At 46.1% G+C, this 72,089-nt stretch overlaps 1 protein-coding gene across 4 annotated transcripts; it reads right to left on the bottom strand.

The window, feature by feature from the left end:
- Window positions 1-720: 720 nt before the first annotated feature.
- LOC116945992 (sal-like protein 1) lies at window positions 721-32,034 on the bottom strand. 4 transcript variants are annotated; one of them, XM_076069610.1, is made up of 5 exons: window positions 30,082-32,034; window positions 27,724-29,559; window positions 26,410-26,513; window positions 5,789-9,351; window positions 721-4,324 (listed from the first exon to the last, which is right to left on the bottom strand). In XM_076069610.1, the coding sequence occupies exons 2-5, from the start codon at window positions 27,726-27,728 to the stop codon at window positions 3,863-3,865; spliced, it is 4,134 nt and encodes a 1,377-aa protein (XP_075925725.1). In that variant the 5' UTR covers window positions 27,729-29,559; window positions 30,082-32,034; the 3' UTR covers window positions 721-3,862. The 4 variants fall into 4 exon arrangements, with proteins under 4 accessions (XP_075925725.1, XP_032816634.1, XP_032816636.1 ...); XM_032960743.2 differs by lacking the exons at window positions 26,410-26,513; window positions 27,724-29,559 and having other exon boundaries at window positions 30,082-32,033; XM_032960745.2 differs by lacking the exons at window positions 27,724-29,559; window positions 30,082-32,034 and having other exon boundaries at window positions 26,437-27,700.
- Between the last annotated feature and the right edge of the window lie 40,055 nt (window positions 32,035-72,089).

Genomic DNA, 72,089 nt, shown 5'->3' on the forward strand with positions numbered 1-72,089 from the left:
GCCGCGTCCTCCTCGACGTCACAACGCTGAGGAGAGAACGTCTCTCGATGTGTCACGATGTCACTGCAGCGATGTGTCACGATGTCACTGCAGCGATGTGTCACGATGTCACTGCAGCGATGTGTCACGATGTCACTGCAGCGATGTGTCACGAAGCGGCCGAGGGTTCCTTTCAAGTTTGCGTTACCTTATCAAGGAAGTCTTGAGACTGGTGTGTCGATCAGCCTCCACCATGCGGCCCTACCATGTGTAGTTACACGATTAAGAGCGGTTTTGTCTTGGGAGTTGGGTCTCCCTCGAAGCAACAAACACACGTGGACATTGCGGCCTTTGCATAATTTGATTGAATTAGTTCAGGGATATTGTGCGTCTATGTGTGTATATGTGGCTTGATTGCAGACAATTCGACCTGAGCATTTGCATATGCTTCATTAACCGAGGTGCACGCGATGTGCATTCCAAGTTAACGTAACGCATGACACAGGGAGTTGTCGGGTCGGTATGCTGGTTAAAAAATAAAATAACATTGCACATCCCATGAAAGTTACGAATACTGGACTGTAACCGTCAGTCAAGGCAACATTTTAAAAAATCCGTAATTATTAATATTGTTAAATAAACGCACCATACCATTGGTACAGTACAATATTATTGGCGAGTATCATTTCAACAATAATAACGAAACCCGCATCTATCTTTACAAAATCACATGCACACAGATTACTAAAAGATGCAAATATTTATTTTACATTAAAAACAGAAGCATCTACACTAAACCATCGCTTGCATCTATAACCATACATGTCGAATGCGCACTTATTTTTTACAAACATTGACATGGGTTTATGGGGGGGGGGGGGGACAGGAAGAACACGACACAAAACACAAAGATCAGCAAAAAAAACTTGTCCATGGTCTAATGCCCCACACACATCGTCGACCAATGAGTAAATACAAAAATAATATGCATTGTATTCCGATGGAGAAACAAAAACAAAAAGCTCAACTAAGTCCAGACAACAGAACGATGTTGGTTGTTAGTGTGTGACATCTGTGTTTTTTTTTGTTTTGCCGAGATATTTACAAGCGCCACGTGGGGTCAAACGCACACAACTTTAGCAGGGCGGCCCCAAACGGGGACTCGCGCGACAAGTGGAGGCCCTGACCTGCGCGCCAAGAATTTGAACTACGGATTAAAAAAAAAAGCGGTCGCAACAATAACCAGACCTCGCTGGAACATTGACGGCCTAAACACTCAACAGGAAGACATGCCATGCCAGCAGCGGAATAGTATTAAGGAAGAATGCGAATTGTAATTACAACCAAAGTTATAAAAAAAACACGACACGGCAGCACATGTGAAAGAAAAAATAACTTGATCAACAATTTACCTTTTTTTTGCTTTATCTACAGGGAGCCACCGGCCAGTCATGGGGGGGGGGGGGGGTTAGGGGGCTACACCACGGAAGGGGTTCGTGTGTGTGTAAGGTGGGGGGCAGGGTGAAGCCTTTATTATTACTCGTTGGTCAGCACCGGCCGTAATGGCCCAAAAAAGTGACAGGTCAATTTACTTGTCTTCATGTAAGCTATGGTCAATACGTAATGAGCAAAGAGGCAGCTTTCCCACTTGCATCATCACTGGAATGTCCCCCCCAAACCCCCAAGCCTACCACCCCCACCCCGACAATCCAGGATTTGACATTGATGGCAGTCCAGCTTGGGACTCTCCCACCATGGGCATCATCACAAAATGAGGTAGAGTGACATCTCCATCGATACGCTACGAGAGGGGCCTGGCACATCCCAAAAACGAGACCCCCCCCCCCTTCCTAACCCTTCCCACCCACGCCCGCCCTTCGCCCACCCCCATCCCAACCGCTTTCATTTACATCTCGGACGGGGTAATGGAAAAAAAAGTGCCAAGCTGTACGATCAGAAATGTGTTTAATAATGTAGAACTGCAAAGGGCAATGGATGCAAGGGGGAAGGGGAGTTTCACGCATTACTCTTTCAATAATAAATTACATTTGTGCGGCATTCTAGAGCGGTAATTTAATACACAATTACACCTCCAAAACATTCACACACAAAGCTCTTAAGCCTCCTCCTGCTGCTGCTGCAAGCTTGCAAGGATATAAAAAGCAAAGGGAATTGAATGGCCTTGTTTGGCGTAAGTTTATGTGGAGAAGACAAATCAATCGCCCAGAAAGCACTGTCAATATGGTTAAAAATTGAGGTAATTTATATCCGTTTATGACTCTCTCTCCCTAAGCCCAATCTATAACCAGCAATAGAATTTCTCAGATGAGTTTACCTATTTAAAAAACGCATACAATTTTTCATTTGCTGGAAGGAAGCGCACACACATTTTAAGACACGCATCGTATTGGGCAATTTGCATGATCTGAAACCCTCATTACGATTCTGTCATCACTCTCTTTGCTAATTATCGACAAGAAGACGCCTCATGTCTGCTAAAGCATTCGATATTCCAAAATTTACATCAAGCATTTTGACTGCCCGCTTTTTTCGGTGTCATCTAAAGTGTTCCAAGGACATTTTTATGTACCTCATATTTTAAATTAATGTATTGAAACTAATAACCTTGTATTGATGTCCACCGATTGCTGGGTCAGATAAATTAAGCTTGGTTCATCAGTTTTACATTTGTGCTGTTCTTTGCAATATCCTGCATCATTTGTTCAACGAGGAGTACGAGTTTCGTGTACTCGAGGGAGAACTTTTATTTCGCTAAAACAATAAACGCCTTGGGAGTTAATGTTTTTCACCGTAGAATGAAACAAAATTAAATATACTAACGTGACTTGTCCAAACGCTCACACGTGTATATGAAGGTTTGAATCTCTTCTTTAATTTGATTTTTTTTTACTGGATCACATAAAAAAAATCACCAAAAGAGAGCAACACTTAAAAACATTCACTAGGAGTCAGATATACCGCCTGTGTAAAATGGGACCCACAAAACAGCTCTTTGTGTAAGAACCGCAACGTTATCAAACAAGTTCATTTTTTTTCAGTTTTTTCTTCATATTTTTTGATAAACAACAGACAAGTACGTGGTATGCTTGTTCCAATGACCAAGCATGCAATGGTACCGTATTAGGCATAAGACAGGTGTAGAAATAAATGTAATGCAGCTAAGTTACGCTAAATGTTAGGAAATTACAAAATAAGCCACAAATCCAGTTTTTTACGCAGCAATTTTAAGCCTACAGTTGTGGTCTAAACTGCAGTTTTCGTCAGCACCGTGGTGCCAAGTCTTCGGGTTACATCAAGTTCTGACTTTTACAGTGACACACACCATAATTGAATGGGCATGCTGTTCAGCGTAGACTGATTACCTAAAAACACTATCAAATTTGATGCATATTATACCTTTTACAAAAACTCCTTCAGTAAAGCAGGCATAAAACTAACAAATAACGTACTACATATATTAAGACAAATATTTTTAATTAATAAATTACCACCATGTTATATATGTTGGTACTGTTAATTTGTCTGGATAAGGGGGGACGGGCACAGGGGAAGAGAGGTGGGGGGGAGGGTCAAGGGTCAAAGGGCAAGGGTGGGTCGAATGTGCCGAGGCCGAAAATAATCAGAATTCACACACATTCACAAAGGGAGTATAAGAAGTAACCTTCTTAAATATTTACAGTAATTCAAGCCTGAATTTCACAATAGGACTGCTGCCACTTCTGCAGAGACTCGTCGATGAATGTTGCTAATGCCATTCTGAGGAACCAGTTCATGAGCAAGTTACTGGAGTTTCCATTTTTTTGTTTAATATACTTTAAAAAAATCTTATTTTCATTTCTTTAATCATGACGAGATCTTCTTCTCAGTTGACTCCAAGCTCTTTATTGTCCTCCATAAAGCGGGCAAAGTGATGGTTTTGTTCGTTCTCTACTACGTTGGCCATCTTCTCGGACGCTGGAAGAACGGGACTTTCAGGTGGACAAGCCTTCTCCATGACGCCAATGACGCCCGCCACCTGGGGGCTTCGGGGGCTCCGACCGCCCCCCACGCCCCCTCCTCCGAGGCTCACGGGGATGGGCGGTATGCCGCCGTTCTGAATGACGGAGATCTCATTGGTCTTCATCGAGAGGCTATTAGTGAAAGCCACGGCATAGCGGTTCCAGAAGGCCGGATCGGAGTTCATGACACGGGCCGCTAGGTCCTTCTGAAAGACCTCTGAGAACTTGAGGGGGTCACCGCCCAAAAGGGCCATGGGGTTTTCCACAGAGAGGCGACGTCCCCGCCTAGCGGGTGCATTGTTCCACATGTGAGTGCCCATGTGCACCTGCAACGTGCAATAGACAAGAATAAACAGCAACAGCTCAGTACCCGCATGCAGTTGACTCGTGACTATTCTCTAAAAATATAAATATTTTATAATACGATGAACTGTGCTTAATATCACAACGGTGTGCTATCGCTGCCAGTCATTTTTTTTCATTAAGAGATAATAAAAATGGGAGAAAAGAAGCCTCGCTGTTGGGTTAAACTGTGGGGGAGGGGGGGGGGGGTTTGCGCTGGGGGTTTTTTTTGCGGCGGTTGTGCTGAACACAGCGCTCTCCGATGTGTTTTCAAGTCACCACCGCTTGTTGTCTCGGCACGATGTCCGACGTTTCACTCCATGCGCCCGGGAGCTTCTTCAGGATCTCATATTCTTGTTATGTTACCCGTATTGAATATTCAGTTGCATTCGTCAATTCCACCAGAAGCTCCCAGAGCGTGCAGCAAAGCGGCAGACATTGTGGCGATCACCACGCGGTAGAACCCAATCGCAAATCTTTGTGATGTTTATTATCTATACCACGCGCTGGCCGCTCATTTAACACAGCTCTGTTATGTCCCACGCGCCAATTATTGTCACAGAACAGTGAAATATTGGTATGTAGCAATGTTGGTCTTATATCACGAAAGACAAACAGTGCAAGTTAAGTTATGAAACTGTGACGCATCATCCACGTGCAATATTAAGCAAGTTCAACTTCGTTGTGTTTTACCAAGAATGAAAAATCACAGCAATCAAAAAACACACCTGCTAACCTAGTTAATAAAAATGAACTTGTTTGACTTTTTTTTCTTTCACAAAGGTACAATAACCCGGCAGGCACAAACATATGCTCAAGTTGCCACACGATAATTGTTTTCAGGGGAATTGTTTAAATTTATGCTGTTTGAACACAAGTAGCCTCTTATCCAAACACCATCAAACCAAAACATGTTTTGGGCTGAATCTACACTTAAGGTTTATATCCGGTGGGATCAAACAATAACTGTTTGCGTCAAGAGAGTCAACAGTACCAAAAGCTGTAGGATATTTAATTGTTTTTGCTGGGTATTTGACAGAATAAGCAGAGCACAGTCATTAAAGTAAATTGTACTATTGATAGAGCGCTATTCATGCAAACGTGTTCTGTACACATCGGACGCTACGGCGCTTAAAACAAATTCACAATTTACAGCAACGTGGGAAAGCCTTCAGCAACACTTCTACGTATCTTTAACACACTTAAACACATTACATGTAAGAACATCCTAAGCGTAATACCACTTACGTTTGAATGGAATAATTAAATGCACTAATAATACAAAATCCGAATACATATATATTTCTTTTGTGGTTATAAATATTTGCATTTTACGGTAACTTAGTGGCTTTTATTTTTCGCTCTGAATGCCAGCAAATCACATTCTTCCCTTACATCCAGTAGCCTGGCCATTTGTTATAGCAGTGCTTACACTTTAGGACGCTCACCTTCAGGTTTCCTTTAGTGGTGAAGGCGCGGCCACAGATGTTGCAAGCAAAGGGTTTCTCTCCCGTGTGGGTCCTCTCGTGGATCTGCAGCGCGCTCGCCGACGAGAACGTCTTCCCACACGTGTGGCAAATGTGCTGCTTGGGCGTGCGCCGCGGTGGCGGCGGGGGTGGCTGCTGGCTCAGGATCGACGGAAGAACGGGCATGGTGCTGAGCGAGGAGCCCACCGGCAAGCTGGCTCGCATCTCCGGGCGGTCGTTGGAGGAAATAAACTTGTTCCCGTCGAGCTCCGGCTTAATAAGGGGCATCACCGTGCCGGGCACCAAGCCGGGCATGTTGGGGTTCGGTCCCACGGCCGGGCCGCTCTCGAACATCTGATTGGGAAAGTCTATCTTGTGGGTCATCATGTGCTGCTTCAGATTGCCCCTGGTCGTGCACCTCCGGTTGCAGACGGAGCAGCTGTAAGGACGTTCTTTGGTGTGGCTACGATAATGAATCTCCAAGGCACTCTGGCACGCAAACATCTTGCCGCAGATATCACAAGTGGTCGTCTTCATCCGTTCACGCTCCCTGCTGGCAAAGAGCAGACTCATTTCTTCCAGTCTCAAGCCCACGGGACCATTATAAGGAGACGTCAGATCAAGCGCACCTCTGTTTTCTGGGTTCATAAACCTGTGATCTATGGGTTCAGTTTTAAAGTGTCCACCGTGCAACTCGTCGTAAGCAGCCTGCTCCGGGGACTTCGATTTGAGCTTATCGGAGTTCATGTTGTTGGGAGAAGGAATCTGCTGCATAGAGGAAGTTGACTCGGACATGGCAGGGCTTCCAACGCTCTGATTTTCCAAGTCGCCCGCAGACATGGAGTCATTTGTCATCTGGTCGGTTTCGCTCGAGCCGTGCTCACTGGACTTCAAGCTGGCCTGCAGCTGCTGACTCAAGCCAGAGTCGATCATTTTCATCTGGTTCTCTAGGGCTGCCAAGCTGGACATAGCCGACGGTGGGGGGGACATCTGCTGCTTGTCCTGATCGAGGATATGGTCTGCCTGTGGCATTACAGAGTCAGTGCTTTCATGTTCCGGAGTTTCATTGTCGTCGATTTCATCGTCCATTTGGTCGTCCATCAGCTCATTCGTCATCGACTCCATGCTGTTCTCATCGAACATGCTTCCGTCCGAATCCATGGCTTCGGCGTCGGGCAGCGGAGCATTGGGGATCTGACCTCCCATGTGCATGCGGATGTGCTGCTGCAGCACGATCGCGTTCGTGAACTTCTTCTGGCAAATGGGGCACGAGTGCTGCACCCTGAGTGGCTGCATGGCGCGGTGGACCCCGAAATGGGTCTTCAGGTTCCCCTTAGTGGTGAAGGCGCGGCCGCACACCTTGCACTTGAACGGGCGCTCCCCCGTGTGGATGCGGTAGTGCATCTTGAGCGCGCTGTGACAGCTCAGGATGCGGTGGCAGATACCGCACTCGTTGGGGTCCGTCGGCTTCTTGTCGATGCTCTCCACAAGCTGCTGCAGCTTGGACGTCTCGGACGTTTGCACGTTGTCGGGCAGGCCGCCGAACGGGAACTTGGCCTTCATCGACTCGCTCATCAGCGGGTGCAGCGGGCTCACGTCCGGCAAGTTTTCGAAGTGCAGCAAGTTGGGCGGCGCGCTGTTGGCCGAGCTCTCCGCCGTAGCCGGACCCTCCCGCTCGTCCCGCTGGGCATCCGGCTGGATTTCTTCCGGCTTGGGGTCCGGTTCCGGAGGCCCACAGTCATCGTCCTGCTTCTCTGGTGGCGGCGGCGGCGGCAGCGACGGCGGCGGCGGGCTGCCCGCTTGGTTTATGGGCGGGTTGCCGGTCGGGGTTGAGCTGCTCTTGGTGGAGCTTGGCGAGAGGGTGGGGCACTCGCTCATGGGGGCGGACAGGGGCTGTGGGGAGCTGTCGTAGAAAGACAGGCTGGAGACGGTCGGAGGGAGCTGGAATCCCGAGGACGACGTCAAAGTCGGGAGAACGGGTTTGCTGTCGAGCCAGGATGTCGCGGGCTTCTCCAGAGGGAGGGACATCCCATATGGAATTCCGGAGCTCGTGGGAACTCGGTCCAGGTGTTCTGGCACCGGGTAGGGATTCATTTGAATGTGGGGGTACTTATCCTTGTGGCGCTGGAAGTGGACCTTGAGGTTGCCCTTGGTGGAGAAGCGATTGCCGCAGATGTTGCACTTGAACGGCCGCTCGCCCGTGTGGGATCGCAGGTGGATCTGAAGGGCGCTGTCGCTGCCAAACACCTTGGCACAAAACCTGCACTTGTGCTTGAAGAATGTTTCTTCGGAGTTGCTTCTGCCGTCGGTCGAGGAGACGTTGGGAGGCTTGCCCTTCTTCTGCTTGGAAAGCGCAGAGAAAGGATCGACGGCTTCCGTGGTGGCGGCGATGCTCGCGAGCGGGTTTGGGAAGATAACGCTGCTGGAAGTGGATGATTGAGGTAAGAGTGGACTGTTCATGTTCGATCCACAGCTGAGCAGGCTGCTGACACTTGTGATGTTGGACGAAATAGGAAGTGGGAGGCTGACAGGTTCGGAGGCCTTTGTGTTGGTGTTAGATGATGAGCTTTCAGGAGCCTGAAGAGTAACTGGAGTAGAGTTAACAGGTGGTGGTTCACTGTTAACAGATGGGATTGGAGTGCTTTGGCTGATTTGAGGTAGTTTCTCTTGTTTCAAGCTGTTCAAACTGTTGTGCTGGCCCAGCACCGGAGCCGAGAGCCTTGGCACCGAGCAAACGGCCGTGATGGGAGGGAGCTGCGCGGGGCAAATTGGGTTGGGCAGCAAGCCGATGCCACGCGGATTAGCCGGGGAGTGGAATGTCGGAAAGAGAGACGAGTGCGGCGCTATCAGCAGAAGCTGACCCCGGATCTGCTCGATGAGCTGAAGCTGGTGGAGCTGCTGCTGCTGCAGCGCTGCGAGCTGCTCCATGATCATGGGCAGCGAGCTGGGGCCCAGCGTCATGTTGCTGCCAAATCCGGGGATGCCAAAGTTGCAGCCGCCAATGCCGCCGATGCCGCCGCCGTGGCTGGTGGGTAGCTGCGAGAACTGAGCAACGGCCACCGTGGTGCTCTGCAGCGTCTCCAGCGTGACGTTGGTGTTTGGCATGCTGGTGCCAATGGTGGAAGCGACGGACTTCAAGTGAGGAGGTAGGCTTTTTGCGGTCGTCTCGCTGTTGTTCGAGGTACCTAGATCACTGCAGGATTCTTTTTCTGGAAGCTCTTCATCCATCTCGGGTTCCCCTCCTGGTTCTTCATCGAGCCTCCTCACCTTCGGAGAGGTGGGGCGATCGGTGTCTTCCGGAGTGCCCGAGTTCTCCTCTCGAACGTCTGGTTCCTCCGTGCCCTCGCCGGGCGAGGCTGCGCTCGGGTAATTCTCCGGAGGGCTTGCCTCTTCGTCCTTGACGATCAAGACGACTCTCTTCTCCAGGCAGCACTTTTTGTGCTGGAGAAAGTCGCAGAGATCGAAGAATTCAGCACAGCAATGGTCACAAACGAGCCCTCCTCCATTCTGTCCACCTCCTTTATCCTGGTCTTGTTCCGGAGAGCCTGAGACGGAAGAGAGCGCAGGACAACAACAAAATAACTCGTCAGCTCCGAAAAGGCGCACAGAACAGACCCATTACAAAGAGATGCACCTCTAATCAGCTACCACTTTCACTTACCAAGCTTGTTTGTGTCAAAAGATCAATTATTTCACAGTGGTCAAATTGCTCCAGTTAAGGCTCTCTCATGTCCCGTGCATGACTCCCTGTCGTTTTCTCTCCCAGAGCTAATCATTCCCTTTGCACTTTTCATCGAATTATGAGCCCACATCAACTGCAGATGTCACAGGCTAATGAAATTCTGCAGACACCATTGATTTCCAATATTTTCATACCGCTCACCGTAGCCTGGCCTGAAAGACACAAATCAAGGCTCCAAGTCATTAAGCGCCACATTTTACCAGCGGCTCTCTTCATTTCCTGATAAATTACGGTTGTCTCAGCAAGTTTACCTGGCAGCCCCAAAGTGACAGCCTTTCAGGGCCTAATCAGCAGTTGATGGTTTTAACGCAGAGTGCCTTCCCCATCCCTGCAGCTTACAAACAAACTGCATTTGTGACCTCTACCCCCGGATCTGCCACTTCCAATTGTACGGAAGCCCGAATTCACACTTTTGTTGAAACACGTGTTTACTCTGTAACCGTTCCGAACGATGTTAATTGTGCGCCGAGTCAATGACGAAGCTCGCTCAGAAAGTGGGGGAATCAACGTACGACGATGATATCAAAATGATCCCTCGATGGAGGCGTGGGCCGTCGTGTTATGTTGTGGGTTGCAGTGTCTTTAAGTTATTGTGAAAATACCGAACGGCCCGACAGTTTCGACACGCGAGCGCCACGGAATGTAAATCTCGACTACAAAAAAGCATATACTGGAGAAGCGTAAAAAGAGCACGCGTGTGCGCTTGCCAAGGCTGTTGTATTAAGGATAGTCACCTGTTATTGAAGGCTCATGCTATTTTTGCGTTTGTTCTTGCTTTCTCATCACGTAAAAAAGCTACTCTCATGAGTGTAGTTGTAGAAATATATAATTTTTACAATAATTAATGCTCTTATATATTTTATATATATTTGAATGTGTGCCTCATGCACGCCACAAACACATGTACTATTAAAAAACTAAGAATCACTTAACAATTATTTCTCGTCACTGATATAACTGCAATCGTGATTTGTTGCACAGTTCTCGAGTAAATGGAATTCATGGAGATAAATCCGCGCGAGAGATGTAACAACGGCGCCGATTTGTACGCCATAAAAATGCACACAGTCTCACAAAAAGACATCTTAATTTTCACATTTTTTGGGCAATGTGGAGATGGGGGGTGGGAGCATGGTGTGGGGGTGGGGTGAGGCATGGGGGTTGGAAAACAGAATCAAATCTGCACCTGCTCAAACAAACGACAAGGTCCGGATGAATAAATCAATACAGCCTGTCATTCATCTCCCGAGGCATGCACATCCTCTCCCGTCGTCCAGGGGTACACTGGCCACAGATGTCACAATCCCATGTGTACGGCGGATAGATTTAGCGGCCTGCATTTCCAATCACATATACAACGGAGCTTCGCCTTTCATTCTTCATTAGCTTCCCATCTCCACGCCGATTCCGACCGAATGTGTGAACGAGGGCCAATCTAAACTCTGCCCACCCCTAAACAGATGACGGAGCCTTGTGCTTGATATCAGTGGCGCGCCTGGAAAGCAAGAAAAAAATAAAAATTGGGAAGATTCGCTTCGACCAATTAAAAAAAAAAGTCGCTCGCAGAAGGGCGGGCAAACTGAATTGCATGTAAATGACGGTTTATTTTTGTTATTGTAATCATATATTTGTAATTTTACGTTCATGAAAAACTAAGGTACATCAATGGTATTTGACACAGCAGAAATTCACAATAGGGGGCAGTTGCCGCTACCCCCCCCCCCCTCTTTGGTTGCGCCTCTGCCCAATATGCCCAGAAACATCTCAACAAATACCCTTGGCACTCATTCGTTTTCAAGATTTGTTAATGTGGTTCTGCCAAAACGATAAATACAAATGATCCCTCTACACATTGCTTCAAGGGTAACCTTTATCTGTTGCAACATGCACTGCGTGTGCACATCAGCTCTTGGTTGATCACCGCCACAATTTTCCTACTGTGGGCTTCCAACAACATGCCCGAATATATCTGATGAAACCATGTGTGTGTGTGCGCACTGTCGCTGTTGCTCACAAAATACACCACACGTCTCTCTGGTGGTACAAGGCCAATTGCAAAATAACTATGAGAGGACGGTGTAATGGAAGGGCGCCGGTCAAGCATACACAATTTTTTTTTTTACTTTTATCAATCGAGGATTATCGCCTATTCAGTGTGTTAGTCGGTCATGGAAGGTTGTGGTGGCCATACTTCACCGCGCTGGTTGATGTGGGTTCGTGGAGAAGGATTTCCAAAACCGCCACCAATGCTAGCTGTGATCTGGAATCAAACTGAGGTCACTGGATTCATAGCGCAGTTTGTTAACCATAGTTTGCTAACCACTGCGCCATCAACGCCCTCTAGCCCCACTCCCTCCAACAGCCCACAGTTAATTGTTTACATTTTGCCAAATTCTGCAATGTGGATCCCAGTCATATCTCACGATAACTGAATTTACAAACAACGCAATCGCAGCTCTCCCGGGGGGCATGGACTGCAACGCATTTAAATATTAAAGTGGCAGATAAAAGCAACGCTAACAATGTCCCATACAAATCCTGGTTTTGTTCCTAAACCTGCAGCTATAATTTTTTTTCCTGGAACAAATTATTGTATCAGATGGTACATCATTACTCGCCCAGAGCCATTCAGCTGTGTCAAAAAAAAAAAATTGAAAACCCCGGATCTCTGATGATTCCAGGCTGTTTGGTACGATGGAGAAGTGGGGGTGGATGGGTGGGGTGGGGGGGGGCACGGGGAGGGGCACCATCCCATGGTGGGCAATGCTTCTGACTCCTGATGTAGTGTTGTGTGCTTATGCTGCCCAGAGGGTGAAAGCCGGGCGAGTGTCCGTGCGGTCCAGCTGGCCAGCTTAATCCCCACATTCCCAAGTGCTTGACTCATACCCTTACAAGCCGCCACCCGTGTACATACATTCCTTTAAAATTAAACATCTTTCTATTGGTTAACAATGCAACAAGAATTATTATTATTATAGTAGGTATTATAATTTATCGTATAGGTATTATTTGGTGACGATTATAGCAATTGTCAAGAAGCTGGGGTAGAGTGGTGTCGGAGTGGTCAGGCGCGTCACTAACATCAGTGCCGAGTGACATCCACAAACCGGTCGCGGCTCCCTGCGCCACTTCATCGCCAATCCGCAAACTGACCAGCGTGGTGAAGTACGGTCAAGCAACCGCCGCCGCACAGCTGACACACGGCGTTGGGGAGGCAGTCGTCTGGGAGTGGAGCGTATTATAATTATCATTACGTTTGACTGTAAAGACCACTTGCCTGTCTCGCAGGGAGAAACGGAAAATGTGGCTTAGTCTTCGGCACAATGAAGAACCGAGTGAATTCCTAATAGAGGCGGCAGAGACTGTAATAAGTAACTACTCTGCAAAACTCTTCTTTCAAAGGCGCATCAACCATACATACATCCAGCTCGGAAGATCGAGGGGTCATCGCATTAACTGTGCATTCTACCATGACGACTTCGCAACACTGTCTGCGCGCTTCTAACCGCGATGCCAAATTAATTCACCGACAGTGGTAAAGTGTTCACAAGAGATATTACAATGGGCAACATACTCTCCAGTGGCATAGAACACGGGAGCTTCGTGGGAGTGCTTTGCATTCGGTTTGCGGCTGTCGCGTAACTGTTGAGTGTGCAGGAGGTGCAACTGCACCCGAGCCCACGTGTCGGAGGCGTGGGGATGAAAGGTGGACAGGGGGCCCCCCTCCCATTTCATTCATTGCATCAGGGCCCATGCCAACCGCGCTACGCCACTGGCCTGCGGTGACTGAAATTAACCCTAAAACGTGCAACACACAGCAGACTCTGTGGTAGGTAATGGGTTAAACAACGAAATTGATCAATTAGATACGACTTTTCGGACCGCGCTGCCAATCACCGGGAGTAGCTGCGTGACTGCAAAAATGACTCTGAAATCTGTAGTACCTGCAATTATGTTAAGACTGTAAAATTAAAACAGGTGTTTGCAGCGGACCGGCGTACTGCCTTGAGTGGTGGCAGAAAGGGAATTCTTGCGGGTACTCCGCGATGCCTTCACAGCCTTCTGCTCGCTGCCCCTACTGTGCCTCTCTCTCTCCTCTCGACACCCCCTGGGCCCCCACTCCACACAATCCACCAGCACTCCGCCCCTTCCCCAACCATCCATCCTCCAACTGCTCATTCATGCAAAAATAAGCTCCCCAAGGGGATATGGCAGCCTGACTGGGCCTCATTTGTTAAGCCAGGAGCTCTCCTCCCCCTAACCACTAGGCTTGATCTCACGTGGCACTTTTGCCAACAGCTCAGATCTGGGTCCACGCGGCTTCTGTATATACTTACTTCCTGACCTCCCACACGCGCACAAACACACGCACACATGTGCGTCCGAGCGAGAGCACGTCAGTGAATGTATATAATGATATTAATTATTGTGATTATACAGTAGTAACAACAATGCCTTTTTTTTTGTTTATCCAGAACAGCCTCACCGAGTGCCAAGAATCTGTTTTTCAGGAGGGCTTCAGCTACATCCGGACGTTTGACCAATTCCATATTCATGAGTGTTTGGCTTCATATGGGAGGGAAACGGAGTGTGCGGAGAAAGCCGGCAAAGCATGCGATGAGGGGGGTTAACAATTAAACTCCGAAAAGATAGATTTGAGAAAATATTTTCGTACCTTCATCTATTGGTCACCTTGCAGGCCAAGCTTATAATAGCATATGTTATTCCCAGGTGGTCTCTCATGCAAGTAACTAAGCAGAAACAACCCTGATTTGCCTCCGAGAGCCAATGGGATGGCGAGCATCTGGGGTGATTTGGTCATCGGATGCATCCACACACACACACACGCGCAAACTACCGAACTCGGACAATCAGCAGCCACGGCTCCTTCATCCCACTGCGCAAAGTGTGTCCAGCTCAATTCTCAAAGCCAACCACGGAAAATACATTCCCTTTTTTTTAACAGATAACAAACATTACAAGCGGCATAATAATCAATTATATAAAGAGGGCCGTTACATTTCATTTTTATGACAATAAAATTACACATTTTTAATTACAGTAATAAAGACACAGCTGCCTGTCTTTTTAGAAACAGTTGTATTTATTTGCGATTTCCTGTCCCCCCCCCACTCGCCCCCCCCCCCCACCAAGCCGCCTCCCCCCTCCCTCCGCAGCGCTGCGCCACTTTAAGTCGGTAGCCATGCAATTCTGCATGTTTACAGAACCAGAATCTGCTAAGTGGACGTCTGAGACTTGGGGACGCCTTCGAGTTTTTTTTGTTGCTAATGTTTGTTCAAGTAGCGGGCGGCCTTAAGCCGGACTCCTGTAGCCGCTCACGACGGAGCGTCGAGGACGACCACGGGAGCTCTCGAGTGGCGCTTCTCGGACGCTCGTGTCGAAGTCGGTCGGGCTGTCGTTAGCCTCAGGGGAAAACAAATGTGAAAGTCTACAAAATGACGAATTACAAACAGACAAACGCACCGCAAGAGATTGCTGCCATGGGCATTCACTGTTGACCAATTAGCAGCCGACTTTTTTTGGCGAATTATTTGGGGTGTTTGCTCAAAAAAGACAAATATTTGCCGCTTGTGAAATAAATCTGGTGCCTTCCGCAAACGAGACTACAAAATTTTGTTACGTGGACATATCTACACGTTTGATTGTGGGCTATTGTTATTACTCCAAAATCACCGATGTATTTATACCAACAACTGGTAGATTGCTTTGCCCATTATCTTCCAGGTATCCTCTGTGTCACACCAACGTAGGCAGATTACTTAGTTCGCTGATGATGAGGACAGTATATCTTTAAGTGTATAGCATGTGACTTCAGGAAATATTCGAACTGAAGGGCTGACCCTGCCCTACGAATAAAAAAAAATCAAGCTCTGGGCCGTAATTGGTGGAGCCAAAAGTTGGCCATGCTTTTTGTCTTTCAGACGCATCTAATTATAAGCACACTCTCAACAAAATTTGAGTCACATTTTCAGCTTAATATCACTTCTGGAACATCGTTTCAGAATTTACGTCCGCCACTCACAACCGCCTCTTGGACGCGGTAACTAAGCGAGTTTCATTCAAGTCCTCGTGTGCGCTCACAAAGTCCCTCTCCACATCCACCCCCACAACACTCGTCCAAGTCTTCCTCTCCCAAGGCAACCTGCAATTTATTTTAAGCAGATAAAACGTAATCCTGCAGGAAAGGAATACATCAAAGGCCACTTCGCTTCAACGATTTGAGCTTTTACGAGGAGCCCGCCTTTTTAATAAAGGACAATCTTTGGTATAATGCAGGGGATATCGACCCTCCCTCCATGACAACGGCGCGAGGTCGGAACGGCAAATTCGCGTAATTCCACATCCAATAAAACTTTGCGGGATTAACGGACCGCGCTTCCACGGCTCACCTAAATATACGGGGGCCAACTGCATAAAGTCCCCCCCCCCCACCAACCCTGCCGCCCCTTCCACAATCGCGTGCGTGGGAATATTTATACTTTAACATTGATATGCTGGCAGGTGGCCGGGCTGCGAGATGGTCGCGCGCTAGACACCTGCTCAGGTGAGACGTCTCGCCAAAGGGGCATCACGCATCCAAGTTCCTTTCACCACGCGGTTCACATGCCGTTTTGCAAGTTTTGTATGACGAGCAAATTTTGAAGCTACAGTGAGGGAAAAAAAGTGTTTGATCCCCTGCTGATTTTGTACGTTTGCCCACTGACAAAGAAATTATCAGTCTATAATTTTTTTATGGTAGGTTTATTTGAACAGTGAGAGACAGAATAACAACAACAAAATCCAGAAAAACGCATGTCAAAAATGTTATAAATTGATTTGCATTTTAATGAGGGAAATAAGTATGTGACCCCCTCTCAATCAGAAAGATTTCTGGCTCCCAGGTGTCTTTTATACAGGTAACGAGCTGAGATTAGGAGCACACTTAAAGGGAGTGCTCCTAATCTCAGCTTGTTACCTGTATAAAAGACACCTGTCCACAGAAGCAATCAATCAGATTCCAAACTCTCCACCATGGCCAAGACCAAAGAGCTCTCCAAGGATGTCAGGAACAAGATTGTAGACCTACACAAGGCTGTAATGGGCTACAAGACCATTGCCAAGCAGCTTGGTGAGAAGGTGACAACAGTTGGTGCGATTATTCGCAAATGGAAGAAACACAAAAGAACTGTCAATCTCCCTCGGCCTGGGGCTCCATGCAAGATCTCACCTCGTGGAGTTGCAATGATCATGAGAACGGTGAGGAATCAGCCCAGAACTACACGGGAGGATCTTGTCAATGATCTCAAGGCAGCTGGGACCATAGTCACCAAGAAAACAATTGGTAACACACTACGCCGTGAAGGACTGAAATCCTGCAGCGCCTGCAAGGTCCCCCTGCTCAAGAAAGCACATATACATGCCCGTCTGAAGTTTGCCAATGAACATCTGAACGATTCAGAGGACAACTGGGTGAAAGTGTGTGGTCAGATGATACCAAAATGGAGCTCTTTCGCATCAACTCAACTCGCTGTGTTTGGAGGAGGAATGCTGCCTATGACCCCAAGAACACCATCCCCACCGTCAAACATGGAGGTGGAAACATTATGCTTTGGGGGTGTTTTTTTCTGCTACGGGGACAGGACAACTTCAGCGCATCAAAGGGACGATGGACGGGGCCATGTACCGTCAACTCTTGGGTGAGAACCTCCTTCCCTCAGCCAGGGCATTGAAAATGGGTCGTGGATGGGTATTCCAGCATGACAATGACCAAAAACACACGGCCAAGGCAACAAAGGAGTGGCTCAGGAAGAAGCACATTAAGGTCCTGGAGTGGCCTAGCCAGTCTCCAGACCTTAATCCCATAGAAAATCTGTGGAGGGAGCTGAAGGTTCGAGTTGCCAAACGTCAGCCTCGAAACCTTAATGACTTGGAGAAGATCTGCAATGAGGAGTGGGACAAAATCACTCCTGAGATGTGTGCAAACCTGGTGGCCAACTACAAGAAACGTCTGACCTCTGTGATTGCCAAAAAGGGTTTTGCCACCAAGTACTAAGTCATGTCTGCAGAGGGGTCAAATACTTATGTCCCTCATTGAAATGCAAATCAATTATAACATTTTTGACATGCGTTTTTCTGGATTTTGTTGTTGTTATTCTGTCTCTCACTGTTCAAATAAACCTACCACTAAAATTATAGACTGATCATTTCTTTGTCAGTGGGCAAACGTACAAATTCAGCAGGGGATCAAATACTTTTTTCCCTCACTGTATAGTCGCGATGGTTTTTTTGTTGTTTTTATCCTCACGATACTCAACTTCACATTCTTCTGCTGTTCGACTCAATGCGCTATCCCACGCAAGCTCGCAAACCCCCCCCCCCCCCTGAAAGAATGCATCCGCGCATAAATATTTTTTATCAAAAGGCACCGGCTGCGAGATGGAAACTTCGCCATTTAATAACGCCTCATGGCGATGGGGCATAAGAGAGGAAGAACATCGTGCAGCTGTATTATCCTACAAAGGGGCCACGAGGATATTGAAAGTTTTGCTTTAAAGAAGGCGCAAATGTAAATGCGACCACACGCCAGGAGCCACTTCCTCCCGCCCAGCCGCTCGCGGCCCGCGAGACGACACACGCAGGGCACGGCACGCAGGGCACGGCACGCAGGGCGAGCACCTTGCTGCCGCTCGCCACCTTGCTGCCGCTCGCCACCTGCCGTGCCACCGCTGCCACCACCGCGCACCGCGATGTCATTGCCTGACGCGCCGCTCCAACTCCCCCCCACCCCCCCCCAAAGCCTCGAGCTAGGGGATGTAGCCTCTCCCACTTCCTACTCCCATTACTCAGCCGCACCTCCTGCAAAAGATTAGCCCCTAAACGCACTTCTCCAGTTACGCTGTGCAGTGAGCACACCTCGGCGCAAAACGAGCGCGGCGCGCACACACACACGTGCACACACACGTGCACACACACGCGTGCACGCACACGCAATGCGGGCGCGGAGTCTCACCTGCGCACGTGCGCAGACACTCACCGGCTTTCGCCAAATGCCAGCGACGGGCCGAAGCCGGGCGATGTTAATAATTCAGCTCGCCCCCCCAAAAACTCACTTAATTGCGCGAGCGGTGGGAGCGCACGAATTGTGAGCCGCTTTATTAACGACGAGCCTGCGACAGCATCTGCTGGCGATTTAGGGCAACAAAGCGAGGCGTGTCAACATAGCCATGCACCGCCGTCCTTAACAACGGTTTTTGATTACCCCAAGGTGCATTACGGCGTGCGTGCATTATGAGAAATGAGAACGCGCGACGCGGGCTATCAATTCGAGTTCGATGGCGCGCGGCGCGTGTGCGGTGGGGGGGGGTGGACACATTTGGCCGGCCGCTTTCGCAAAAAAACAAAGCCTCCCCCGTTTTAAAAATAACATTGAACATACTTGAACGTACAGTAACAACAGTGACGAGATAAAACAAAGCAAGCGGTGGGTGGGCGGGGGGGTAGGGCCCATTAATCACGGTCCGCGCCAGCGCTCATCGTCACCGCGCTCATATCACGTCCATCCATCCCGCGCGTCGTTGCGCGGTGCTGAACAACGTTTGACCCCCCGAGCTCTCGCGCTAACTACCTCACCCCCGCCTCCTACCCCCCCGCCCACACGCACACAGATACGCACACACACAGAGACATCCCCGAGTGGGAACTGACAAGCGATGACAAGGAGGGGAAGGAGCTCCCGAGTCACTCTGTACACCGATAGCCGAGACTGTCATACAACCCCTATTATAAACGCGCGCTCGGCTCCCACTTTCAAACAGCCCCATGACATAATCACACCGGTTGCTGAGTTGACAGCTGAAATTTATCTCCCCTAAGCCCCCCCCTCTCTCTCACCACCAACCCCCCCCCATTTGTTTCCATTCTTCTCCATCTCTTGCCTCGTGTGTGTGCCAAGCGGAGAATGGGGCTGACACGCGGGCACGCACCCCTGAAATCACCGCCGCGCAACAAGGGCTATTTAACGAATCCCGCACCCCAGTAAGCTCCTCCTACAGCTAGATAAGCAATCGCAGGTTAGGGGGCACACACACCCCGAGTGGACGTTTGCAGGCCCCTCATGTTTGGTGGGTGGTCATCCTGTCAGTTTTAGAGTGTCCTGTAAAACATTCCGCCCAATCCCTGCCCCTTTTCCGATTGCCAAAACATTCACTTGTCACTTGCACAAATGTCACGGAATGGGGGGGGGGTGCATGCGGTGGGGCGCAGTGGGTAGCAACAATGCTTTATGAAACCTGGTGACCCGAGTTTGGTCCCTAGCCACGGCTAACATCAGTGGGCAAATGATAACTCAAACGGTCCTGTGATTTCGTCTCCCCCCCCCCCCCCACACCTTCCGTTCCTACCAAACCCGCACTGACCGACGTGACGAAATGTCCAAACAACACTCCTCCCCCCTCTCCCCCACCCCCACCACCACATGGCTGACACATCATGGGGAAGACCTCCATCCAGCAGTGAATAGACAACGGGCTGTAAAATATATTATTTCACACATCGCAGACAGACCGTCAGTGGCACGTGTATTCTCGGAGCTTTGCGACTCGTTTGAGGTCCTGGGGCTTGGTGTGTTGTGGAAGCTTTCATGGGACAGCTCGGACCGTGGAGGTGTTCAGCACTGGGACGTTTGCTCAGCGCACTGATGATTACAACGCCGACAGCAAGGCACCCACATGACGGACCCTCAAAACGCCGACCAGCAGCTTTTGTGTTGAGCAGAAAATAGCGACTGCTGCATAATTGGGGCAGATAAGACCAGCCCTTGCTCAATACACACTGTTCCTTGCGCATAAACTTTACACGGAAATGCAAGTATATTTAGTACCGTTCAAGCAATCAAATAAAGAAAATGCAATTGCCATTGCTTTATCGTATTGAATCGGTAACCACTTTTAAATGTGGTTGTTGAGATTCTAGGTGTACAAAAGTTAACCCGAGGCACGTTACGTCCGTTATCTTTTGAACAGGCGCTGACCGCAATTGTGCAATGCACAGATAAATAGCGTGCTCGGGAAGGCAAAAATAAACATAGTTGGGATTTCATAATAAAAGCCACTTTTCGCTTCAAAAGTATTTTGCTATGCTCTGTGCACTTGGGCGCCCTTGGAAGTAAACATACACTCACTGCTCAAGTGCATTTCTTCTCTAGTTACCATCATTTTTTTTTGTTGCTTTCAGAAAGAGGGGGGAAAACCGCTGGAGATAACTATCCGTCGTCGCAAACGAGAAAGTGGGGGGGGGGGGGGGGGGGGGGCTGACCCCCTTCGCTTGTGGCCCCGATTAGCCCCGGCGCACCGCGAAGCTGGCGGCGGGGTAGTCAAGGCGCACGCCCCGCGCCCGGGCCGAGTGACAGACGCGTGAGAGTGCAACGGGCAAAACAATCGACAGCCCAGGTCAATGGCGAGGAGGGCTAAAGCCCCCGCCAAACATCGGCAATGTTAAAACCCCAACACCGGCCGATAAGGAGGTGGAGAGGCAGCCAAAGGTTAAAACAGCAGGTCTTTTCCTAATGTAACTTCTCACCACCCAGCGTCTATCCCAGCCCACCCCGGGGGAGGGGGGGGGGCAGTGGGGGGGGGGTGACAGGCAGATTTGAGACCAACTCCCACCACCTCCACCCCCTACCACCACTTTCCCCTCCTCACATGCGGAGTACAAACACACACGCGCGCGCACACTCGCACGTGGTCGTGCGAGTGAGCGCTCCGACACACGCAGACGACGCACGCGAGCAGACACAGATGCACAGACGCGCGCACACACACATGCGGTCGTCTCTCTCTCTCTCTCTCTGTGTTCGCCCTCACATACACAAACAAACGCAAACACAAATACACCACGAACACGTGTGTGCTGCCCCACACTCGCACCGTTGCTCTGGGCCGATTTGACACTCGCATGCACAAATACAACCACACGCGAATGCGCGCGTGCACGCACGCGCACGCAGTCACTCGTGCGCACACTCAGACGTGCACACGAGCGCACACAACCTCTAAAGATAACGAAGTAGAATTGTTGGGGTTGTTTTTAGTGAGGGAGTGGTGGTGTAGTGGCATACGAGTATGGGTAACCCAAGTTCTAATTCCATCCATGGCTAACAATCATGGGCAAGTGCTGTCTGAACAAGCCCTAGGCATCCCCCCTTTGACCAAGTAACACTGACCAGTGTGGCGAAGTATGGTCAAACAGCTCTCCTCATCATGACCGACACCACTTGGGGAAGGTTTCCATACAGCAGTGGACTGACAAAGGGCTGTACGTTTAATTATTTGTCATGTAAACACCGTTATAAATTGATATCTATGGGACATTTGTTTTTTGCCGGTATCAAAATTATGAACAAATAATAGGCCTTTAATCTTTCCGGCTATAATAATATCAATATATCAATAATATTAATACGATTGCCGGAAAGTGCAAAAGCCGATTTTCATCGTTATCAATTTAGTTGATGGGACACATAGGGTCACTTGTATTCGTCAACAACCGAGTCTCTTCCCACTCCCCGAGTCTCTTCCCACTCCCCGAGTCTCGACAGTGACGACGTTTCCCGGCGTGCATCCCACGGCGGCACCCCGGCACGCTCAGCGGAAGCGCGAGTCTCGTAGAACCGTGGGGGAACGCCTAGAACCAAGACAATGAATCAAGATGACAAAACAACCTCCCCCCCCCCCCCCCCCCGGCATACGGGTTTATGTAAAGACTAAAATAATGTCAATTAATTTTTGTTTTTGCACAAAAGTTTTTAATCATAATTAAACGAGTGTAAACAACCTGTGTCTCCAAAAGTAAACATTTTAGCTTTGTTTGCAGACCGCTTGATGAGGTTATTCCAGATATAGCACGCATGTTGATATAAATAACACCGTGGAATGTGTTGGTTTTTTAATTATTATTGTTAAATAATGAAATATAAAAAACGGGAGTGGTGGAGATGGCTGACACATTTGGCTTCTGCTGCAGGGCCATGGCAGCATGTTTTAATTGACGAAGACCACGAAGTAATGCGAACGACGACTGTCTACAAATTGTATTCCGTCGCACCTTAAAGGTGGCAATTGCCCACTAACCTCACAGCGCCACACAACGAGGCTGGTGTCGTCAGAACCCCTTTGCGCTTCCACATCACGGGCAGGGCAGAAACTTATCACAAAATGTTCAGTGGGGGCAATGATCCTCTACTCGTAAAATTTACTACTCCAAAGCACTTTGGCAGACAACTTCTGCCAGCCACAGGCTTCTTCACATGCCAAGTGCACAGACTGGTGGAGGCTTTGATTCAGGCCTTCATTAAAAAGGTGAACTGCCAACTATTTTTACGGCCCCAATTTTACGCGCCAAAATGTTTGCGTTATTATTGTTATGATTACGAGGAGGGCACAGTGACGGCCAGTTTTCTCATTCTTTAATGTTTTTCTTTTAACTACCCGTCGGACGCAAGTTAATGCGTCGGTTTAAAATTACTCAGTGAGGCTTCGTTTTTTTTACCCTTTACGTAACAGCGGTGAGACTATAGCGTACCATCGCGTCCCTGTAATGTTCGCAAGTGCAGCTTAACGTTGGGTATGCAGCCGACGATTGGTTTTACTTATTTGAGCTCTAACAAACGATCACGACTGGCAGCAGTTTTCCAAAACATTTTTTTTTCCTGCGAAAGATAAAAAAAATTGGAAAACATCTCCCCCATAATCAACAACCCGCTCAACATGTCCGCACTTGAACTGTAATTGAGCAATTTAATCAGAAAACTCTGGACGGACGCTTCAAGGAACATCGTGACGATGATGCCACGATGCCGAAGCAATCAGCAAAATGTGCACCCGAGAGAGATACCGATCGATAAATGTGCAATTACTGATTGACGAAAACAACTGTTTTCTCAGTAAATATAATATTGCCTTGGATTAATTGAGGTTTAATTTCTTTATTGCTACGCTTAAAAAAATATACACCCACATATGTAGTGTTTTTAATGTTGTTAAATTTAATATATGCATTCCACGATGTATTTGATTAACAAGGAAATAATATGGTAGTGTATACGTATAGCTACTCACGCTGGTGTACAAGAGAGAGTCGCAAAGTGTTGAGAATTACATACTAGAATATACACACGAACGTTGGACTTTTACTGAAAACCCATGTGTATCTCATATCTATATATTTTACAAGACGCGATGGCGTTAAGATCGCTTCATACTGGGTGATGTGTGAATAGATCTCATTTTGTAAGCTTCACTGCTGCCCATTGTTTGTAAGTAAACAATGCAAGCCAGTATCAAAGTCCATAGAATATCCAATTCGGCCACAGAAATTGTTTGAACTTAGACATCTAAAATATTAAAATATATATACACCTTGCCACGCACGATTTCACAATCCCACCAAGAGGTTAATCATAAAAAGGAACATCTTTTCTGTTTGCACCAATAGGACACTTTACGACCAACAGCAGAAAAATAATTTCTGATACAAATTGAAAACAATGCAGACGAATAAAAAGCCATAAAGATGTTTTTTTGTTATCTTTACTTATGTATATATTTTTCGGAAATAATTTAAAACCCCAAAGCCACCAATGCACCGTGCGACACTTCGTGCGGAATATAGCGCATGGCGGAAGAGTATGCACCAAGTGATGAGCGGTGAAGTCTTAATTATATACACCCGTGGAAAGTGGGAGGTTGCTGTGCGTGCCTCCAAATGAAATGTATTGAATTTTCATGCATTGCCGGCCGGGCCAGGGCAACTAAAAGTGATAAAAGCTTCGTAAACAAAAGGACCGCCACCAGCGGCACCAGCCAGGCAAGCTCCTCTCTCTCTCAATGCACTGCTATCAAAGACCCCCGAATGGGTCCCCCCCCCCCCCCACCAACTCCTCGCCACATTCCCGGAGCATTCAGACGTTTTAAAGGGATGCACGTGATGCACATGATGCACAAAATGTACAAATTAAAGCAAAATGTCGCCCCGACTTAACTGCACTCATTGGGGGCGGGGGGTGAAGTTGTGGTTAACTGTGCAACCTGCCTAGACGATCATTAACATACACCTAAATGAGTGCAAAATATATGCATTAATGTTAAAAAGTGCTTTTACGTGAACCCTACCTCGGGTAATGATTAAAAGATGTATGCTTACAAAACATATCAACATTGCTATGGACATAACATTAACAACATTTGGTTGTAATTATTGTAATTCATAATTATAATTGTGATTATTGTTATCATCAGCCATGGTCAATCCACTGCTGGATGAAGGCCTCCCTCCTCCAAGCTGTTGTCGTCCTCAAATTCATTGTTATGATAACGCTATCACCCAACTGTAAAGGAATATATGCTGTATTATACCGATAACAAAACAATGACCCCTTGTAATTATTGTAATTATGGAGCTCTTGTATAATTGCTGTCTTATCTAGTAAAGTGTATCATCATAGGCTAAAGGGATTAAACGTATTTACAAACGTGTACGTTTACACACGACGCGCGTACAGAAATACACGCATTTCACTATCTGTAACGTAGCAAAAATCACATGTTACACACACAAACGTGTTTGTACAAACAGGCGATATACACGGGGCAAACACCACGCACATTCGCGTAGAACAATGATCATCAAGTACACTTGAATATTATAAATGCACCGCCTCTTGTGCCGCGTCTTATTCCACGTGACATGTTGCGGGTGGAATATTGTTCCGTGCTATTTTAAAAGTGCTCAAAAATGCCAACGAGATAGAAAAAATGTTTCGTCTCCAAGCAGCACAAGAAAAATCAACGCATCATTTTAAAAAATCTGGACGCGTGAATGTATTTTCGTGATACCATAAGCAACTTCCTATATTGTGATGCACAGGTCACACACAAGTAAAGGCTGTTATTTTCGAGTAAGATTAAACACCACACAAACTTGCAAGATATTAATTGGTCATCAAAAAATATGATACGTATATGATACATCATCAACCCGTAGTAGCGTGTGGAACGCACGTGCATTGATTGCACGCGGCGATTGTGTTGTTTGACATACAAATGTGACTAATTTGGCAATGCTATATTAAGCTATATCTATATCACAACAAACAAACGTGTAATTTTAATATTATACCATCGAAGAACATAGCATTACAATTACATCACAAATAAGTTCACGGTTGAGTTTCAATTAATTTCCATTTCGAGTGGGTGGCAGCAGAAGATTTAAAATTATTTTTAAAAATTCCAACGGGTTCAATCGAACGGACCTTACTCTAAAATACCCGTACATTGCGCGAGACATCGTTCAATGTTACCTAGAATAGTATTTATATAGATAACGGTTGTTTGATAAGACGTACAATGCAAAGCGAATTCCACTAATTATCTCAAACAGCTTTCCGTTCGGCGTCCGCTTACCTCAGGAGATTCAAATGCCGTTGTAATGCCCATTTTTTGTTGTTTTTATTGTTTAGCAAACAGCACCGTTCAACAACAATGAAATAAACAAATTTACAGTCAACGACAATTACCCGGACGCCTTAACCTACAAGTCAGCACTTGACAAACCATAGAATGCAACGCGTGGACACGTTGCACCAACGTTCAATCGAAGGCGTGCGTGTTGTAATGTACCATACACACACGCGTATATAAACACTAAACACACATATAGAGCATTAGCGCGCGAGGAGTTCCAAAACGTGATTCACGATCGTCTCTACCAAGCAGCGAAACTATGTGTACAGACTGGGGTGGGGGGGGCTCGCACGAGTTAGCAAGCCTTGGTCCAAGACGAGGAGTCACGGACCACGCTATACCTCGGTCATGCCGGTTGGAGTACTGACCCGGGCCGCTCCTTCCTCGCGAGTCAGACGACTGCAGGGACGCCACCGCCACGCCGACTTCAAAGCGGCCCTGGGGGCTACGAGACGGTGGAGGCGACGGGACGTTGTGTGCCATCAACACTTGGTGTGGGCACCGATGGCCACAACTCACTACTCTATTAAGCTAAATGAAACGGCCGAAAGAGTGCGTGGCGGGAGGAGGGGATGGGGGTGGTGGTTGTTGCGTGTGTAAAAGTATGCGTACAAGAGCTTTATAGCCTATCGGCTTTCTCCAGTGTCAATACAAAGTCTGGTTCTGTATGTGCATGTTCAGAGGTGCAATTGAAAGAACTTCCCCCGTGGAAGATAGGCAAAACGGGAAAACGTGATGAGACTTAATTATTGTGCCATCACTCCTGACCGAACAATCACCGCGACTTAACTTACTCATTACACTACAAATGAAACGGCCGAAAGAGCGAGGTGCGGGAGAGTTGAGATGGGTGCCCGTGTGTGTGTGCGTGCTCAGATATGTCATTGCCGAGATCTTGCTCACGATGTAAGATGCGCGCGAAACGAGGACACAACGAGAAGACCTCCCCACACGTTGCTGTGCGCGGGCCCCCCCCCCCCCCCCCCCAACATCTTCTGCTCTCACAGTCTCTACGGTTTGGCGGAGTTCGCTTCCACAACTTATTTCGCGATATCCCAGAGATAGCAGCAGTGGCGGTGACAATAGCCACACGCAGCAGCCGCAATGAGACTTTAAACAAAACGGCGTAGGATGTTTCAATTGATGCATTCTTGCACCCTGCAACGCTAGCAGAAGAAGAATGAATAGACTATCCTGGAACGCTAGCAGAAGAAGAATGAATAGACTATCCTAAAAGGCGCTAATGACTCGAGTCGTAAGCAAAACAATAGCTCTGGGCTATAAGTTGTGGTTTCTGTGCCGAGTCGCCTTCAGAGGACAGGTCATACTCATAAGATAGACCCGTCCATTGTCCCGAAGAAGTTATAAAACATTATATGTGCAACTACCCATTCACGTATTTACACAAAATTGCCAGCCACGAGTCATTAAACGTTTCACTGTGGAAAAAAATAACTTACAGCTGACTTCTCACATGGAATAAGACTCACACATTAGTTGAACGCATCATGCACCCAACACAATGCTGCTCCAGAGGGAAAGGAAAGCATAATCATTCTTAAAAATATGAAATAATCTCATCATATTGAGAAAAAGTGCTGCCAAGAACGTTATATTTAAGGTTTTGTATGTGTACACACACAGGGATGACTTACTTCATCAAAACGGTGGCGGTAGTTGTGGCGTTAAAGCTGCAGTGATAGCGAGCAGATTCAACGGCGAAATATTTACAAAACTCGCAAAGTGTTGGCCAAATTCAACGGCCGGCAGATCTCAGGAGGTCTTTGCCATCGTAATAACGTATTTATAAAGCGAAAGAGACATATGTGCGACACGTTGGCATTCCACAGGTGTATTCTGGCAACGAATACGTCTTATTTAGTTGATCGGCCAGAGGGGAAGTTAACGCGCTCCGAAATGAACCTGTTGCAAAATGTTATTATAGGCGTGAGTAATAGGAACTGTGCTTGAATCCGGAGTCAGTTATTTGGTTAAGCGTCTAAAGAACGAGTCGACTAAATTAAACAATATATTTTATCTTCGTGACTTTACCGAAAGACCCAAAGAATATGAATTCCTGCAGTCACGAAAGCTTTAAGTCAAGATTTAAACAATATAGTTACATCCGAGGCGTAATGTAGGTGCTACGTGACAATGCCGCCATTCATTTCGCATCACTCCTAGCATCAAACCAACCTCATCCGGCGAACCCCCCCCCCACCTCTAACCGCACAGGTAAGTTCGCACACGAATATACGCAGAGTTGCATAGGAGCGGCGTTAAACGAGGTACACGTGGTAAACACGAAGCTGTGCCGCTACTACACTAAAGCGGCTGATGTCGATGGTGACGATGCAACACGAAGAAGACAAACACAGTCGCGACAAGGCTGCCAACATTGGGACGATGTCGGCCCTGGTGTTTCTTCCCAGATCCACACACACTCTCACGGCCTCGCCACGCAAAACTAAACACGTCCGTTCACAGCTAAAAAGCGTCGCAGTTTTCTAAATCTAACGATTCGTTTCGCGTCTTCGCTCGCATCATTTTGCGCGGGGATGGCATTAAAAGAGCCGAGTTGTTTCGTTCGTTAAATTCGCAAAAACAACAAAAACCGTGACAACACCGCCACCACCAAATCCCTCCCGACACGCCGCCGCCTCTCCATCTTTAATCCGTACAAGTTAGCGGCTGGGCTCTTTAAACAACACCAACAACAATGGGAAAAACGAATCCTGCTTATTCCCACACATATGTTGGTATCTTTAATAAGACTTTATGAACGCGAGGCCGGGTCCACGAGAACACGTGGAAACTCTTGGCCGTATGTTCGACGACAACAACAATCCGTGTGTGCCACGCTTCTCAAGCCCCGCACAGCTGGGACTAGAAACAACAGCAAGGCGGAACCCATCGCGTGGCTAAATGTGCGAGAACCTCCAAACAACTTGTACACAAAGTTAGGGCTTCCCCTCTTAAAGCAAGAGACAACAAGCCGTCCCTCCTGCTAAGAATCCCGTGTTGTCTGTTGGGCACGGACGTCGCGATTGTTTGCACTTCGCTAAAGTTTCGCCGTCGCTTCTCGAGGCTAATGTTTAACCCAAGGACTCAGCCACCCGGCGAGTGCCGCTTTGCCTCGCATCGCCACGCCACATACAGTGCAGCAGCAGCAGCAGATCCTACTGCGACGTGCGACAGCACGAACCCCACCAACACCATCATCACCACCACCACCACCATCGCGCTCCACGCGGCACGGCACACGGGACCCGCGCCGGGGATGATCAACCCCCGGGCGCCTGCCGCGCACTTCACTCCGCCGGCTGCAGCCTCCGCCACTCGCGCCGCAACTTCTCTCCCCGCCCCCATCTCGACACCGCCGAGACGACCATGGGAGAGAAGTCTGCCGCGTCCTGCTCGTCTTGTCGAGCGGCCGGGGGTATCGCGGTGCCTGGCTACCAGGAACTTTGTCTGCCGCGATCGCTGTGCCCCTTCGCGCCGGACAATGAGAGCAGAGACCGCACGCCGCAGCGAAAAAAAATAACTTGTTTCACTCGCTCGCTCGCTCTCAGCCGCTCTAACACGCTCGCTCCTCGCTTACTCGGACACAAAAAGACCCCCACAAGTCCGCGTTGTTCGTGCACGCTGGGGCACCGGGACGGGCCCCGAGCGCGCGGCTCGGCGAGCGACTTTTTAAATGGCCTCAGGAGTTGCCGAATCTTTTTTTTGTGTGTGTGTGTGCCGGGGCCCCCCGAGTGTTTTCGTGACCCTGGTCTCTGTGCCGCGGCTCTTAGGGGCAGGCAGCGCGCATTGCTCTGGGTACACTCATCGGCGAGAGAGAGAGAGGGAGAAGAAGGGGAAAGGAGAAGAGAGAGGAACGAGACGACGATAGCGAACGACCCCTCGCCTGCCCCAGAAAACAGCGACTTCTTCACCCGGCACCCCGCGAGCCCGAGAGCGCGTAGCGGCGTTCCCGTCGACAACAGAAGCGACCCCGATAGGGACAAACTCACCATTTTCCGAAAGTAGCGGCGGATCTTGGTCCGTCTTGAGCTGCTGCGGCTTAGCCTGCTTGCGGCGCGACATGGCAGATACATCAGCGGCGAATAAAAAAAATACAAATTCTCGAGTTGCAAAATTACGGAAATTAACGCGCGGCGCCACCGCGCATGCCCGGGCAATTATGATTATCAATAATGCATGGCGATTAATCATCCAAGGGCCGCGACGGCTGATTGGCTGCCTTCCAGGGACGCCGCCTGATTATTCAAAAGAGCGGCGCTTCGCGGTTCGCTGTCGCCGTGTGTGGCGGGGCAACCCCAACGTGAGCGAGTGTGGACGCAATAACCGACACAGAGATAGGGGATGCAGAAGACGAGAGCAAGAGGAGGTGGTGGTGGGTGTGTGGGGGGGGAGAGAGAGACGAGAAAAGAGAGGGGGGAGCGAGCGAGCGAGAGGGAGTGGAGTGGAAGGGGAGAGGAGAGAGAGATGGAACTGGCGGAGAAAAGGAACGCTTTGGAGGGAGTATGAGTGAGAGAGTATGAGCGAGTGACAGAGAGAGTCGGAGAGACGCAGAGTTAGATAGACGATAGATAAAGGAGGGAGAGCAGAGTTTTAGGCAGAGCCCACAGAATCGCGGAAAGGGAAGTTGGGAGCTTTTTGTGTGCGCTCGCTCAAGTCTCTGCCTCGCGTGATCGCCGGCCTCGAATCGACACCGAGAGGAGCGCGCGTCCAGCAACACGCGCTCGGCAGTAGAGCAGCAGTAGCCACGACTCTACAGTAGCCCACGACTCTACAGTAGCCACGACTCTGCAGTTGCCTACAACTCGGCAGTAGAGCAGCAGTAGCCACGACTCTACAGTAGCCCACGACTCTACAGTAGCCTACGACTCGGCAGTAGAGCAGCAGTAGCCACGACTCTACAGTAGTCCACGACTCTGCAGTAGTCCACGACTCTACAGTAGTCCACGACTCTGCAGTAGCCACGACTCTACAGTAGTCCACGACTCTGCAGTAGCCACGACTCTACAGTAGTCCACGACTCGGTGTCAGTCCCGAACGGGGCGTCGCGTATTCGATGGCCATCAGCCAGCACCGCGCACAGCAAGCGGAGGGTCCCACTCTTATCGGGCATCTCGGTATATTAGTACAGTATACACCTATATGTATACAAATACACGCTGAAGTATATACATGTGTATAAGTATATGTGTGTGTTTGTGGGCGACTATTTGCAACGTATTTTCTCCAGTCGAGGGTGATGTGTCCGTTTTATGCGTTCGCGCGTATACGAGCTCCGATTGCTATTATTTATATCGCGTCGTTTAGCCTATATCCCTTATGCAATTGCGCGCGTGTGTATGTACGTAAGTATATACGTGTGTGTGTGTATTTGTGGGCGCTCCAGTAAATAAGTCGAGCACGGGTAGAAACAACGGTGTCGGTGCGATATAAGTCGGCAGGGTTTACCATACCCCCCCCGCACCCCCTCCCATCACCACCATCCCCTCCAACCCCCCCACATCACAACGCTACCGCGTCCCACGATCGAGGTCCCAAGTCGGGCCCGTGCTGGGCGCGCCGCTAGGCAGCAGCAGCAGCTACATCAGCTACGGCTGTAGCCTTTGGAGAGTGGCCTGGGGTGTCCCGTGCGTGGGATCACGCAGAGAGCGACAAAGTGCCGTTTTGTCGGGATTAAGCCGGGCCCCTTGTACCCAGCGTGACAATAATTAGTCCCAAACGCTGCGCGATACGCCGTGTTAAATAACGGGGGCAGAACAGAAAGGCAGGGAAAATAGAGGGGGGGGGGCAAGGAGGAAAGTTGCGTGCGACCGGGGGCAACGATTGTCTCCGAGTTGTCTTCCCGAGCTGTTGACTTGGGGAACTTTGTCGCGTGTAGGTGCGCAGCTAAAGAGCGACTCGCCCACGTTGCTTGCGTGTTTACACGGGCGGAGCCGTGCACAACAGACAGACTTAGCAAGCAGAAGCGATGCTAAACTCGAGCGATTGGCGAAGATTCCTTCAACGCAAGCTCGGTCTGAACTCTCTTTTTTTGTTTTGTCATTGTGCGCGACCATCGGACCCTCTCCATACAGTTGGGGGGGGGTTTTGGTTGTTCACGCACGCACCCACTGACGCGATGGAGAATTACTCGCCTCTGCAATTTAGGTCTGCGAAGTGCTACCAGATTCATGGAAACAAGCACAGCTTAAGCGACATCGTAATACCCCCCCCCTCCTTCTTTCCGTTGAAAATTTGAATACTTTTGCAACGTAAAAGGCGTCCTGATCAAAACTAATAAACACACGCGGACGCGCGCGCGCCTCGGCACCAATCCGTAATTGTGCGCACAAATACAGAAGGGACAATAATGCGTTGCAAGCGCGCACGTATTATTTTGCAATGTCTCAACAACAACAAAACACGACATTACCACCGCTCATTCTTCCGATTTCCAGCCAGCTCGGCGAGGTTAACTACAGGATTGGAACACACCATAAAAGTTGAGGTCTTTCAAGTGGGCGCCCATCTGTGCATATTCCGTTTACAAAGCGTGCGGATATTTGTCACAGCACGGAATGTTGCAATTCTGACGTGAATTCAAACTCAGTGGCGTGGTCCTTTCGCCTGAACCGCCCATACACACAAACACACGCACGCGCGCATAGACACAAAGACAAAGATCCCCCGTTTAGCCTTAACAGACTGTTGGGGCAAGCGCTGTTAGCGAGCACCTATGAAGGCCGGAACGGCACACGAGGGAGTGGGTGGCCAACACCACGCCCGGCCGCCTTTGACACCCCAGTGGCGATGTTTACACACCGCACCAGGTACTCATTTAAGGCTCAGTTGACCTAGGTGAGGCCCAGGACCGCATATACATACATACATAGATGCACACGTGCACAGACACCCACAAAGACAGACGTACGAACACACACAGACACACACAGGTAAAGACACCAATACACATACGGACACACGTAGACATACCAACATATAGACGTACTAACATCCGTACGTATACGCACACAAAAACAGACACAGACACACGGACAGACATATATACACACAGACACACACGGCATATATACACACACACGCTCTTGTGAGACACGTTCTTGGACAGTCGTGATATTCACTGCAATTGCACTGCCGACTCTTTGCCACGATACCGGAGGCGATTTTTCCGTGGATTTTTGGCAAATCTTTTGTTTGGAATTGCCAGGCAGTCAAATTCGGACGAAGCCACTGATATCAACTCGTATGGAGGAGAACCAAATATCATAGCGTGCATATCAGACATTTAAATGCTGTATAATTATTGTTAATTACAGTCCAATATGGATAACTTTAAAAGTATGTTTGTGGAATTCACGCCATTGCTTGGTTTGCGAGATGGGTATCTATTCTATACCCCGCGGGTTCAAGTGGACTCGATAACGGAAGGAACATGGCTGATAAATGAAAATGTTTTAGCATCATACAAAATGTTTGCATAATAGGATCGAAAATTATTTTTTGTTGTTGCAATGTTTTTTTTTTCCTGTAAAAAAATCAACAACACTGTCGCTGCTGGAGGATATTGTTTCCCGACGTATCAAGTGAACCAAGCAGTGTGTTGTTACACTATATATATCTTTCTTTTGTAAGTATATCAATCCCATATTACGAATTACGTTGTCGCCGATGAACACCATTTTCATTCATTAAGCCAACAGTTCATCGCACACCTGAATGTCGTCGTGGATGAAGCGTTTCCCACAATTAGAAGTTTCTTTTTACGAATATTATTCCTTTCTTACAAAAACGTTCGCCAGTCGTGTATACTTTTGAAAGCAACAACTTAAAAACTACTAAAAAAAAATCACGCTTTCCGGGCTAAAACAATGCCATACTTCACGTGTTTTTTTTCCTCTCCCGAGCTGGGGGCAATGAATAGCGCTTCGTCAATTATAATTCCGACAGCCAATTAAGAACTCCACTGATTTATGCAGTAACAATCAATGTAAGGTGAAAGACAGTACCACCGATTCATCCTTCTGCTTATAGCCAATGCTGCAATACTTGTTCCTTCAGACTGGCGAATTAATCGCGTTTGTGCTTCTCTTCATCAACAGTCGCGAGCTTCTTAACTTTGTTGTTGGCGCAACTTATCAAGATGCGCATTCGGTATCATTATCATCATCATTGGCAGCAACTGAGCTCAACGAGTTTCATGGCTATCCCTTCGACTGAGACGGAGGTTTACGCTTTATTGTTTTTTGTTGTTCAAAGTAACTGTCATCAAATGTGAACCGAGGGGTGAATTCATTTCAGACATTGCGTTAGTCAACATCGCGCTGAACACAATAAGCGTCACTTAATATTCCCGAAAACGAAACGTATGCAGTAGACTGACGTCTAGCCCACACTAAGATCAATGCCTGGTATTCAGAGCCGAAAGATAAGGGTCACATCCCGAAACGTTATTTACTTTTAAGGTATACGGCTGTGTTAATGATCTGAGTACTGTATTGTTTTTTTTCTCGTTGTGATTGTGTATTCGAATCACTGTCAACAGGAGTCCTCTCTTTGTTGTTGTTGTTGTTTTATGTTGTTGTTTGATGTTGGTATCCACTCAGCCACTGGAATATCACAAAACTACGAATTGAAGGGCGCAAAATGACCAACACCAGGACTACCACCACCAACCACCACACGTCATGAGTTGTGAGCACAACCATCAATGCAACACCACCAACACCACCAACGCCACGAACATCACCACCAACATCACCACCATCATCACCACCATCATCACCACGAACATCACCACCAACACCACCAACATCACCACCAACACCACCAACATCACCACCAACAACACCAACAACAACAACACCACCACAATCATCACCAGAATGACCACCGCCACTACCACGAACAACAAACATGTCAAATGTCCACTCTATTTGCATGACAATTGGATCTGCGCGAGTCTTTGCGCATTGCGAGGACTCGGCGCGATGATCAATCGGTGGCGCATGGAGGGCGCAAGCAGCAGGGGAGGTGTTGGAGGGTGGGGGAGAGGGGTGTGGGGGGGAGGGGTGTACGGGGGAGGTGGAGCGGGGTGCGAAGGGGTGCGACGGGGGTGGTTGCGGGGGTCGTGCCCGACTCTGCGGGGGCCCACAGTTCCGTGACCGCCAGCCCCTTCTGCGGCCGAGAAGGGGCTGACAGATGGCCGCTCGCTTCGGCTCCGCGGTGCTGATGAAAATCACGTAATCATCATCATCACCATACGCCATAATCAATCCACTGCTGGATGGAGATATCCCAAAGTCGCCGTCTTCTATAAGACACTTTCGTTGAGATAGTTCCAACTAGCACCTGCATGCGTCTCACCGCTCCATCTTTTTGCTGGACGCGCCTCTCGGACGCTTTCCACTCCTTGGCCGCTACTTCGTCCACGATTCGTGACCACAGGCCACCGTCATTTTAGCGTCGCGTCGTGTTCATGTCCTCCTTGCTCTACCTAATAGTTTCAGTTATGAATTATAGCCCGGGTACGTTCTCGCTATGCAAATGCACACGGGGCTTAATTACAGCTTGGGTCTGTCCGGGTGGGCTCCTCGGTAATTATTTCGGCATCCGACGCACCACATCCAGTATATCTCTCGCTAGGGCTGTGGCAACGTCAGTAAGTCGCCTGCCACCTACTCTCGTCGACCGGCGATCCGGAAAGAAAAATCGGTTACAAATTAACCCCTTCACACTCACATTATGTATGCACGTGTTACATACATGCGTACATACATACATACATGTGTACATACATGCGACCGCACATACATGCACGGTCCTCGCTGGCAGGCTCTGCCCAAAGACCCCGGCATATGACCATCGTTACATATCTTCGCACCTGGCCACCACATCCAATATACATACTTCTTGCATTGCGCACGGAGCTCCCGTGTCCGCGTGCCCATTTACATGTGTGTGTGGGTTTTATGTTGCGTATTGTAACGCACATGGATTTATTTTAAATCTACTAAGCGGCGGTGACATCACTACGACTCGTGCCATGCTAGGTGCACCTTGAGTCTATCATGTGAAGTGTCGAAGGCTCGCTGCTGCTGACAGGAGGTCACGGGATAGACCCAGGTGTTATGGGGTTGACTCACTGAGATGACTACTGGAATATGCACCACAATTTGTGCCCCCCCCCCCCCCCCCCCACATGCAACTGTGCCAACTCGCCGCTCGTTATTGTGAGCAGCATCGCTCCTCTGACCTCCGCTGTTACTTTGGGGGCGACCGCCTTCCTCAACTTTGCCCAGTAGCCTCCTGCGCGAACCTCCTGCACGTACGTACAACGTACAAACGCCATGCGTACAACGTACAAACGCACGCGCGTAGCGCACACGGCCTCGACCCCCGTCCACAACGCGCGCTGCCCCGCAGGACGAGAAAGCTACTCGACGCTCATCGTTGCGCGCAGCGAAACGCAGCGGCGGCTCGATTGAGGAAGCTGGCGAAGCGCTCAACGTGACCGAGGTTTATTGACCACCGGGACGAGTTGTACAGTACGAGTCCTTTAAGGCGTGTTCAGTTCCCGTGGAGGCGGTGGAGAGAGAAGGGCTCGCTCCGGCGTGATGAGAGCGCTCCTTAAGAAAGGGAACCCCGTGGAAGAATGGCTGACCCCCCCCCCCCCATTAATGGAGCGAGTCTCGTTAATTCGCCAGAGTTTTGTGCGAAGGTTTCCCCCGTCTCTCTCTCTCTCTCTCCGATTATTCCCCCCCCCCATGCTGCGAATGCGCTTCACGAGGGCCATGTCTCTCTCTCGCTCCGCGTGTTGTTGTGTGCGCGTGTATTGTGATTCGTGCAATCAGGCGCTTAAAAAAAACTCAAAACAATGTTACATACCCTACCACTTGAACCCATCACCTGTGTCACGTAGGTATTGTTCCAAAAATGACAAAGAAACACATTTAGCTGTGTTTGCACAGTATCAAAGTAATTGGTAATAAGGAGGCACCTTATGTCCGTACAATTAGTGGTGTGTGTGTGTTTTGCGTGCCTTGGTGTGCTGTTACATTTTAGAAGCCTCTGGTTTTTGTTGTTGTTTAAATATTAGAGTTTCATCTTCGGCGTACGCAGGCTCCTATCGGTCTTCTCTGTGTACTTACGTTCATTTGGCTCATCTTGCAATCTGTTGCCTCTCTCTCTCTCTCTTCATTTACACGTCCACACAAAAGCGGAGCAGCATAAAGAGCAGTAGGGATGGCACTGGAAATAAACCAAACAAACAAAACACATATATAATAAAACAACCACACACAACAGGCCATTTGTTCTTCCAGCGATTAATGTAAATAGGTTTGAGGCAGGTCTTACGTTTGAACTGGGTTATAAAGCAAGCAATGGTAAATACAAAATGACTCCTTTGCACAATTTAAATAATGGTATTTTTAAAACCCACGAAAACAACATGAGGTCCCAGACAAACATCCAACCTCTACATAAAACACATGAATACACTCATAGTCATAAAAATAAAGCACTTTTGTTTCTACTACTTGCCTCCCAGCAGGGCAGGGCAATGTTGCTGCAGCAAGATACCATTATATTCATTGGAGCAAATCAAAGTTTTAATTCTCAAACAACAGGAAGCTTTTATTACACGTTTCCAATGGCGTTAAACTCACATCTGGGAACAAACTGCTGATCACCCCAAAATAAAGTTCATTTGCAATTTTTTTTAACTCAAATTAAGCGCTTTGTGCGCACCAATTATACACGTTTACTCTTCCGACGATTTCACGTGGATTTTTGTTTTGTTCGCGTGTGAGATGTTTGGGAACAATCTAGCCGCAAATGTGCTCGTTATTGAAAAAGGAGTTAACGTGCTCTCCGATTACGAATGCGTGGTACACGTCACGTCTGTCGGACACAAACGTCGGTATCTCATTCTTATAACCGGTGGTGGTGGTGGAAGGGGTATTGATTTTCAAAAGAAAACGCAAGAGCCGCATTAATTGTTCATATGAAGCCAGTTGCGAGATGAGTCATTCCGCACCGGTTCATGGCACACGCTACGAAAGCAAGTTGACACAAACCTCAGCCGACATCATTATATGGACTTCTCGGTTTGCACTCTTTACGGTGACGTGTAGCAGTTGCCAAAGGATAAAATGTAAAAAAAGAAAACGTGTATTAACATATCTGTGTCTATTCTCTGACAGTGCCAACACTGCATGAAAGAGTGATCATTTGGCCAAACCTTGCCCTGGGCTTATTGGACCTTCCCTGGTTTAGCCACGGAGGGGAGTCATGGTGTAATGGAGTCCACACTGCAATTATGAGAACATCAGAGTGGTTACATATCACCACCAACATCATCAGCTATGGTCAATCCACTGCTGGATGAAAGCCTCCGCAAGCTTTTATCATGCCTCTTCATTGCGCAATGCAGCAATCCACCCAGCACCTGCACACGAATTGATTTCATTACTCATTCTCCCCAGATGCGTTCTCTTCCTTTAACTGCCATTCTACCATCACTTATTACTATCGGCCAGCGTCTCTTGTTGTATGTTGAACTGTACGTGTGTACGTTCAACTTCTTTCGCACCATACGCAGCCGACCGTGCTAATCGGTTTGGGGGAAGGATAACAAACTAAACGCAAATAAATTAGTTTTCCGTCTAGATTTAGAAGTGCAGAGCTCCAGTGGCTTCCTAATGCCGGAAGGAAGAGCATTCCAGACGGCCGCAGAAGTCTATCATCTGAAAGCGCAGCGTGATGCACTGACCGTCTTTGTTCGATGTACTGGCCGATCCTACTTAATTTTATGAACAAGGCGAATGATGTCATGAACCTGCTTGTGATCTCGAATCCACGTGTTCCTCTTTCTGTCTTTCACTGTAATTTCAAGCACGCATCTCTTCATACTTTGTTGCCCACATTTAAGTTTTTGTTCCTTTATTTTTGTTAATATTCGTGCTTTTGAACCATGTGTCATACAAGGTGGGAATACACGCAAATTACATATTTCGTTTTGTTAGGCACGTCGGTATGTTACGTTTCACAATCCAGTTCAGAATTCTAAAGGCAGTCCAACCAAAAATATGACTCGTTCAACATTCTTACTCGGTGATGCATTAAACAAAAGAACATTCCCCATGTTAACCAGTGGGTCAGCTTGCATTTGTAATTCAACATATATCGTTTAAAATTTGCCATGTGGATGAGTAAGGGCGTAATACTAATTAATTAAAACAGTGAACTTCTTTAAGAGTGATTTGAGAATCAATCCAGGATTGGGTAATGGCTTTAGATGCATAATCCATATTAGATATCCAACAATAAACGGTGAACATGTAACAATGAAACAGAGGTGTGCATGTATGTGACATCTCTGTTTACATGTGTGGATTTTGATAATTTGTACATATTATTTTACGAAGGCCAGGGTTTGTCATCAACTGGATTGCATTCAAATAAATCAAATATATTTTTCTAAGTCAACAAAAGCTAGGTACTGTATCATGTAATTTGAGATTCACTTGTTCTATAATCTGATGGATAGTATGTAAGTGGTCAACGGTTGAAGACCTTCTTTCCAAATCCAGCTTGCACGTACGATTGGTTGGCCGTAAGGTTTATTCAAAACCACATTAGAAGATAGCGTCCTAAAATCGCATGGGAGAAATAACCGCATAAACGTCCATAAACGGAGTAAGTTTAAACCCGCGTCAGATTTGCCGATGCCACAGTCAGCACGATGACCAATAGAAATTAACTCCAGGAAATGAAGAACTTTACAAAGAAAAGCGTGACTTGAGGCCAAAGAGAAATGTCACCGAAACAAACGTCCCTAACAACAAGTTCGCTCCAACAAAGAGAGCCATCTGTTGGGAGGGACGCAACTGAAAAACACCACGTGTAGTATGCGTACCTGGGGTGAGCACTGGGACCGGGATGGAACTGATGAACAAAATGAATGAGCAGGCAGAAGATCGGAGTGGGTTTGGAAAATGTGACCTGCTCATGAAAAGGCAACGTGCCGATGTGCCTAAATATGAGAGTTTTCAATTGAAGCACATTTCCTGCTTTGACACGTGTGACATAAACATGGAGACTGCGTGACAAAAACAACGTGGAAGGAAAACTGAAACGTATACAGAGAAGCTGGGGGGGGGGGGGGGTGTTGGGAATTACAAATGAGAGCCATAAATAGGAACACTTGGATCAGAGAACAAATGCAAATCAGTGACATCGTATTGACCGTCGAGAACAGTAAGTGGGCTTGGACAGGACACCACCCCTGTAAGAGTTTGATGGCCGACGCACGGAACTGATGAGAGAATGGCAGCCAAAAGTGAACGAGGCCACGAAGATGGGCACCGCGGATACGGAGCGATTTGACCAGTTCATTGATTATGGCAATGCAAGACCGTGATGTGGGGAGGCCTTCATCCAGTAGTGGATTGATCACAGCTCTTGTTGGTGTTATGATAGCTGAACTGAGGTTTATTCATTTAATCATATTTCCACACTTTTGGGGAATTAAAATATAAAATTGCATACGTTGGTCTGTTTAAGAATACCATTGATGACATTTCTGTGACAAATGTAATTATATGGAATTATCATGTTCCGCTTTTATATTTGATGAATAAGAATATGTAATATGATTTTAAGCTGCAGCAAGTTGTCCATTAAACTTTGTAAATTAATGTTCCTTTGGTTAATCCAAGCGTGGACAGCCCTTGGTGGCGTGACCCCAGAGTTACCCAGGCCTCTGCAGCTGCAATAAATGTTCTATTTTCATTGAAGATATATTACACATTCACACACAAAAACTGGGATAGAGAATCATTGCTCAAATTACGCTAATAAGGGCTATGTCACCCTTGACAAACGATAAAGAAGGAATAAAGCCTCAACATATTCAACGACAACACTCTGGCCTTTAAAATAGAAAGTACGCAATCGGTGACATGTGGGGCAATGGCCCTTCTTCACAGCACAGGGAGGGCAGTGAAGTAGGGCCATTGCATGAAACGTCGCCTTTAATATACTTGTTCTCGTTAAGGCCACAGTGTTGACAAATGCGTTGAGTTTTATTATTTGTGCACCACTGCCTTTGCAGTCTCACCAAATAACCCGTTTAAAACAGTGCCAAAGGCACTGACCAAATCACCTGGACTGCTTCTGATCCTAACGGCTATCAGAAACTAAGCAGGGTTGAGCCTGGATAGTTGTTTGGATGGTGCAAGTGCCACGCATAAAGCAGATGCCTGTACCCTTTTGCGATACAGTGAGAGTAAGTAAGAGAGCAGTGCAGTAAAAGCAATTGTATTGTACTTCTATGTTCCCCACCTTCACCCAGCCACGCCGACGAGGATGGTGATGCATGGTGAGAAAGCAAAGCCTCTCTAGCGGTAACAAAAAAGCGTGGTACACGCGTGCACGTGCACATTAAGCAAAGCCCTTTTGAGCAGCCAGCCGTTTGCTGGAAGGACAGCTGGGCTTGTGAAATATTTGGCTAGCGATGGTCACCTGTTTCCCGCAGTACAGCGTTACAGATATGAATCACCTAAGTTGTTTGTCAATGCTCGAAGGGTCAATACAGGGTGTTGCAATGATGAATGGTGGCAATGACAAGGTGCAGCGTTTCATCATTACTTTAAGTATTCAAGGAAACTCAAAGTAAAATGGACATTTGCTCCAATATCCTAAGGTCAGGCAGTAACATGTATTTGCGTAATATCTTCTGCAAGGCTTGGCCAACAGATTTTTTTTATTTTCCACTGATAAGGAATGCTGTCGTTACTTTGTGATGCACGCATATTTACCTGCTAAAAAAAAGCGATGTGTCAACACCTTGGTAGTGTCGGTACCAAGACACAGAGACCACGAGGCCTAGGTCACCATGGTGTATATATGTCAATAAAACAATAAAATGTATTTCCCCGATAGTGTGGTTCACTGTATAAATATAGCTACTGATCTGGCCTTGATCCAAACTATACGCAGGTGGAACATAAAAGCAAGTTTGTACAAATAATGTAATTTCACACTGACGGGTGCAATGAATGTTCAGAGCAATAAAATACAATGACACTTGTCCTCAAATAACTTTATTTCCGCGAGTCTTCTCAGTTCATTTTCCACATCTCGGCGAGGTCCGAGTGCCTATTTACAGTGAGAGAAGCAACAAAAAATGCGCTTTGATGTGCAATGGAAGGGCGTCCTGCTATCAGTCCAGTCCTGGGACAGCACATGCAGCCGTGAAGGCAGCGCCAGATGTAAAGCACCTGACATCACAGTCAAGTTGGACCTGGGAAAGATGCTGGTCTACCCCCCACTCCATTCTCGATCGCCCCCTCCTCCGTCGTCCCCCCCCCCCTTCATCCAAATCCTAACCATGCCTCCACAGCCCTGCCCACCCAATTCTTCCCTTCTCGTTTCTGCTTCACACGACAGGCAAATTTCCCAAACAGCCTTTACAGACTGTTTCGGGGGGGGGGCAGGTGCTACTAGAAAACACACGAAAGGAGGTGGTGTAGCTCGCACCACGCTCAGCCACCTTTGTATACCGGGTGATGATGTTAACACCCCGCAGCGGGTACTCATTTAAGGCTGAGTCGATGTAGGGGAGGCCCAGAATCTGGTTAATATATTTGTCACCAAATGTTGGCCATTCGAAGGGTGGCCGGGCTTGTAGCGTAGTGCCATAACTACTGCACTTCTGCTCACCACTCTACACTCACGCGCACTCGTTCTTCCGCACGTCTCGCTGTAAGTACTTTCTTTGCCGTACACGTGTTGAGGCATGCGTCCCACGAACCGTGGATGTGACCTGGATGCCTTGTTCCTAAAGCGCGATTATGTTCATTGCTTTTATCTTTTCCCTGGTCATTTAACGAACGCTCGTCAACAAAAATGCAAATGTGCAAGCGCTCAAAAAGAACTCGAGCAATTAACATCTGCAATTGATTCAGAATCTCAGGAACAAATTTTGCCATGAGACAAATTAACCAATGGGGATTTTGAAAAATATATAACGTTAAAATGTTTTTTTAATGAATCCTTTCACAGTTGTGCGAGAAAACCACTCACAATCAAAGTGTGATTGTCTATTTTCACATAAATTGTATTTTAAAAACAATGATACTTCCAAAGATATAATTAAATATATTTTTCTCTAAACAAATATACCAGCAGCAGAATTATATAAACACACACACGCGCGCAAACACAATCACATTAACAAAGTCAAGGTGAAATATCGCTATGCTTAGGTGGCCGGCAATAATAATTAGAGTGTATGATTTAATCATCCAAACAATGCAATCCATTCTTCCTACCCAAGCTCAGAAATGTAAACATCATACGGGGGGGGGGGGGGTGCTCGAGTCGATTTCCCTCTGTAATTACCCGCAATGATTGGGAAAATATGATAGTAAATCACGTGCGGAATCAGGCTCTCTTACCCAACTGTGAGGCCCTGATAACTCGCGGATCAATATTTACCATTTAGTTTTTAATGGAAAACAAAACACAGGAGCCGAGCTACATGAAACCCACGACCCGGCAATAAATCTCCCTAATTTTTTTTTATCAGCCAGCACTTGACATCCCATGAGTGTACGTGGCTCTGAGCCACGCTACAACGTTTGGCTTACGTGCGATGGGAAGAAAGCGGTTAGCGATGTTCTCGCTCAACGTATTCGGGGGACACTTTAATCCACGCTCAAAAAATAAAATCCAAAATTCTGTGATGCCAGACGGAGATATTTCGCTTTTTGCCGGTTACCACCTGATGTAGAATAACGATCCTGTAGTTCCCAGTTCTTTATGTGACCAATAACCGTGAATTATGTGATTATTTCAAATGAGTGGGGGTTATCAAATAATTCACTCGTGTTAGCCATTTAATAATATTGGTATTCGTATAATGTTGCTGCTGCAGGAGGTGGTACCGATTTCTGCTGTGGTGCATGGACTACCAAAGACGTGTATACAAATTTCCTCAAAGTGGTGGGGCCTTCGTGAGAGGCGTCAGGGTGACTTGTACTTGTGTTTTATTGTATTGTATTAGCGGCTCGGTGGCTTATTGCATCACGGGGTCGTATCAGGTGGCAAAGGTGGCATTGGTTTGGGGAGGTCTTAATCCAAAAGTGGCTTTCAATGGCTTATCATAATGAATTGTATTTAAATGTACATTTATATCATGCCCACATTTTCAGAGTCTAATGTGCATATCTTTGACGTATTTGTGATGTACACTTCAGGGAAAATCATGCTCAACAAAACTATGCTGTATACATATTATGGCGAACCTTTTCAGCAATTATCAACGTCATATTTGAAACCCTTTGAGTGACATATTTTTTGGTCAGTAAAAATTTCCACGAATTCATCACCTCGACCTGCGGTGCGTCTTCCCCCTCCCACTCCCCCCTCTGGAAAAATATGCAACTCAAGAATCTTTGATCAAAGTTGGCCACAGTCCGCGTGTGCAGTCATGCAGCGAATGAGCAGCATACAAAAACGAGAAATGCGTTTTGCCTAATCGCGCACGTTTGTTCTGTCCACGGTTGTTTTCGTTTTAGATATTGAAAACGATAGAGCACAGAGCAGCATTTAACTTCATCGGTTCTCAACTAATGGAGCGTGATGGCTTACATAGCACCGTACAGTTACTGACTCATACTGTGCTTTCAAACGTTACGCAACATGTCCCGTTAAGAGTGTTGATCTGCCGATCATTTTTCAGGACACCCGCATGCTATTCTTGCTAAAAGAGAAAGAACGGCCATCGATCTGTTTTTGGCGTGTTCGTGATGTCTATTAAAGGGCGAGCTGACGTGTAGCAATAGCATTGTTTATCAATAGGCTTTGAAAAGTTCGCTGGGACTGCAGTTGGGGTGTCTTGACATCGCACATAACACGACACTGTAGACAAGAACGCCCAGGTGATCTTGGGTTACAGGAAATGACTCAGTCGGCGGTCGGTTTATTGCCGTTATGAGTAATAATGTATAATGCATGAGCGGCCCCCCTGTTATGGCCACCGTGGAGGGTTAAGTTAGAGATTAATGCGCCTCCGTTGTCATGGGCTGCCCACTTAAAATCCATCTGTCAGCCTGGCAAGGACGTCAGAACACAAATATTTTCCGAGGCATATGAAAACCCTGAACCCTGTCCAATAAATCACCCCCTCAACGCCGCGTTGTCTTGTTAGCACAAAAAGCACCCCCTCCTCCTCCGTATCATCTCTAGCTGGCAGCGCATGCAATGCTCGTTGTATTATTGCACAAAAGACGAGGCTTATTCCAATAGAAACCGAGCCTCGGTGCAGTTTCTGAAAGTTGACCCAAGCTTGATGCTTTGTCTTTCCTTTTTCTTTCCTGCAAGTGGCCGCTTTAGGGGGGAGAACAGGTGGCATGCAGCGAGGCGACCGGTGGCGCTCACCAACAACAGCGAAAAACCCGAAGGCACCCAGAAGGGCGTGCAGCGGTGATCAGAGGAGACCAGGGCTGCTGACCCGTTCTTGATCAAGCCCGACTCTGTAGGACGGATGCAGGCTTCGTCTGCACCCCCCCCGCCCACCCCACCCCCAGTACTGAATTGCTTCGAGTCATTTTCCCAGGTGAAAATCTGCACCCACGGCGATTCGACCGTCACGCATCACGGTCGCCATTCACTTCCAATATTTTTTGCCTTTGTTTTTTTTGGTTATAGCCCATTGAGCTGTTTTTTGTTGTATCTTTTCTGACAGTTCTGTTTTATTCCATTAGTTCTTAATGTGATATTGGTGTAATTATCGTATAGCTTTGCGTGAATAATAAATAATAGATTTTCGACATGGGCACAATTCAATTAACGGACCGTCCGTGTGCTAAAGGAGGGAACGCACCCGAAATGATTCCCACCGTGGAAATGGAATTAAATCGGCTCGTGCGCCGGACAATTGGATAGATTGTCGCTTCACAAGACCGTGAGAGATAGCGAGACGGAGTGGGAAGGCCTTCACCAAGCAGTGGATAAGATCGCCGCTGCTGATGGCGACCATCGTGTAAAGTGATTAATCTATGCATCTTTACGCGGCTACCGGTTAAGGCTCTAACACGAGTATTTTTAATAAACACGGCATGACACACGGACAGCCATCGACAGGATATATATATCGTGAGCCAACAGGTCTGGGCAGTTAATTGGAAGCTGGCTTCAATTCAGCTGCCAATGTTCTATTTTACTTTGTGCACAGCCACCAATGCCAGTTTATTGCCCCGATCCACTTGAGGTTGTGAACAAAATGAGAGACCTGAAGACGTCTACGTGCTGTCGGGAATATTTCATATCCAGAATGAATGTTACGTTACAAAGAGGTAAAGGCGTGGCCCTGAAATGTCTTGCTCACGCCAATGTTGGTAGAAAGGCCTCCAATAGAGGGGAGCTCAATGGAGCTCCTTTCGAGGAAATGTGGCCTACTCTTCCATACTCGCCAGATGTTTTGGAAGAGGCGGACGTACCCTGCGTTTATGCTGCAGCTGGGTGGATAGAGGTGACGTGGTGGAGGGGGGGGGGTAGTGGGGATTCCAGAAACTTGCCTCATTCTTTCAACTGCCACACCAGGAGATAGACTCGAACCGGCGCCCCCTGGATGCCAAGTCGAGTGCGCTGCACCATTACGCCACTGTGGTCGCATCCCGGACGGAAGGGTGATGTGTAAACCCGCATTAATGGAGTTGCCCAAACATATGACTATAGGATCGCAGAGCTCGGACAATTGTTGATCGATTGATTGTGGTGTACACATTTATTCTGCTGATTGGACGGAGGCAGGGGGATTTAAGAAAAACTGTTTCTATCACTCCTGGAGATGGAAACGAACCTGAGTCCTCCGTTGTGCTCGCTTTTGCATCACGGCGGCATCCCGATCATCAACATATTAACCATTAGCTATTCAGAAATAGCGTCTTAAAGGAATATACATTGTATTGTTTGGTATTAATTTCTTTGGAATTGTGCTGTGAATGTTCACTTAATATGTATGCACTACTGTTTTGTTTTTTCGGTAAAGAAACGTAGGTAAAATAAAATAAATGATTTAATTTAGTTGTTTTCATTTATTTTATTTTACCTACGTGACTTTACCGAAAAAAACAAAGAGTATGAATCCTTGCAGTCACGAAAGCCTCAAATCTAGAATGTATGCACTACGTTGTTGGGGGGCGCCTATGGCCTATGGCGTCCCCCAACAACCACAGCCTGCGGCACCCCCCAACAACCACAGCCTGCGGCACCCCCCAACAACCACAGCCTGCGGCACCCCCCAACAACCACAGCCTGCGGCACCCCCCAACAACCACAGCGTGCGGCACCCCCCAACAACCACAGCCTGCGGCACCCCCCAACAGACTGGTCAAGTCAATCCTCACGATCCACTCGCACAGCGTGCGGTGGGCCTTCATCCAGCAGTGGATTTAATCACCACAAAACTCGAGTAGTAATGTAATGGACAGAGTGCGGCTCTCCCTCAGGGCAGCAGTGGACAGAGCACGGCTTTCCCTCAAGCCAGCTCTTAAGGGGTCTTAGGTCTCAAGTTTAATGTATTAGGTACAGCCCTGTGAGCCATCCGGCTCTTGAGTCGGGTGCAACCACAACAAACTAAATATGAACACAGAGAACTTCTTAAAGTGACGGAGCGCACCCCGGGAGCGCGAGCCTCAGGCGGTCATCAGTGGAGAGAGCACGGGGCTCCATCAGGGCAGCAGTGGAGAGAGCACGGGGCAACATCAGGGCAGCAGTGGACGGAGCACAGCTCTGACTCAGGGCAGCAGTGGACGGAGCACGGCTCCGCCTCGCTCTGACTCACCCGTCTCCTCTGAGCTGCATGCGATTGTGTATGAGTGAGCTGTGTGAGAGTGAGCTGTGTGTGTGAGTGAGTGTGAGTGAGCTGTGTGTGTGAGTGAGTGAGCTGTGTGTATGAGTGAGTGTGAGTGAGCTGTGTGTAAGTGAGCTGTGTGTATGAGTGAGCTGTGTGTGAGTGTGAGTGAGCTGTGTGTGTGAGTGAGCTGTGTGTGTGAGTGTGTGTGAGTGTGAGTGAGCGTGAGTGTATGAGTGAGCTGTGTGTATGAGTGAGTGAGCTGTGTGTATGAGTGAGTGAGCTGTGTGTATGAGTGTGAGTGAGCTGTGTGTATGAGTGAGTGAGTGTGAGTGAGCTGTGTGTGTGAGTGAGTGAGCTGTGTGTATGAGTGAGTGTGAGTGAACTGTGTGTATGAGTGAGTGAGCTGTGTGTATGAGTGAGTGTGAGTGAGTGAGCTGTGTGTATGAGTGAGCTGAGTGTATGAGTGAGTGTGAGTGAGCTGTGCGTATGAGTGAGTGTGAGTGAGCTGCGTGTGAGTGTGAGTGAGCTGCGTGTGAGTGTGAGTGAGCTGTGTGTATGAGTGAGTTGTGTGTATGAGTGAGCCGTGTGTGAGTGAGCTGTGTGTATGAGTGAGCTGTGTGTATGAGTGAGTGAGCTGTGTGTATTAGTGAGCTGTGTGTATGAGTGAGCTGTGTGTGAGTGAGCTGTGTGTGTGAGTGAGCTGTGTGTATGAGTGAGTGTGAGTGAGCCGTGTGTATGAGTGAGCTGTGTGTGAGTGAGCTGTGTGTGTGTGAGTGAGCTGTGTGTATGAGTGAGTGTGAGTGAGCCGTGTGTATGAGTGAGCTGTGTGTATGAGTGAGCTGTGAGTGAGTGAGCCGTGTGTGTGAGTGAGCTGTGTGTATGAGTGAGCCGTGTGTGAGTGAGCTGTGTGTATGAGTGAGTGAGCTGTGTGTATGAGTGAGCTGTGTGTGTGAGTGAGCTGTGTGTGTGAGTGAGCTGTGTGTATGAGTGAGTGTGAGTGAGCCGTGTGTATGAGTGAGCTGTGTGTGTGAGTGAGCTGTGAGTGAGCCGTGTGTGTGAGTGAGCTGTGTGTGTGAGTGAGCTGTGTGTATGAGTGAGTGAGCTGTGTGTGTGAGTGAGCTGTGTGTGAGTGAGCTGTGAGTGAGCCGTGTGTGTGAGTGAGCCGTGTGTGTGAGTGAGCCGTGTGTGTGAGTGAGCTGTGTGTGTGAGTGAGCTGTGTGTGAGTGAGCTGTGTGTGTGAGTGAGCCGTGTGTGTGAGTGAGCCGTGTGTATGACTGAGCTGTGTGTGTGAGTGAGCTGTGTGTATGAGTGAGCTGTGTGTGTGAGTGAGCTGCGTGTATGAGTGAGCTGTGAGTGAGTGAGCCGTGTGTATGAGTGAGCTGTGTGTATGAGTGAGCTGTGTGTGAGTGAGCTGTGTGTGTGAGTGAGCTGTGTGTATGAGTGTGTGTATGAGTGAGCTGTGTGTATGAGTGAGCTGTGTGTATGAGTGAGTGTGAGTGATAGAGCTGTGTGTATGAGTGAGTGTGAGTGAGTGAGCTGTGTGTATGAGTGAGCTGTGTGTATGAGTGAGTGTGAGTGAGCTGTGTGTATGAGTGAGCTGTGTGTGTGAGTGAGCTGTGTGTATGAGTGAGCTGTGTGAGTGAGTGAGCTGTGTGTATGAGTGAGCTGTGTGTGTGAGTGAGCTGTGTATGAGTGAGCTGTGTGTATGAGTGAGCCGTGTGTGAGTGGATCGACCGTGAGCTTTCCGTGGCTGCGTCTCCGGCGCTGTGGCCGTCATGTTGCTGCTTCTCGGGCCTCCGAGATGCAGGGCACAACACGAAGTGAGCAGCTCGCCGTCACGTGACACACTTCATCCAATCCGAGGGCGTACATGTTTGGGAGGGGCGCACCTCTGGTTGGCTGCTTGCTCGCGGTCACGAAACACACTTCAACCAATCCGTGCCGCGTTAATCACAGTCACAGAATGACAGAAGGACAGATCTGGCTATTATATATGTGTATTGTACGTATCATTTATTTATTTTGAGTTTTTTTTAAAATAATAATTTAGTGTGATTAGTAAACTGCACCATGACCCCACAAAACTGAGTTTGTTTCCTAGTTAACTTTAACATCAGTGTCGAGTGACACCTGGCGAAGTATGGTCACAACAACCCCGATGACCAAGGTGGCATGGGAAGGTTTTCCCCAGCAGTGGATTGACAGAAGGTGAAGTAAAATTTATATCACAAACTCCTCTCTCATTCGCCACACTGTTTCCCAGTAACATTCATACGACTTGGGAAATAAAACCACTTTGAGCAATTGTTTACTTCTGATTTACAAGGAACAAACCATCGCTGTAGAATATTAAAAGGTGTCGCCCTTAGTGTGGATAAACAGGTATATTGAAATAATTTTCAGAAGTAGCGATGTGATGTCCCTTTCCAGACAAATGTATCTTGCACGGTGCGACGCACCGCTCACTGCTGCGTCATGACAACGACGACGAACAAAGCCCTTCTGGACTATCATTGGGGAAAAACACAACACGCAATTCACAATCCCGTTTATGACATAAAAACGTGGCTTCTTTATGGAAATTGTCAATAATGTGACGCATACGCAAAACTAATACACAACCACCATCATCATCTTCATGCCAGCGTGAAGATATCCGTTTGTTTGAGTCGATCCCTGGTCGTGGCGTTGCGTGAGCAATTTCTCCATCACCAAGAAAGGTGAACACATTCCTATCTTGATTACAGTGCTGTATAGTTGAAATGCTATGCCCATGTAAAAAAAAAACACCCAACAACTTTACCATTGAAATAATGCTTCAGGAATATCTGAAATATTCGCTCGAAATTGTGGAATCACCTCCCCCCCCCCACCCCCCAAAAAATGGCGTTTTTAAATGGTAAGACTCGTTGATGAACAGGAAAGAAATGTGGTGAGAGAAACGGGGTGCACCACGGAACAGAGAGGGCGAGAAGCAGGCCGAGAAAGAGACGGTTGCAAGAGGTGGCCCGGAACACAAAGCACCGTGGAGTGGACGTGGATACAATGACACAGAACAGACCGTGAGTGGGGGTAAGAGAACCAGGGAAGTGGGGAGTCGGGGTGCAGAGAAGAATAAAAAATATAAATGTAATAGTTTTACCGTGCTGACGGCCGGTTAGCCACAGCTTGCTGTAGTTACCGGCACACATAGCGTGCGAGTTGTGAAACAAGGGACCCTGGTTGCGCTCTGTGCCTGTACACCCCGGGCTATACATGACCATTATGGTGTCTTGGGCAGCCAGGCGGGCCCTAATCATACGACTCGTCTCGCGCTGCATCAAACGCGCTCTGTCGCAATATGAGAAACACATCCGCTCTCATCGGCCGCGGCGTTGTGCCATAAAAAATAACCAACGAGCGTTGAGAGTGGAAAATGGAAACATTTTGCAGAAGTGAACGCAGGTAGATATTTAACAACAACAAAAAACGTTTATGTACTTACCTAGATTTTATTAAATGTCGAAAAAAAAGCAATAGAGACCCAAATTTGCTCATGGTTTATTCACAGTCACGTGTTCCACAACACCCTTGTGGTGTACATCTTTGTTTCGTCTTTCTCTGTCATGTCTTCAAACAAAGTAACCAATCGGAGCTCTGACAAAGCCATGCAACTCTTTGTGTTCGAGAACTGGGCCGTGGAAGCGAATACCACAGAGTTACCTCCGAGATCCCTTCAAGTAACCTCTGGTCCAACACAGTAGGGGCAGCACTTTCCCATCCGCGATGCCACTGAGAGCAATGTTCAAACGCGTGGCAGTCAAATTGATATTTGTAATTCTCGTAGCTGGCATTTAGCCAAGTTAAGCGCAAAACGAAATTTTATATGATGGGATTTTTTTTGTGTCCAGTGGTGACCGGGATAATACCATCAACTCGCTAGACTTGAGAACCCGGTTTTATCAGAGGCAGCTGCGATCACTGAGCCACCCGATAACCTCGTGTGTTGTACTTTCCTAAATTAAGCAAGGATCCAAATGTACTCATGGTTCAGTGGCATGTTTGTGTGTGCCAAGACTCCTACAAAGACAAGGCCAGCCTCAGAATGTGGATTGTAAAACTTGGCACAGTCCCTGCAGTGGATCGGGCACTGACAGCACGACGTTTCGTGGGCTTTGGTAGAATGCAGTTAATAAGTTCACAATCACAGGAAAACAAACGTGTGCACTTCAAAGCAGTGCTTCTTGAACAGCAGTTCATTTAACTTAATATATGCCAAGGAGGAGCAGTGGCTCCATTGTGAGTAGAGACTGTTAATCCTGGCCATGGCTAACGTTATTTAGCAGTGACATCAGTGACATCTAAACCAGGTACCGCGCGCCCTCTTTAGCAAGTGTAACTGACCAGCGTGGTGAAGTATGTCAAACAACCCCCATGATGGGCACACCATGAAGAGGCCTTCACGCACCAGTGGATTCATTAGAATCAGCATCTTCACTTATCCTGGAAGAGTTCGATGAGCTCTGAATATATTTCTCACGGATGTCCAGTAACAATGGACTTTGATCATTATGCATACATAATTGTGTATGCAGTGATGCATTGATTCAACGATTAAAATGCATTTCTAAGTTAAAGATACACAGATCGAATCATGTGCTCGAGAATCGATTATTTATAATTATTTAAGTAAATGATAGTTGGATGCTGATGTTACACTTTTGGTCAACAAAGTTAACTAAACTTTACAAAAATAAGTTGGCAAGAAAGAGGTGAACATTATTCATCCTTGAATCTTGACAATTCATCAAACTCTTGTGGGAAGGAGTGAGTCGATAAGAGGTGAATTGCAACGTGCCCAATATGTACATATGTATTCACATTAATAAACAAAGTAACAAAAATAAATACTGACACGCTGTACATTTGAAGGAACCAGATGCATAGTTACAACCGTACGTGACGCTATCCTAAACACGCAACACGATCCAATGCTAAACATTCTGAAATATGCACAGCAATCGCTTCATTATTGAACCACTGGCTTGTTTACGCAGTCAACACGATTGACATTAATGCACAATGCGTTTAAGTTATCTGGTCTTTGCAATAGCTTTAGATTAAAGCTGTCGTTGTGCGCTGCGATGTTTTCAGGGGCATTTATGCACGCGGATGTATTTCTGCGTGACCCAAAGCAGCCGATTTTGAAGGGCAAGATACCGGGTTATTTATTTGCTCGAGAAAGTGCAATAATTGTCACCTGCAAGCAAAACAGATGAGTTTTTCTTCTTTGAGAGGCAGTGCCTGCAGAAGCATTGCCCGATTTATGATTTGCTATTTAATGGCCTTGATATAAAATAACGCCACTTGTATTGAGGCCACTTTCCTTCAATTGTTATATTGCTATGGCCTATTTCTCACGTGTGAGTAAGTGGCCTCTGGGATAGTTTATGTATTTAAGTTGCAAAACAGGTTTACAACATGTTGGCAGTTAATAATTGACCTTACTTTATGGCAGTGTTTACAAGAAATGTTTGGCCGCAATAACATGAAGTGTAATTACACCATACAATAGCTGAAATGAACAGGTACGAGCGGGGGTGCCTTCATGGCCATGTGTTCGTGTGCGTGGTTACAAGACCCATTACATAAAACCAATTAAAATCCACGGCAAGGTGAGAATCGGGCTAAACATAACACGCTTATGCCGGTCCTCGAATAATTAGCCGTACATTTTTTCCGAACAAGACATTAAGCAAGTCATTACATCTCATTAAAGCCAGCGACACAGGTAATGCGCTGCGTTTGCTTAGCGCCACTTCTCTTGCCCTTTCCCCGTTCCGAGACTCGGGACAAGGACATTCTGAATGTCACGCGGAACGCCAGAGTTATCGGAGTGCAACAATCACATTGCAGAAGGCATGAGAGGTTACGTGATCCGTTTTTTCTATTTCTTAAGAATACTTATCCTCCGATTAAAACTAGTTGAAGCTTGCCGGAGTCGGATGCTATTTTTTATTGACTTAGTGGCCTTGCTTTTAACAGGTGCACCTTGGAACTGCGGACTATAGCTCTCATGATTGATTTGACCAGCCAACGCTCAACTTTAAGATGAAGATACAAAGTGTACCTTTTCCTGTATGTAATTTTTTGTGGTCTTCACATGTTTTGCAACGTCGCATATAAAGTCCAACAATACAACCTTCTTTGTTTCTTTTGATTTAAAGCTTTCGTGACTGCAGGGATTCATATTCTTGGTTCTTTCGGAAAAGTCACGACTGCATACCACCGAGCCATTCAACTACATCTTTGCCCATGTTTATAAAAAAAAAACTCAACAAGAACCCGGCGTTTTTGAGAAGATAACACAATCTCTAATTTAAAAAGGATTAACCTACTACTTATATTTAACATCTCCATCCCATCATAAGAATACACAATTCAGCTATGTTGGATTTAGCATTTCCATGACGGTCATGTGACCTGCATCCAATCAGAGTGCGTGTTGCGTGTGCAACCATCACGATATTTAAAAGACGGTGTGAACAGAATGTATCCGTGTTGCAAAGTCAAGCCAAACTTTTATTTCCAAAATTGTTGCAACATTATTCTGGAAAGATTTAATCATAATTGGACCGCACGACAATGACTATACATGAATATATCCACCTAAACAGCACTGCAGACTCCACAATAATTCAATTAAACATTTCAATGTCATTCCTAGATCATCATCGGCCATGACCAATGCACTGCTGGATTAATGCAAACCAAGCTAACACAAATCCCTTTGCGACCTGGCAAGGTAATAATAATCCACCAAGCACCTGCATACGACGAGCTCATTTCATCGCTCAAACTCCTCGGTGTAAGTCCTCAATGGACGCGTTCCGTGCCTTGGCTGCCACTCCGTCATCTTTCTTGACCAACGGCCAGAATCCCATCTTAGCGACCACACGTCCTGTCCGAGCCCACTTGCTTTTCTTCACGGTTGCAATGACACCATTCACCTGCATAAATTCTCTGAACCCATGCATTCGTATTTCTGTCCCTCGGTGTAACTTAACGCGTGCATCTCACGATGCTTCATTGCACACTTTTCAGTTGTTGTTTCCATATTTGTTTTGCTCGTGATCGTGTTTCCAAACCGTAAGTCAAAGCAGGCATTGCGCACCTAATCAACGCTTTTACAGATATTTGACATATACCGCGTGCTGGAGTAAGACAAGTGTGCACAGATGTGAGATCATGAACAAAGGGAGGCGCCATTTATACTCGATGTGCAATGGGGCCGTCCATAAATGACGTCACACACATAGGGGGGAGGGGGTCAGACATTTGTGACGATGTGTGACAAGGGGGGGGGGGTGATAAATGTGACGTCACATAAAAATGCGCAACTTTAAATAAATATAGACAAAACGTTCTACTTAATTAAATAGACTTTTTTTTATAAATGTTTTCTCCTACAACATCAGAGTGCAGCGCCACATTAAATACGCACTACAATGACAATAGTTTAAAGCGATTTGAAGCATGTTTTTTGGGGGGGGAGGGAGTTTTGTGACGTCATATTTGAGGGGGGGGGTCTAAATTTTTCTGACGCCGTGTGACGAGGGGGGGGGGCGGTCAAAAATCGTCCAAAATCGCGTGACGTCATTTATGGACGGCCCCAATGCAGCCAACAATCACAGAGATTAACATACATTTACATGCATGTTATTTACACGACTGGACAGTGTTGCTTACAGAATAGTGTACCACACCAATTTGGAAAACGTTTTGCAACGCAAAAAAACCCACAAGTGCACACACAGACAAAAATTACACTCTGGAAAGTATGAGTTACATTTGTGCATAAGCTGAAGACTCACGCAGACACTAAACAAACAAATTATATGGGTTGATCCACAGATAATTTTAATGCAGAGAAACCATCAGCCATTAAAGCAATAAACCAGTTGAGCAGTTTCCGAACCAGAAAAAATAACTTTAAGATAAGTGCTGTCGAACAACAACATTGTTGAGATAATTCATGCAGGTGGTTGCGGGAAAACATTCTTAGCTGTGGCCGTTCATTATCGCTGTTGGATGAAGGCCTCCCCAAACCGTCACCAACTCTCGGACCCACGATGTAAAAATCCACCTCGTGCCTACACATGAGGTTGTGAGAAATATTCTACTCTGGATTGAGTGAGGATTCTTTACTTACTAAAAAAAAAGTACACCGGGCTTGAAATCCACAAATCGGACAAAGGCGGTCACCGCATCGCGCTGTGATTTCAGATGCGCTTCTGTGGCCGTCTGGAACGCTCTTCCTTCCGACATTGGGAAGCCACTGGAGGTTTAAAACGAATTTCTTTAGAATTTATTTTTTGCGTTTAGTTTATTGTCCTTCCCAGGCACTTCCGATTACCATGGTTGGCTACATAGGTTGTGAAAAAAGTTCAAGATACGTACACAAATCACTGGTTCGATTTCATCTCGCGGCATGGCAGTCAGAACCAATCGGCAAGTTCCTTAAATCCGCTCAGCCAGCAGTATAAATGGGGATGCTTCAATTCGTGGATCAGCAGGTCACGTGTCGTGGGGCACAGTGTGGGGACTCGTGCCGTCTGGACAGTGTAGAAGAGTAGGCCAAACGCCATCGAGAGTGGCTGTCTAGAGCTCCCTCTGGTGTAGGCTCTTCCGTGAGTAATTGCAGGGCTGCACCTTTACCTGAACAGCTTTGTCTACTTTTGTTTGTGAGAAAAAAATATGTATAAAATAAGTGAGTAATCTTACATTCCGAACAATAACCTACATTTATGTATGAAGATGATTGCTCAATATTGTCCTTTGTGCATGCTTTATTTATATTTTTACGTGATTATATGATTCACTTGTTCACATACAATATGCATATTAGAAACATTACTGTAATAAAAAAAATTAACATCTAATTTCAAACTTTCTTACGAGGGACAAGCAAAGAATCCTGACCTAATGTACGACTGCACCTACTTAATTTGCTCGATTTATATTTAAGTAGAGAAGCTATTGGCAATGTCCCCGTTGTTACTGGATATGTAAAGAAACTATGAGCTTTTGAATGGTTTGGGACGCGACAGCTGCTTGACGTTTTAATTACTCTACGCCGCTAACCTGGGCTGTGCAACCCAGCCACTCGGGGCATATGAGGAGAACGTTTCGAGATGAAGTCCCCTCCGAATTTCACTCTTTGTTTACACTTAGTGTATGAAATCATATCACAATAAAGCCCAAGAGGCACAGCGATATCCTGCTCCAATAGGACATTAGGCGGAGCTTATCTCCCGTTTATACCAGTGGTGTACATTCTACATTTCTATGGCGGGGGACGAATCTATCCAGAGGACAGCCGCTGTTGATTTCTGTGCAAAGTGATGCTCTTTTTGGCGACCGTGGAGGGATGGTGGGCTGAGTCAGGACTTCCAATTGCGAGCCGCTCACTCTACCAGCTGAGCTTTGCAGTTGTTTTCTCATGCCACTTCTGGTGAAAGGGTATCCACTTTAGGGAGCTCCAGGAAGCCCCTATCGAGTCCTACTGTTCTCGTGCTCGCCAGGGATCTTGAGAGTGGTGGGAGTACCCACACTTAACCCCACCAAACGCGAAATGCCGATTGACTACGGTCTTCACATACACTGGTGGGCAGTGGGGGGGGGGAGGGGTTAAAAAAAAAACTTGTGCCCATTGTTTCAACTGCCAAGCCATGAGCTATAATAAAACTGGTGACCTCTGGATTGCAAGTCCGTTGTGCCAAGCATTACGCCACGGCGGCATCTGATAGCAGTGCATGAATCATACGATATGATTCATATCATAATTAAGGTAATCGTTAATCATCGCTGTTGAACTCCTGCGTACGACACCATTAACCCACACAATACTTTCAGAGGCATGTGTTTCTTCGATTAGAGAAAATAACTGACGATGGAAAAACGTATATATTGCCTGCCGAGTGGTGTTTCCTCTTGATAAATCTGTTTTAATAATTGATTTTAATAGAACAATAATTTTAAAAGCAATGTTTAATCTTTAGACTAATGAATTCAGGGCAAATATTAACTTTCATTATTGATCTACGGTCATCATTCCACATATTAATTTCCTTTTGCGGTACTTTCTTTAAATATTACTTTCTTTAAAAAAACATGCGAATAATATGCGGCATTACTTGAAGATGTGATTTGCAGATGGAAAGTAGAGCCCAAGTGTGTATATATGTAAACAACAAAGATCCCCCGTATAGCCTTAACAGACTGTAGGAGCAAATGCTGTTCGCGAGCACCTAGGAAGGTCGGTACGGCACACGAGGTGGTGGGTGGCCAGCACCATGCCCGGCCGCCTTTGTCTCCCTAGTGGGGATGTTTACACACTGCACCAGGCACTCATTTCACCCTGAGTCCCCCTAGGGGAGGCCCAAGACCAGTCACTGGTGTTGGCCGTGAGCGTGAATCGAACTCGGGTCGCTAGGTTCATAGCGCAGCGAGCTAACCACTACACTACAGTGTGTGTGTATATATATATACACACACACTGCCGTGTGTGTATGTGTACACTACCGTGTGTGTATATATATGTATATATATACGCACACAAAATCAACAGTCTGTCTCCAGTGTCTTAATAAGGGAACTGTGAATAGAATAACATCTGGTGCCGATGTCTTTAGACTGTAATACCATATTTGTGACTTCTCTGAGCGAGCGACCTGTCCAAGCGTCAGGCCGTTGCACTGAGAAGCAAACGGAGAGAGCCCATTTAGAGATCCCATTTAGAGATCCCACGACACTCCATGCAAGAGGGGGCCTATTGTGCCCCTGTATTCCCGCCAAATTATCCCAAACAGCCGTGAAGTCACAACCCGCTTTCGAAAAATCTGGTGTACTCCCTGGGAAGCAGTGTAATGTTGGCCACTAAACTCCGCTAATTGTGCCAAACAAGCCTCAAATGGACCAACTCATGGCTTTGCCTGGACACGCAACAAAGCGAAGATAAACTGACGACGTGGGACTCGAACAGGAATCTATCCAAGTTGCAGGCACATTTTTTTGGTTTACTGTCGTTTTTTGTGCAAAAAAAACATTTAACATTTTTCACTTTGAAAAAAGAAAAGAATTTGTTGCAGCACATATCCTCCTTAATGAATGTTGACGCTCGAAAAAGATATTAGAGCAAAAGTACAATTCATACAGTGAGGGAAAAAATTATTTGATCCCTCGCTGATTTTGTACGTTTGCCCACTGACAAAGCAATGATCAGTCTATAATTTTAATGCTAGGTGTATTTGAACAGTGAGAGACAGAATAACAACAACAAAATCCAGAAAAACGCATGTCAAAAATGTTATAAATTGATTTGCATTTTAATGAGGGAAATAAGTATTTGACCCCTCTGCAAAACATGACTTAGTACTTGGTGGCAAAACCCTTGTTGGCAATCACAGAGGTCAGACGTTTCTTGTAGTTGGCCACCAGGTTTGCACACATCTCAGGAGGGATTTTGTCCCACTCCTCTTTGCAGATCTTCTCCAAGTCATTAAGGTTTCGAGGCTGACATTTGGCAACTCGAACCTTCAGCTCCATCCACAGATTTTCTATGGGATTAAGGTCTGGAGACTGGCTAGGCCACTCCAGGACCTTAATGTGCTTCTTCTTGAGCCACTCCTGTGTTGCCTTGGCCGTGTGTTTTGGGTCTTTGTCATGCTGGAACACCCATCCACGACCCATCTTCAATGCCCTGGCTGAGGGAAGGATGTTCTCACCCAAGATTTGACGGTACATGGCCCCGTCCATCGTCCCATTGATGCGGTGAAGTTGTCCTGTCCCCTTAGCAGAAAAACACCCCCAAAGCATAATGTTTGCACCTCCATGTTTGACGGTGGGGATGTTGTTCTTGGGGTCATAGGCAGCATTCCTCCTCCTCCAAACACGGCGAGTTGAGTTGATGCCAAAGAGCTCCATTTTGGTCTCATCTGACCACAACACTTTCACCCAGTTGTCCTCTGAATCATTCAGATGTTCATTGGCAAACTTCAGACGGGCATGTATATGTGCTTTCTTGAGCAGGGGGACCTTGCGGGCACTGCAGGATTTCAGTCCTTCACGGCGTAGTGTCTTACCAATTGTTTTCTTGGTGACTATGGTCCCAGCTGCCTTGAGATCATTGACAAGATCCTCCCGTGTAGTTTTAGGCTGATTCCTCACCGTTCTCATGATCATTGCAACTCCACGAGGTGAGATCTTGCATGGAGCCCCAGGCCGAGGGAGATTGACAGTTCTTTTGTGTTTCTTCCATTTGCGAATAATCGCACCAACTGTTGTCACCTTCTCACCAAGCTGCTTGGCAATGGTCTTGTAGCCCATTACAGCCTTGTGTAGGTCTACAATATTTTCCCTGACATCCTTGGAGAGCTCTTTGGTCTTGGCCATGGTGGAGAGTTTGGAATCTGATTGATTGATTGCTTCTGTGGACAGGTGTCTTTTATACAGGTAACGAGCTGAGATTAGGAGCACACTTAAAGGGAGTGCTCCTAATCTCAGCTTGTTACCTGTATAAAAGACACCTGGGAGCCAGAAATCTTTCTGATTGAGAGGGGGTCACATACTTATTTCCCTCATTAAAATGCAAATCAATTTATAACATTTTTGACATGCGTTTTTCTGGATTTTGTTGTTGTTATTCTGTCTCTCACTGTTCAAATAAACCTACCATTAAAATTATAGACTGATAATTTATTTGTCAGTGGGCAAACGTACAAAATCAGCAGGGGATCAAATACTTTTTTCCCTCACTGTAACATTACGTAGAAAACATATAGCAAAACACAATATATTCTTTTCCACCTACACGCACCGGGATGTATGCATTTAAGATAGCATTGCATGTACTAAGTTTAGGTTATTGGTATAAAAAAACAGATTAATTTGGAACTAGGGGTTACAAAAATCACCTAAGTATGTTTTTTACAATTCATATCTTGGATTTTCAAGCGTATCCCATGAAAATAACTAATAGAGTTATTTTGTTTGCTTGGCAAATATTCCTTTGCCACTGGGGGAGTCTAAATGGTGACTGGAAAATGTTTGCATAATAAAGTGCGTTCTGACTGTCAGTTCAGCTAGTGCATTGCTCTGGCAATGACTAACGCAGCTTAATAGCAAACTTAAAGCAGTTTTATAATGAGTTTTTTTTCGGAAAGAAATTTGCTTTTTAAATTAATGAATCCCCATCTTGCTCGGGAAAACAACAACTTACGGCCATAGCCATAATGGAGAATTTATGAAGTGTAAAGAAATAAAAATGCAGTGTATATTAACTCATGATACGGCACTACAATAAAACGACGTGAAGTTGATTAGAGTAATTTGCGGTGATGATTTCAATTTTTGCCGGGTTATACATTGTTTACACTGAACGTAACTCGCCCCATGAAGCCTAAGTGTTACATTTGATTTTTATTGCCCAGCGAAGACATTTCACCATGCACTGGCGATGCAGAATGAAAAGTCTATTATCTTTAATAGCTCATGCTACTTAATCACAGGAAAAAGAAAGCACAAATATGGAGAAACGCAAACATTTATTACACGAAGAACTACCATTTAAAAACATCTGCAGACAGATATTGTGATTTCTCTTGACGTTTGCTCAGGCTATGTCCCTTCATCCTTTGAGGCAGCTTAACAATGTTTTTTGCTTTCAATACCATTGTGGCCATCTTTTAATTTTGTTAACATTGTAGTTTATGAGGCGTGGTGGTGCATCGACCGATGCACTGCGCTAAGAAACCAGCTACCCCAGTTCAATTCCCAGCCACAGCCAGCATCAGTGGGCGAGTGATATTAGAACCGATCCGAGGCTACTCCCTCCCTTCGCCAGCACTCATTGACCACACATGGTGAAGTATGGTCACCCCCCCCCCCCCAACTGACATAATATGGGGAGGCCTTCATCCATCAGTGGCCTGACAAAGGGCTTAAAATTATAATTTTAATTAGATAAAGTGTAATGAAATCGGAATAATGTAGGCATTAGTGTTACCAGAATACCTGCTACCAGAATACCTGCTACTGCAGCCGCGTTGGGAGCTATTCCGGATAGCAGCCTTATCTCCTGTCATACTGTGACGTTCACACGTACGGAATGCAGGCCACGTGGACTAACCCCCAATGAGTGGAAATTGACAAAGACTGGCCAATCAATATAATTGCCCCCAAACAGTTACACAAATATCCATAATGTTGTTTTTTAAATTACAATTAGTAATCTTATTCATTTAAAGCTATGGCCACAATAGTAACATGATAAAATAATATATATACAATTCATCATCAGTCACTGCTAGATGAAGTGGCTGCCATCTCTTACAGTCCTGCCATGTAATATTACACGATTAGTGCTCCTTATTCAGCGGTTAACATTTATACGTCGATGTTAACTCGGCAAACGCAATGCACGTTTGGCTCGCATACAACCCGGAGGTGGAGAAAAATGGGCAAACACGGAATGGGCTAATGTAGTTTAATCGTATTTAAGACAGTTGTCAAGTGAATTAAAAACCTTAATTGCGTGTGGAAGACTGCATGGCATTTCATGGTGCCGCATTGCTTAATTCCCACTAAAATATGCATGAAATGCAGAAAGCATGAACGGTGCTGTCAGGACGAAATCAATACCGCTGGAAGCGCGGAAGATGGATCTCCACAGTGCGTGTCTCCAGCGACGGCCAATATGACAGTTACTCTTCAAAAAATACAGATGCAGGGTTTGTCCCCGTGATGTGGGCAGCCTGGCACACCTGTCAGTTCGTTGGTTTTTTTTTCGAACACGATATTTAATTATTGCACGATGCTAATGTGGCACGGGCAGCAGGTCACCCCGCATCTGTGGGGCAGGTTAATCCACGCAGATCAACACGCAGCTGACGCTTTGGCCAGGAATGTAAAAAATAAATAATTTCTGCTCCTCTGAATGCTGTCTCTTCCCTCTCTCTGGCGCTCAGGACCAAAAAAAATATAAACTGTTCTAATATTCTGCGAACGACTTAGGCGCTAATACGGAAAGTTGTTAACGAAAATAAATGCGGTAAGAGCTCAGCGCTGTGGACTGCAAACTGCTGAGACATACCGGGCTGGTTTGATGCGAAAAATCAAGCACCACAATGTTTTTAACTGCAATTATTATCATGAGCCATGATCTATGCACTGCTGGATGAAGGCCTCCTTGAACCGTCGGCATCATCTCGTGATATCACGATGCATGAACCCAGCTAGCACCTACACACGAGTGGATTTCACCGCTCCATCCTTTCAGTGGATGTTCTCTCTCGGGAGCGTTCCCCTCCTTTTGCTGCCACTCGTCTCGACCACCGGCCCTCGTATCTCTTCTCATCAAGGGTTTTGCCCAATCCCACTTACTTTTCTTAACAGTCAATGTCAATCAGGCTATGTTACAATTATGATATATTATATAAAGACAAAGATCCCCTGTATAGCCTTTTACAGAATGTTTGGGCAAGTGTGAGTAGCGAGCACCTATGAAGGCCGGAATGGCACACCAGGGATTGGGTGGCCAGCACCACTCCCCGACCACCTTTGTCTCCCACGTGGCGATGTTTACACATCGCACCAGGAACTAATTTAAGACTGAGTCGACCTAGGGGAGGGCCAGGACCGGCTCAAATAATTGTCACTGGTGAGCGGGAATCGATCCTGGGTTTCTGGGTTCGTAGAGCAAGCGCGCTAACCGCTCGTTCACACACACACTGAGAATGGACAAAATGTGACCAGTGCATAATGTTCTACAATCATGTAAAAAAAGAAAATGTTGGCAACATCCAGTGCTTACGGTTGCGAATAAGGCATTAGAGATAAGGGGCAGGCTTTGGCACTTTGTCAACGAGCCTCTTTCTGAAAACAACAACCTATGCCCACCCCATCAGCATCCCCTGTAACACATGAGCAGGTGTTCAATTCATGTAATCACTTAATCCAGAATGGGTTATGAAACTGTAGCAGTCCTTTTTTGTTCTTATTTTGAATGAATATCTCATCCTTTTAAGATTTCATTGGACAGCGACATGGTGCAGTGGTTCGCACACTGCACCTAGCGACCCGAGTTCAATTCCCAGCCACAGCTAACATAAATTGGTGGTGTCAATCACCATGGCTGGGAACAAAAAATAAATTAAGTATTTAAAGTTTTAAACGATGTTATTTCAATTACCAATATTGTGAAGTGTATGTTTAATGCTTGTTTTTAAATTGTGCATTCTCAAATATATGTAATTGTTTGTTGTTCGAGTGGTAAGTCAAGGAGTATCAGAGTCTGTGCCCTCTGGTTGCTGGGTGAAAAGTGGAGAAGTTGTGTCCGTGTCCAATCCTGACCCAGCCTGGCTCCAAAACCCAAGAAATGTAAACGTAAAAATAAAAACACTCAGACCACCTGGTTCATAAACACAATGGCCTAAACCACTATGCCATCCATCTACCTGAACATTATAATTATTGAGATTTCAGTGCCAAGTATAAATAAGCATGTAACATGCTTATAACAACAATATTCCATCAATCAACACTCGCCCTGCGAACGTGATATTTGCAACCAACTTTGTCCATTTGTAAAATGGATTTGTGGGTGGTGATGGACGAAAAGACAAAAAAAACCCCACACAAAGCCCTCCCTTTCGCATTATGATTTCATATCCTTTATTTTCTGCCATCCTATTTAAAGCGTGTAGCCGTCTATAGCTCCCACCTGTGCACGTACGCAATTCACTGAAAATCAGAAGCTTCATTACAGTAATGGGTCCTCTGGAGGAGTTCCAGATAGTCCTTGAAAAGCAGGAGCATCCTGGTCTACCTGCACGGTGCGGGGTGGAGAGGGGGGGGTTAAGTGGATATGCACAATGATGGCAATCTCGGGCAATGCACAAAGAGAGACCTCTGTTTTATTTCAAAGTATTAATTGCAAACAAAACAGAAACGCCGTGGCGTACCGCTGTTCGGGTTACACTTTACAGCGCCGTTGTCTTGTGGACGACAGTCCGTCTCCTGTGTGTACCGGTGTCTGTAGGGAAAGTCCCTGGAAGCCTCTGTGGCTGTGGAAGCATTTTATTGCAAGCATCTGTAGCTGGCACAAGGCGTTGCAACAACAGCAACACAACGATGAAAGGAACAATCGCAGACGTGTAATCATACGTAAAAAAAAACGAACCATTGTGCAAATACACAAAGCGAAAACATTTTTTTTCACGGATGTAAATCAAGTTTTGCAATGTGCTCATTGGCACACTTCCACGTTTTTTTTAAATAACAAAACGTGTGGCAGAATTCGATTCGCGAAATGTTTTATCGCTGTATATTTAAGTTTCATAAACGGACTTTTTTATCTCCCACGTAGAGTATGCAGTGTTCCGCGGTCTACGCGCAAATAAAATTGGGAGCCTGCTTCGCGAGTGGCGAATAATATGACCTCTTTGGCGTTCTGCAGTCGAGGGATAACTTTTCACGCCATTGTTAGCCGCCTGCAGGAGAAACAAAGACGGCTCTGCTTCCCAGAGACCGCGAAAAGAAATGTAATTCAGTGAAACCATTTTGGATTCTTGACTGACTGCATCAACCATGCCACTGTTAGGTGCACATTTGTTATTCCAGGGTTTGTGAAGGCATATTCCCAGCCATGCAGGCCAAGCTGATGTAGGCATTCTATTCAGATGCTGCTTGAGAAGCATACCATTCATCTCCGCATGCCCTCTGACAAAAGGCCCAATTCAGTATTGTGTACTTTTTGCCATTTGGTCCTCAGGCACAGTCCAAGTTATTTGTTTCAAAACTGTCAGGAATGGAGAGAGGGGGGCGGGACGGGAAATAAGTTTATTTTATTGTAAAATGTCATATTTAATATGTTTTACTTGAAAAAAAACATCGCTTTAACTTGTACTCTGCTGAGTGAAGGAAATTACATTTTCGGTTAAATGTTGTTTACACTTGCACAGGTATATATATAAAAATCGGGTCACAATGCCGCTTGATTTAATGGCATTGTGCGTTTGCATTTTAACACAAAAGCAGAGAGGAATACAATTAGAAACGCTTTCAGGATTTGTGTGCCTGCAAACGCTGGCTGGTAACACTTTTGACGTCATAAGATATAAAAAGGCTGACACAGACCACTTTTGTGCCAGGTTCGTGTTGGGCACGTCGTCCTAATTGAATTATACGTACTCAGTGGGTTTAAACAAAAAAGCGGCACTTAAATGGTTTTGCATCCCATTAATTTCTGCTGATTCCATTTTGTTACGGTCACCATGCAAACACATTCGAATGTGCACCTAATTATAATTAGGCTGTTTAAAAAATATATTAAAGTGATTGAAATTGCTATGTTGGACAAAATATCGTTGTGCTCTCCTGTAAAGTACCACATTGTTTCTCTCATATTATAAAACAATGTACAGTCCTTCGCCAATCCACTGCTGGATGAAGACCTCCACATGGCTTGTAAGTCTTTGGGTGTTGTTTGACCATACTTTATTACCACTCTGGTCAGTGCAGGTTGGTGAAGAGGAGGGCCCATGGCCATTCGCGATATTACGAGCCGATCGTGTTCGATGTAACCAGGAATAAAACTCGGGTTTCTGGTTTCATGGCACAGCGCAAACCACTGACTTGCTCTCCTTCGCGTTACTCACGTGAAGCCCACTTGTTCAGATCTCGTCCACGGTGCTTTCTTGCTGTTGCCAACACGCTGTTCATTTCAAACGAATGGTTAATTTTAGGCACAAACGTTTCACGTGATTATGACAGCGTAGTCAAACTGTGCTACATCCTGCCTCTACAAATTAATAGGCTCTATAACCACGGGACAGGACGCACATCCTGTTGTAAATGCCTCTTCTTTTTTTTCTTGGAATTAATAAAACTCGCTTTTTTGCGCGCGCTGGTAGCGGCTAACACTGAACCGGCGGTAATGCATACCCAGAACTGTGTTGACGAGGACTCGCAGCTTACATGCGCGCGACGCTCCCATATCAACAACGAACTCCACTTTTTTTGTTCGGCTTCCTCCCAACATATCGTCAAAAAGATAGGCGAATTACACCCAAGTATCAATATCGCTCGTGACGTACGAATTGTATTTATACACACACGTGCCTTGCCATTAAAGGCGTGCCGTGACTCGTTAGTCGATAGCAGCCCCAAGTTTCCCCTTGGCTGCAGGTTTATCGACCCCGGGGGGGGGGCTGTCTTCTCCCCCTGGACATGGCCTCGTCTCCGGCTCCGCCGGGGTCCATCGCTGCCTCGTCGTCTGGGTGCCACCGTGCCCAGCGCTATTTATTATTCAATGAATATGAAGCTCCTGCGTAGCGCCAGTGACGCCAGCGCGAACGCTGCGCGCAGCCTGTCTGCTGCTCTCTGTCCCGACTTATCTCCTCGGCCTGAGCTGCTCAAGACAATTTTCTGTGTCTTGACCTCTGTAGTCAGAAAGTAATTCAACTTGTTTTTTTTTGCGTAACTAGTAGATTGCATGTGATCAGATAGCAATGCAGGCAACACACACACGCGCACGCACAACAATAAAAAAAACACTACAACTTATTTTACTCGCAGATGCGTCAAGCGATGTGATGGTACCGCTCAGATATATATAAAAAAAAACAAGTTTAAGCGTTAACAAATCTGGTGATATGTAAAAAAAAAATGCAAATGTGAAATATGATTTTCTGCCATGCAATTGTTTGTATACAATTTAAAGCTTTCCATTCCATGCCATTGATACATTACAGACATTACAGATATACAGTCAGTGCATAAAAAAATATATATGTCCAAGACACTTGATAACTGCAAATTTAACCCTAAGCCATCTGCTGAAGAAATCTGATACTTTTAGGTCATTTTCTGCCTCCGCTACCTCCCAAGCTTTCAAAGATTTTGAAAGGACGAGGGCAACAGCGGCCGGCAGAAAAGACCAGACTTTTTGCATAAATCTGCCAGCAATGCCTTGAAAAGTGCATTAGAGAGCCAGATTATTGATGGCTCTGTATTTACCGATGCCATCAAACAAACAACTCCCCCCCACCCCAGTCGTAGATCTGCTCAGTCTCCTGCTGGATATTTTTTTGTTCCTTGCCAGTGGCCTGAGAAAGGTCGGGAGGGCAGGCTTGGGAGGAATGGCTTGGACAGTGACACTCATCTGCTCTGCACACACAAACGGCACGCATAATGAAACGCACCTGGATATGGACGCTTGGTCGAATGCCTCTTGGGCAGATTTTATTTTTTGTGGAGGCATCATCATAACAGTTTCCGTACAATGCGTGAAACATTACGAACGTGCGGACAGTGTGTTGACACCAGCCACCGTTGACCCATACATGGCGATAAAAGAGAGAAAAACACCACTACCCCCACCACCACCACACAAAAAAACTCAAGTGAAAGAAATGTGATCAATGAGATAACACAAAACCCCCCAAAAGTTTCCATTACTAAGTAATCACAAATATTTATAACAATTGATTGGAATTAATTACAACCCTCACTCCCCATGGTGATTTGATGAATTCCCACGATGTAGCGTCACGATAATATTCAAAAAAGATTTTTTTTCGATGGCACCGTGAATGGTGGTTGCAGAGGAGACTTGAACCAATTACTTACAACGTATGCGAATCGAACGACATCACTTATTATATATATACTAGCGGGAAGTACCCGGCATTGCCCAGGGGGGAAATATATTTCAAAACTTGTCTTAAAAACATAACATATACATACACAAGTACGAAGCTATTGTGAAAGCCCGGCGTTCCGTTTGTCTGTCCATTGGTCCATCAATAAAATTATAAGAGGCTTGAAGAAGTCCTGAATCCTAAAGTAATAGAAAGTGGCAGGTAAATACTACACACACACACGTACATTTTTTTTTGCATATTAGAAATCCAGATTGAAATCTCATTCCTTGAGAGCTGATGTTTGTGTTTAGTTAGTTGGCCTTCCCCCGCATCTCCCATTAGCACGGTTAGAATTTCAACATACATAAGTACGTACAATTCGATGTACATATCATGGCATTAATAATTGATAATAATCAACCTTAATCGACGAACTGCAGTTGTTCCACCCCCAATAACAGTGTGCCGTTCTCCTGTAGAACCTTTAGCTCGGCGTGGAATGTTGGAATCTTGTCAACCAGGACTGAGACTGCAGCCCTCTACATTTCCCTGTATCTCTTCGTTTCAGTTGCTGCACATCGAACCGTCCCGTTAGTTTTTTTTAATTTGTAGCCCTTTGTCAATCCACTGCTTGATGAAGGCCTCCCCTATGTCCTGTCTATTCTACACTCTGGAATAATGTTTAAAAAAGAAGTTATCAGACTCTATTTGGACCTTTAAACATTTAATAAAACGCTGCTTAGGTATCAACAAATTAAAATGTATTGATTGATTTTTCCAAAACAATGCAACACATATACAACAATCCCACTAAGGAACAGCTGTCTTAAAATCTGAATCTTTATATGAAGCATTCGAGCATACATTTGTGTTGAAGAATAAAAAAAAAATGCCGTGAATAAAACAGTTGCGAAAGTCTGGAGTATATAATCTCCATTATCCTCACAAAACACCAAGCTTAATCAAGACTGTGTAGTCACTCAACCATTGTACACCCACCTTATTGTCCTCTTTTTAGCCATTGTTTAAGAACCTTATCCCTTAGTCACAGGGTTACTTTGCATTTAAAACGTAAAGTATCTACAACACTAACCACAAATATAAGTTAACTAAAAGAAAAGATGAACGCATACACCTAGAATATAATCCAGGTTCGGGGGTTCATTGGTTTGTGTGATTCGGTCAGATGGTGGAAGCAATGACGACATCACAGCTGTTAAAAACAGAACATTTGCAAGAATAATTAGAGAAAGGCAAGTTTGATTTCTTGGGCATTGGTTGGGAAAACAAGAGGCTGAATGTAATGTTTTGGCTTGAAAACGTATAGGTACACATAGTCGGGGAAGGTAGCGAATGAAATGCACAAGCAATTTTAACATATGCATGCAGCTGGCAGTATCCAATGCAAAGTTCTTGGGCAAGCAGCATGGATAGAACTAAATGGAAACCCATGATCGCTGACGTCTTGGAGAGAGGATACGGCACACAGAGAGAGATAAACGTTACTCTGTTTAGCACGGTTAGCACCTCTGATTAGCACGTTTGGCTTCATACGGTGCGAAAGAAGTTCAACACGACGCATCTTTGTCTAAAACAGTTGTAACTTATCCCCTCGTTTTCTCTCTGTGGTGTCTCATCGGACTGGATGCAAAATTGTTTAACTGGTTTACTAAAACTATGATTGCAAATAACGTGCACAGCAGGTTTTCAATATATACCAAACCGACTTTCACGAAAATCCCAGAATGTGCTATTGTCGTTTGTACAAATGATGAAATTTAATCCAACTAAGTGCAAAAGTACTGTATGCGATAGTGAACCAGATTAACTAAAACCTTATAAATATTCCACTGAATATGGTTAAAACAGACACGTGTATTTAAAAGAAATTACACTCGTGTTAATCACAAACGCAGATTGTATTATTTACAAGTATAATGTTTGTCGAAAACGATTAGTATTGTGTAAATTAGCGGGAACAGCAGCCACATTGTATAGTCTAATGTGTGCACAAGCTGTGGAATAAAAAGTAAATTAAATTACAGAAATATTTAGAGAAAATAATCATAGGCTTGCATGTATTGCAAGAAATGGGTACTTTATTTTATTATTATGGCCATGTGCCTATATTATACATGTAACGGAGGTCACGTTCAGGAAAATATAGTTGAAGTCGGTGTTTAGAATTTTCTCTTAGTCATTGCTAGAAACCAATTAATGCTCAAATAAACTTTAGGTATGCGGGGCCTGTCCTTTTAGATATGTGTTGGCCAGGTGTATATAATAATAATATTAAAACTATTAAGATTTATTCGTCAACAAAAGTTAATGAGACGTAAATCTGACATAGCAAGCACTAAAATATATTTAACAAAATACGAACATTCACGTAACATACAGAATAGATAGAATAGCCCACAAGATTAATATACAAATTATACAAAATTAAGTTGTAAATTCAAAGTATTTATTCTGAACATTTGTGACTGGAAAATACGTGCGTATGCAAGTTTTGATTTGCTTGGAAATACATACAAAATTAAATAAGCATAGTTTTTTTCACCATATATCCATAATACATTACTTTAATAGGTTTTTAGATCAGATTAATATATTTTCCCTATTTATGAGAAGTACCTACTTTCGGATGCATTGGCCAAGCCAATGCAATCAACCCTTTTGCCGTAAATATAAAAGAACTACCAAACACAAAAGCAATCTTTGGAATTAAAATTCCAAATACACTTATAACTGGTTATACATTTATTTGTGTTTATATAACACAATTACCCTTGACATTAACTGCATTAATGGGGACATAAAAGGTTTCCTATGGCTGAGCGGATGTGATCGGAGAGATAAGTTAAAAGCCAAAACGTGTGGCGATAACTTCTCTTTTTGACATTGTGTTCTCTTAAATATTTGACCTTTTAACCCTAAGGTCAAACATTCTTTGCCGCTTAAAAACACGCACGTTAGATCATCTGCAATGAGTTCAACATGCCACTCTGGGAGACGATGGCGAACGCGATCTTTTTTTTTTACCAACAACAGATTAAGACTTTTAAACGCAACTTTGTAAAATAAAATAAAAATGTGCGTAAATATATCCGTACGAAATGAGGTCCAACGTCTAGCACTCTGCGCACAGATTCTCCCAGGCTTGCTGGATGCAGAAGCGATAATGTTTGCCTGCTGCACCTCTCGCAGAAGACATTTGCGATCACAGTGCATGCGAGAAAAACTCGCGGAAACGTGAACTGAAAACAACGTCAGCCACAGCTCTGCTTTCAACCATTCAGCCAATTAACCTTTAGCCCAAAGCAAACCTAACCCTGTGTCAATTACAATCAAATATATTATTTTTCTGAGGACAGTTACCACGTATTCAATCAATCAATATTTATTCCTAAAAAGTGTAATTCGCAAAATGATCAAAGCGCCCGTGCACAAA

This window comes from Petromyzon marinus, chromosome 25 (genome assembly GCF_048934315.1).
Source record: "Petromyzon marinus isolate PM22_M1 ecotype Great Lakes invasive population chromosome 25, UKy_Petmar_22M1.pri1.0, whole genome shotgun sequence".
Taxonomy (NCBI): Eukaryota; Metazoa; Chordata; class Hyperoartia; order Petromyzontiformes; family Petromyzontidae; genus Petromyzon; species Petromyzon marinus.

Bases quoted from the DNA above. Each gene is read 5' to 3' on its own strand.
- LOC116945992 (XM_032960743.2), bottom strand. From the start codon at position 30,283: ATGATTAATCGCCATGCATTATTGATAATCATAATTGCCCGGGCATGC. The intron at 9,352-30,081 runs GTGAGTTTGTCC...CTTCCGTCTCAG, and splicing joins GCCGCTACTTTCGGAAAATG to GCTCTCCGGAACAAGACCAG. The intron at 4,325-5,788 runs GTGAGCGTCCTA...TGCACGTTGCAG, and splicing joins CCACTAAAGGAAACCTGAAG to GTGCACATGGGCACTCACAT.